The following is a 72,089-nucleotide window of genomic DNA, read 5'->3' on the forward strand; positions in this document are numbered from 1 at the left end:
TCTCTCCTGAAGCTGCAAGCATCTTGTCAGCTTGTGACCCAAGTGGAAGCTCAAGGTACAAATGAACCAATCCCATGAGAATTTTTCCATGAGGAAAATTTTCCCGATGGCCAGGGAATTCCATTTTAAAATTAAAAATTTTAAATTTTAAAGTCTGTTTTAAAAATTTCTTTCAAATTTCTGACCAGGCAACAGCTGAAACTTCTCTTGAACCATCTTAGATTTGAATGAGCAATTTAAAAGCAAAAGTTTCCCCCAAAGTGTTATGATTCTGCATGCATAGTGTTTAAGTTGGTAAGGTCAAACAATTAATGTTTTTCACAGGAGCAATGCAAGAAAGCTGAGACATCTGTCTTCAATTCGGTAAATTTATTACAAAAGATTATATCATTGAATGTATGAACAGTCGTATGGCTTTCCAGCTGCATTGTGGGTAGCTTCTTTTGGTTGGCAGTGACTATGAGAACATTTCCTTGAGTACTAAAAATGCTGTTAACTCTGTATTCACAGAATTATATATACATGTAATAACTTCTATCCAAGTATTCCTTAAAAATAAATGGTTAAGTCTCTTCTCTTTGAGACAAATATCTCTGCTTCAGTAAGGGATAAATGAGGCATGTTAGGGTTAACTGCAAAGGGTTAGCAGTGTCTCAAGAAGACAGAGGCAGGATTCTTCTGACCGAATATCGGAGATACAGTCACCTCTTGGTGGTGAGTCATCACCTCCCAATATAAGTATCTGCATTAAATCAAATTCATCAGTCAAAAAATACCTATTTCCTTCCATTGCTAAGATAACAAACTCAGGCACCTCCATTGTAGATATCAATGTTTAGTCAGATAAACGCCTCAGAAAAGACAGAATTTAAGTTTTCTGGATCCTTGAAAAATGCAATACTCACTGTGTCACTCTGCATTTGACAGTCAAACATTTCCTGATGGTTACTTACATGCTTTTAACAATTCAGCCAGGTCACTTCCAATCCCCCTGGCACTCCTCCCTTCTGTGCTTCTTATGCATACCATGTAGAAAGCTCTAAGGTTTTCATCTGTTTTCAACATTTCAGCCGGCACTGCTTGAAATACTGTGTTTGCATTTTTTTTTTCTTTCGTATTCCTTTAATGTGCTGTCTTCATGTATGACCTAGATGAGGACCTGGGAGGCAGCACACTTACTTTCCTCTGCAGCTGCTCTTTGAGCAGCTCCACAATGAGATGCCAGTCATGTGCCAGCACACTGTAAACCCCACGCTTCTCCCCTCTGGCTGATGCTTCTGTCCTGCTACTGAGGTGACTCAAAGAACAAAAATGCCTGGCAAAAGCCTCAACCTCCAATATATCCCTGTGCATTAGTATAGAGAAAAAAAGCTCTAGAATGTTGCTTATGCATTTCAAATTATTTATTTTTCCATCCTTTGGTTTCTGATATACTGAATTTCATGATAAGATTGAAGTTTGCCTTTCAGAAACAGTGTGTGTATGTTATTTGCTGCATCTGAAAAGCAGGTGTTCTCAAGCCAATCTGAATATTTTGAGCAAATCCCTGCTTTGAAATGCAAATGATTTGCAAGGTCTGCATAGTTTGAGATAAAGCAGTTAACAATGAATTAATCCTTGCTTTATACAGTTCATTATCAAGACACTATGACCAGGGCAACAATGTATTTGGAACATAATAGGGTCTCGCCAAACAGGTAGAGACTCTTTATTCAAACTGAGCACTTACAGTGAGTCTTTTTTTTTTTTTTTTTTGAGGACTGCATAAAGCAGCACAATAAGCCAGATATAATTTTTTGTGTTTGTCCCAAAACTTGGTGTGTAGGTACAGTCTAGTCTTATTCCAGACCAGTCTCCCAGAAGGTATTAAAATATTGTCATGTGGAGAGTTTCTAGTAAATTTAGTTCTAAATATGAAAAGGATGTATTTAAGGGGAGGTCATAGTTTTAAATTAAAAGGTGGTGCCAAAGCCATGCTATTTTCATGATATATTATCCTGCTCTGAAATTCTGAGTTATTTACAATAAGTACACAAGAAATAGTCTCTAAATCTGCTAAGGTTTTTCTTCTTTCATTTGACCAGGCAATGTGTTTAGTTCAGGTTTAGTCTTCTGTGTTTAATGGGACCGTGCTGAGGTAGTAACTGCACTTGCGTTCTTATGGCAGTTGGTGTGAATGATGGGAGAAACAGGCCTGAAGTGCAAAACTAGTAATTCAGCATTTTAACAACACTGTGCAATCCTCCATCCAAACAAAAATTGTGCCTTATGATTTTTTGCCATGCTGCTCTGTCTCTGCTGGGACTCAGTAATGAAAGGGACAGTGCTGTGTACCTTTAACACCCCTGTGCACAGAGGACACTGCACTGCTGTGGGGCAAAGCCTTATTCATAGAATTATTCAGGTTGGAAAAGACCTTTGAGATCATCAAGTCCAACCATTACCCCAGGACTGCCAAGTCCACTACTAAACCATGTCCCTAAGCATCACATCTATGTGTTTTTCAAGCATTTCCAGGGATGGTGATTCCACCACCTCCCTGGGCAGCCTGTTCCAATGCTTCACCACCTTTTCAGTAAAGATTTTTTTCCTAATACGCAATCTAAACCTCCCCTGTGCCATTTGAGGTCGTTTCCTCTTTTCCTGCCACTAGTTACCTGGGAGAAGAGACCGACCCCCACCTGCCCACAGCCTCCTTTCAGGCAGCTGTAGAGAGCGGTAAGATACCCCCTGAGCCTCCTCCTCTCCAGGATAAACCACCCCAGTTCTCTCAGCTGCTTGAGCAGATCTGGGAATAACTTGCTGAGCTTGAGACTGTGGGCTGAGCTGCGACGTGGAAAAAAAGGAGGTCTATATTCCTAGAGAACAGATTGCAGGTGACCCCTCCATAGTCCCACTCCCACTGGGGCTCTAGGCTTGATTTTCCTCCTCACCCTAAGCCTGTCCCAAACCTACCTGAAGTCTGGTCTGAGCCTTAGCCAGGGACCCCCACCCTGGCACAGCTGAAAAATATCTCAGGCAGGGGAGAAAGCTGACTGCAGGCTACACCTTCCCTTGGCTGAAATTTAAAATAGAAATGCACCCGTTCTCCCATCCAGATATATCCAGGTATTTAACAGAGAACTAAGTCTAGATAAATAGGTGAGGGCAAAACTTTCTGAGCAGTTTGCAGGAAATGAAACATTTTTTAACTTTTCTCTTTTTTAACAATAGATTCCTGTGATACCTCCCCATAACTCTGGCGTAACCCTGTGTGGCACCATCATAAGTGAGGTGTTTGTTCATTAGATTCTGTATTATATCCTAGAGCTGTTTAGTCATAGCAATTCAGTGTTCAGATGCTACACAATTATTTGCTTGAACATAGCAGTTTTCTTCCCATTAAGGCAGGGGCGTTTTTCCTCAGTATGTTTTGATGACTTATATTCATGATCTCCACACTGCTGAAATGGAGGACTTCAGTTGTGCCTGTCTCTAATCACTGTAGTACATAATAACAGATGGCAGTATTCCTAAACTGCCTTATTCAACAAATGGTATGAGATCAGGCATCTCAATGATTTCATTATCCCAATTAATAACAATTATTATTATGAAGAATTAAGAACAAATCTTCAACATCACACAAAATAAACGTTTTGACCTACATTTTTGGGATTGCTAGCAATTCTGGTTGCCTCCATTTTTGAGTCTACAGAGAACAGATTGTAAAGACTCCTGAGTTTCAGACCAAACTTAGCAAACTTAGTATTTGAAGATTAGGTTGCTTTAAGGGGTATTATGTTACTCTAGCAAAATTACTAGTTGCTTTTTAACAAATAGACTCTCATCATATAGCTTGGCTATTGTTCAGTTTAGGTATTGGTGGTTTTTTACCTTATAGTTGCTAAAGATTAAATATAAAATGAAAAATTTGCATAATGTTTCAGAAGAGCAAACAGTCCTTTTGTCCATGCTTTTATGATGATGTATCTGAACTAGTTATGGTTAAAGTGGAAGGACTCGTTTCCCCATTGTCTCAAGACATAACCAAGCTGTGGTGGGAGAGGGAACACTTCCTCTCTGTGTGCTGAACTTTTCATTTTACTGCAGTAATATACTGTATTGCTGACCAGAAGAGACTGTGGGGGTCCAAGGGTTATTGGACTGCAATCAATATTGGATTTGAGGTCTCCTTCCCAGCTACGAAACCAGGTTTCAATAAAAGTTGAGCTGAGACCAGGTCTTTCCTATGGCCTCTTTGGCTGGCAGAGCAATTATTCTAGTTTAAATTGCAAAGCAGTCTCCAATTCTAATATTGATATATTTTGTGAAAGACAGAGTTTGCACATTTTCTTTGTTCAGAATAACCTTTAAAATATGAAACAAAGGAATCACTTTAAAAATATTCCCATTCACGAGCCACTTCTCAAATCATTATCTTGCTGCCTGACAGCACTAATGAGACCCAACATTCAATTTTTTTCAAGGTCTTGAAGACAGTGTTCTCATGTATCCCAGAAGGAAATAATCTCTTGTTTAAAAATTAATAAAGAAAAATTAACTTAACTTCTACAGGTTCTGTGTCAAAGTCCTTATCCAGCTTTCAAGAATTTCAAACCCAATCTTTTAAAATTTTATTTTAACATATTTTCAGCACTGATAGCAGAAGGAAAACAATTACATCAATGTAGGGAAAAAAGAGTGCTCAACAACACTTCAAAAACATTTTAAATTGAGGTTTCTATCAATATTTCTTAAAGATGTTTCATATCCATGTAGCAGGCTGAGACAGTTAAAAGCAGATGAAAGTGTGTTATAACTGGCTGTAAACAGCACTGTGTGATTAAAAAATCTTGAAGTCCATTGGCCATGCTGAATGTGAAGCTGGCTGTAAGGTGGTGGAAAATCTTCAAGCATAATTCATTTCCTGAAGGTTTACAATTAAAGCAGTCTACCAAACGAAGGAAGTCATGGTGCTGCCACGAATGTTGCATTACACGCTAGGAATCATTCATGTTGGTCTTCTTATATACACATATAAATAAAAGCAACAGGTCTACCTAAGTTATCAAATCTCAAATGAGTCATACATGAGTAGTTTCAGATGCTGTCAGTTTTGAGCGGTTTCTTTCTTCCCTCATTTAATGAAGCCCTGAGTGTTAGCTCTTTGCTCCACAGGTAGCAGACCTATGGCACTCCTCACTGAAGAGTGATGCGGATGCAAGTAGCTTACAGTATTTCAAGAGGCAACTCAACAGGCACTTGGAAGAGAGATCCATTAAGGGTAACTAAGCAGGCAAACTACAATGAGGTCAAGACACTTCCTACATTAAACAGTAGTCAGAAGCTAGGAAAATATTAACAGGCAGATATATGTAGCCTCAGTCTTTATTTGATTCTTATTCTTGTTCTTGCTCTTGTTCTTACTCTTCCTCAGGCATGTTTGTAGTCATTATTATTTTGTTATAATTATTCTAATCTACAAGCTGTAACCGATCATTTTTGTTATGTTGTCTGCAAGCCTAGAAATACAATACGTGGGTACCCATAAATAAAGACCATATTTATCTGACTTTTGGATTACTCCCTGCATTCTCTGAAAATCAGACACCTAGTACCTCCACTGCAGTTGATGTTAAAGAAAGTATTAGGATAAGAATACCTGGTCCTGTAAAATCCAGACAATGGGTGACATCACAGTCTTAATTATCCAAACATGAGATAGTTGGTTGTGTCCTCTCTCTGTCATGACAAATTCTTATGTAGTCCAACTCTGGTCTGAGTCAAAGAGGTTCATATGGACTCACAGTGCCAAGACAAGAGTCTACTCTGCTTTCCAAGTAGCCATGCCTTTTGATGCTTTGAACACATGGTAACAACCTGGCACCTCACAGGGTTCACATGCAAGATGATCCCTGGGGATAGCTGGGTACTTCTTCCATCATTACCTTCCTAGGCACAATGCCTTTGGCCACAAAACAACTAAGCCTTTAACTCTTTCTTTGTGTTCTGAAGGGTGCTCTTGACCAACATTTCTCTGCCCCTGCATTTAACAGCCTCTTCAAGTGCAGACAAGGTTCATGTGCTACACCCTGGGCTTGTTTACCCAGTGTACTTAGGGATGACACTCATGAAGCTCCCTGTGGCTCCCCCAACAACACATCCACAGGAGCTCAGCAGGTATGATTGATCAACCTTGTGAGATTTATTGTGTTTATGGAAACATTAGAACATCTTTTCTGATTTCCTATACATTACAAGCTACTATGGATTACTTCTACACTTAAAAAAGGAAGAGGTAGTTGACTAATATACTTCTCTTGGCAGTTTATTTCAATGGTAATCAACCTGACTACTGAAAGCCTCTGCCTAATTTTTCTGATTTTAATTTGCTTGACTTAAAATGTTCTATCATTGATTTTTGTTTTACCCTCCTTTCCCAGATGAAACTGCCTCTTAGGATTTATCATCTTCTTCCCATGAAGATCCGTGTGCAATGAAATCAACCCAGCACTGATCCTGGCAGAACTCTGATCTTATCAAAGATGATGATGGTTTGCCATAGACAGCTACCTTTTCAAATGTCAGCCAATTATGAATTCATTTACTGCATGCCTTCTTGACATAATTCAGTGCTATATTTCTTTTACCCCACGAAGTAAAAAATCCTGGCATAACTTTAAACACATTATGTCTACATAGGTTCTTTGTCAACCAAACTTGTAATCTCATCAAAAAGTTAATTCCTTTTTTTGTGACAAGACCTATTCTCCATTAGATCATGTTGGCTGGCATTAAATATGTTCTGATCCTTCAATTCTTTATTAATTGAATTCCATACAACCCTTTCCATTATTCTGCTCTCACTGGTGTCACAGAACAGACTAGAAGTCACCTGAGCTATCCTGCTAACTGTCTTTGATAAAATACTGATGGGGTTTTGTTACTTTTTATGAGAAACATTCTGGTATTTCTTCACTGAGACTCCTGCCAATTTTTCCTTCCATTTCAAGCTACTTAAACTCACTTTTTCTCTCCTAAGTGCTTGGTTGAAATCTGTTCAGCAATGCAAAGCAAAATGTAGTAAAAACACATTCTATCTGACATTGCATAAAAGCCACAAGAAATTGCAAACACTGCTTGACTTGCAAGGCAAAACACAAGGTGGCAAGGTTGACCCGTAATGCCAGCAAACACTAGGAAAACTCTTGGCAACACAGGCCTATTTTTTTTTAACTTCATAATGAAATCCCCAAAGAGGTCAATTTGTGCTGTCTGGTTTCATCAGAAATGCTTCACACAGCTCTATCATTAATTCTCTACATGTTCTTTCCATACTGCAAAGGATTTTCCAGGTTATGGACAGTGACCTCCATCAAATCTCCAATCCTAAAAGTAGGAAATCCATTTAGGTTTGGTCTACATGAAGAAATTGGCCATCACAGTGACTTTATTCTAGAACAATTATTCTGTTTGCAATGCAGAGCAGAACAAAAATTATTTTTAGTCCAGAAGATTGTACTGTCCAAGAGCAGTAAGGGTGGGCTTCCCTGTGAGAGCAGAGGCGCCGGGAGCCTGGGAGGACAGCGAGCTCTGCTGGATAGGGTGTCACTGACTCAGGCCTCATCTCACAGCCCTCAAACAAGGTGAGCAGAATGGGACCATTGCAGTAACCCTGGTCAGCTGAGAGCCCTGTGGTGTCCAGGCAAATCTGTAGTGGCAGGAGTGGTCCAAGATGAAGCTAGGAAGCCAAGACAGCAAGGCCAGGTCAAAACCAGCAAGGTACACAGCTAGGCACAACGTGCCTCCACCACTGCTCAGGGAAGGATCAAGGTGAGGGCTGAGCAGCTCCTGAGCCAAGGTGGAGCAGCTTCAGAGAGAGCTCCTCATAGCCCTTTCTCACATGTAGCTTTTTCCAGTGTTACACAGCTCCATGGTATCAGAGCTGACCCTGCCAGAGGGGATGGGAGCACAGGGCCTCCTGGTGGGCTCAGCACCCTGGCAATTACTCCAACAGCCGTTGTGGGATATCTTGTTCTATGACAGATAGTTTCAATATCAAGACAAAGTCTTGTTTAGTAGCTAGCTGACATTCTTGTCATACTTTACTTCTGCCACTCTTTCAATGAAGATGTCTCAGTGGAGAAGATTCTTTAGCTCAGTGCCTGTAGTTGTCTAATGCACAAAGAATTTAATGTGCTGTGTCTGACTGGCTTGTGTAATGTGTGGCTCTGTCACTGGAATTCTGCCGGAACAAGGAACTCTGTACCAGAGTCCTGAGCATCTCACCTAATAGCTTGCTGTAACATATGTTACAAAAGGAAGTTTTGATTGGTATTGTGAAATTTCACTAAATTTTCTAAATCTATTTTCTTAAGCATTCTTAGAAGCTCTGTCTTTATGTGAAACAGGAAAAGAAATACTTAGCATGCTTACATCAACAGTTTAAAAAGTCCTTCTTTCCTTCTCACTGGAAGATTATAATTTCAGGAATTCTCTACTGGAAAAAAAGAAGTAATTTTGTAGCTCAGAAGGATTTCTTAGAGACATATCAGGGGTGTGTTCAAGCCATTGTGAGTGATCCAGTTGTCAGGATTTAACAAGTTACCACTTGTCATTTGAGCTACGATAATGGCTAATCTGCATGCTTCTCCTCCTTGCAAAAACAGTGAAACCAAGGAGGAAGTTTATGCTAATAGATTTTATTTCACAAGTGCAGCAGGCACAAGGCAAGCAGCTCACATAGAACCATGTACTGTGGATGTTTGATAAGCAATAATTTGCCAATGTGTGGTAACTGAATTACTTGTAAGTACATATGCTATTGTGTACATTTGATTTTATCAGTATATTGGAGTATTATACTAATTTCAGAATCAGTAAGGAGACTTTGAGACAACCTAATTATTCCAAAGCTTCTGAACATAAGGGTTCAAAAGTGCTTTGACATATTGCTCCTTCCAGATTCGGATTTTACTGTGGTTAAAGTTCTCATAAGCAGATGATTCACTAACTTAAGGTTCAGAGATATGTAGTGAAGTTCAGTGATCCCAAACTCAGGTAACTGCTTGAAGAAGTAGTGTTCTTTTGTGTCAAATATAAATATTTTTAAGCAGCAGATTAGTTTACACTTCGTCAATTTTGGATTATCTGATTTGCTGGCAGTGACTTTCTAAGTGCTTTTAGAAAGAAAATACACTAACACCTACTGAAGTCCTTCAAAAAGGCTCTAAATGCATACGAATTTTCCATTTGCCTTTCCTAAGGTCCCATGGTTTTTTGCTTAAACAGACTAGATATAGGTTTGTTTGTTCACTTAGATACGTACCAAAACCTTGAAAATTGAGTGTATCAGGGTGAGATGTTCTAAGCACCAAAGAATCAACATTGCAGCAGGCTGCTTTCACGGTTAATACAGGATACTTTAACAGCAGGCTATTCAGTGAAGACCAAAAATAGTTTCTGGAAAACAAATATTTTACAGTTGTTTGTAATGGGATGCTGAAGAGTCAATATCTCTGCCTCCTCATTCCATTGAGAATTCAGGTTCAGTCTGTCATGCTTAAAAACGGTAATACAATTTGTCATTCCTAAACAGTACCCACTTGCATCTGCCTTTTTTCCTTTTCTTTTTTTTTTTTTTTTCCTACTTGGAAACTCTAGAGCTTGTATAATACAATAATAATGTTCCTAATGATATTGTTCCTGGCTGTAATAGATAAGTGGTGAGCTAACCACTTTAAAACAGCTGTGTTGTATCACTGACACTGCCAAATCTGATTCTAAGAGCTTAAATACACGTCTCTTTTTTGCTGCATATATATATACATGCATATGTACATGTATGCATACATATATATACATACTCACAAACATATAAGTCAACGTATAGTAACTAAGATACCATACTCTGTATATCTTTATCTACATATACATTACGAGGGCTCACAAAATGGAAGGTATGTGTGGTGAACAGATATATTCCTTCTACACACACATAACTTGTAATACTGAAATAATGTTGATAAGATTATACCTCATTACCAATACAAACTCACAAATAAGTATTCACTTAAAGCATTCAACACCTCATCAGTTCTCTGTTTATCCTCTTTTCTTTATTTTCCCTTCAACTGCCAATAGCTCACATACCTATATTAGGCTTGATCACAAAAGCCTCAAATATTTTGACTTTACAACTGTGAAAGACTGAAGGATAATATTTATTATTTTAATATTATTTCTCTTTTACTAATATAAGCCATGGGCGATTCTCATTTTTCAAAGATATGTGCCTCTTTTCCAGGGATGAGGAGAGTAGGAGCTAAATGATCTGTAGGAGCTAAATGGTCTGATTTTGCTTGACATGATTCTTCCACCAGAAAGAGTCTGTTAACAGCACTATCTTCAAACGTACAGCTAGATATAAAAGAGGACATCTCTGCAGAGCCACAGTTACACTGGTAAAAACTGTAACAAAGGTGTGGTTGCAACTGCATAACTCACGTCAAATAGTTTTCTTGTTTGGGCTTTGGGTTTTGTATACTTCTTTTTTTAACTGCATAAGAATATATGGCTTCATAAATATGTCTATGTCAAAGGAGTAAAGCAAAAAGAAGTGTCAGTAAAATATTAAGACTTCATACAGCTGCCTATTACATTGTTCACATAATACCAATCATAGTATCAAAGTATCTGGCTATTTTCTTGGGAGAGGAAAACTATATTCACATGAATATGAATTTTACACTTGTTTGAGACTTCCTGGAGTCTAACACAGCCTTGAAAATGTCCTGATTTCAGAAGACCTTGTGTTCTTTGGGAAAGAAATTAATACAGCTTCTCTCTCTCTTCCACTAACCAGCATATAGCACTAATTCAGCTAATAAACATCAAGCACTGATGCCTAAGCTTTGATGAATCTAATTTCTGTTATTTCTTCATAGAAGAAAAATGCTATTTTTAATTCCCTGACATAGATCATGTATTCTTTTTTCCCCCTTCTTCTGTATCACATAAATACGCTGATTTAGAACAGTGTGCATTACTTCAAGCAGTAATTTGTGGAAGCAACTCCATCCTATATTATTATCAAGACCCATGGTTTCTAGTCATTATGCATATGCAGTGATTAAGTGTGCCTGTTGGGAGGAAAGCATAAGTTAGTACCCATGGAAAAAAAAGGTTGATGGGTCTTAATGGCATAACCTGGGTGTGCAATATGGTTCAGGTTAAGCAGGTAGACCTGCATATTCCCTTGTTGTTTAGATCTTGCTCTGATGAACAGAAACCATGAGTTAGCTGAGTTTTCTTATAAGTACTATGCTAGGTGGCAGACACACACATATACAAGCTAATGGAAAGCAGACTAGATCTAGTGGTCTAGCAATACTTCAAGGAAGATGAAGCCGTTACATCAGCCAACAGTTTTCATGTACAAAACGTTAAATACACACAGACATTGTAGGCTACTCAGGACTCCGGTGAAACATCCACTTGGGAGTCTGTACTATACCATGTGAGGGAATAAAGACCTTAAACAGGGATGGATATATATATATATATATATATATATAAAATATATTTTTTTTCAATAAACAAAACATTTCCTAAGCAATTGACTTCTGGAGTGAATACTTTACCATAAATATCCTGCCTCTGAAATCTTCATTTTCCTCCTTGCATCAGCTCCCTCCCCCCCCCAGCTCCCAAAACAGTCAGCAGCACAGGCTACAGCACATACCCAGCTGAACTTCTGCACTTCCTTTTAATAAGGACAGATATGCAGAGAACCAGAAACTGAGTAATCAGTTTACCCAGCTAAAGACAGGCACTCTTCTTGTCTGGGAAAAGCATGTTATTTGCTGAGGTAGATACGGTATGTCATCATTACTAACATTATTTCAGACAGAAATTTTTTACTTCCCTGGTATTTCCATTTCTCCTATATTTTGCATAGGAAGTCCCACATTTATTGTGTAAACATTATACCCTACTTTGGAATATTTCTTACACATTGTGCTTATCAATATTTTAAAATTATGTAGTCTAACTTTAGTGTAAAGATCATCAATGATGGGTCACCTTGACTTGGAAGCAGCATTTTAAACAATTTTCTGAGCCCAATAATGGGAGCAGCAGGATAAATATAAAAATATTTCACCACTTCCAGTAAGGATTTCATAATAGCCTCCTGTATGAATAAGTGATTAAGTCAATTTGAATTCATTAGCTGTATTTACGCTGTCTATTTCCTTAATATTGAAAGAAAAACACGTGGTATGAAAGTCTATCTTTACACCAAGAGTCAAGCCCCAGGCATTCCTTAGAGACTTTTTCTGGTATCTTGAGAAGACAGCACAGAAGGGTGTATCCGTGGCAGCAATTTGAAATTTGCACCCTCTGGCAGATCTCTTTCCATCCACCCACACTGGAATCATCATTTCCCAAAGTAGACATGCCATACTACAAAGTATGATAAAGACACAGCAGCAAGACCAACAGCAGGGGTGGGGGAAGATGAGAGAGAGAAAAAAAAAAAAAACCACACAACATCCTTATCCTCTGCCATTCACCAACAGAAATGTTGTCTGGGAAATTAATTGCTCAAACGCCACAAATGTTCATCGCTTGGTATTAAGGTGTGGCCTGAGCTATTTCTTATAAAAAGAACAGCAGCACAGTCTGCTCTCAGATAAGCTCATGAATATTCCATACTGGGAGGAAGTTTGGGCTTGGTTTTCTCTTGGTTTATATTGAGAAAGGCCAAGCTTCAGAAGCAGGAAATTACACATAAGGGTACTATTTTTCTGTTTCAACATCCTGCCCAAGAGTGAAAAGTCAAACTTTGGCTGAGTTTCTGGAGCTTAGTTCACCACCCCTTGAAAGGATGACGTTATTGTCTTTGTACACCGTAACATGGACAAAGTTTGAGATGCCCAGGTGGAGAATGCTGGAGAACTGAGAAGGTTTTTTTATGACATTCCAGTGGCAGCTTACCGCTGTAAAAATAAAAAAGAGCTCAAATTTTCGGAACTGAAAGTTGTCTACCATTCTATCTTAATATTCATTTACTCTCCTTTACACTTTAAGTGTGGTTGAAGATTGTCTCAGGTAACCTATTTTCTCTCCATGATCCAAAAGTGGCAGTTTCCCCCACAAGCTGAAAAAACTTATGTGGCTGGAAACATATCCTCCACAGCTGGTTATTGAACAGGTATATAAGAGTGATACTGAGGTTTTATCTGCAAAATGGTAGCGACAGTATCTCCTCACATGGAAAGGCCTGAGTTCATGGTGTTTTTACCATAGTGCTTGCCACCCAGCTGTGGAAGCAGCAATGTTTGCCAGTTTGGATGCTGGTTTGTCCTGGCATGAAGAGCAGAACCCGTGCTATAGCTAATTTTAAACCCGCAAGGTCCATTGAGATTCTAGTATTGATTCTTATGTGTTAGAAGACTTTTGCATCCGTGGAAATCTGAAAAATAAAACTTTGAAATTAATTCCATGCTGAATTCTCATTATCTACATCTATTTCCATCCACTTGTTTCATTTATAACAATTTATTTCCATCACATTCATGAAAAACATAATTGCCCTCTTAGGCATGCTTATGTGCTTATTCATGACTCAAGGATGATTTTATTTAGAATTTTTATAATATTTTGCATTGTTCTATCTAATCTACTGACAGTCAGGGGTTTACACCACATCCTTAAAAAGAGGCACAGAAATAATCCCAGTTGAAAATGTCTGATAACTGATCGCTGTGGTTGTCTGTGCTTATAACTTCAGGGAAAGAAATAATGATTTTTCATGGGCACAGAGGCCACACTTCTTTTGTTTCAAGAGGCTTTCAGTGACTGAAACTTGCGACTATTGCTGTAAATATGGCACACTAATTCAAGCAGTATGTATGCTCCTCTGTTGACCCTTACTCTGAGATAGCCTATTAATATTTTTTCCGGAGTTCCCATCAGGCCCTTGCAATGTGGTGGGTGGACAGCAGGTGGGCAGCGGTAGGGCGTGTTGGAACGCAGCCTCCGACCCCAAAGCCCACACCAGCCCCACCCAGCCCAGCACAGCCCAGCACAGCCCAGCACAGCCTGCAGAGGCAAAGCAAAGCAGAAGCCGCCCAGGCAGCACATGCAGCAGCGCAGAGATGCTGTGGTTCCCTTCCCACACTGCTGCTACAGCTGTCCTCACTGCTTCTAGGAAGCTGAGCTCATTTCTTTAGGTGCATCGAAGATGCTTTAGTACTAAATGAGTGAGATCATAGGAGCCGAGAAGCTATAGATTAATATTTCAATATAGGCTGAAAAGTTTACTTCCTTAAGCTTCCCTCTTCCTTCTATCCCAGAGAAAGGTGGTTATATGGATCAAATCTGAGCTTAGTTTTATGTGGTTATGGAGGCTCCTTACTTAAGCTGAATAGCAGAGTCAAAATGTACCTCTGAAAAGCTGAGGAACTGACTGTCCTTTAGGCTTGGGTGCTGAACAGGGCAGTATAGCAGAATGTTCATAGTTTAGGCTAACAATGCTGTTCTGGGTCACTAAAATGGGGCTTCTAAAACTAATGAGAGAAGAGACAGTGTCATGTTGCTTGTTACTCCAGCCAGCTTACCAAGCTTTTATACTTAAAAGTAATATTTTCACAATACCTTGAGTTAGTGTGTTACCATGCCAAAGCAGAGGAGTTCAGAGTGGCTGACAGCATTTCTGATTCCAGCTCTTGCTTTGGCTCAGCATAGCTGTGAAGATGAAATCTCACTTTCCCGGAGAGCTGTAGCCCATTACAGCACATTGGGAATGCCTGCCAGTCGCTACCCTTGGCTAGGGGCATGTGTTACAAATGTTCTCGTATATGACTTACAGTAGGGCTGTACAGAGAGGGGGTGTACAATATGGGTGTACAGAGGATCACTGAACGTGGTCTCTCTGCTGGATTCTTCTTTTGTGGGTATTCCCTTTTTTTCCAATGTTTTCACTAATGAGGGAGTGAGAAGGACAAGGAGGACCTGATCTGACATCTAGAGCCTTGCTTTATACTCCTACCCAATAAACAGGGTATATGCTTTAGGTGACAGAACACTAAGAGCCAAACAAAAGATGCCAGAGAGAGGAAGGAGGGAGGGCAAAACTTTAATATAAGCAAATACTATCAATTATTCCTTGTATTTATGTCATCATTGTATCATTACTGCAAATTAGTAATGGTCAGGATATCTTTCCTGAGGCCTTTAACGATTGTTTTATGCAGGTATGGAAACTAGCTGATGCAAATGATATAACTTTCTCCTTGACTACTTCTGTTCACAAGAATCATGACTACAAATATATTCAACTCAATGGCTTCCACCAGAGATGCTGTAGGATGGATAGGCTCTGGACTAGGAGAGAGAGCACTAGCTGGTCAGCCAAGCTCCCAGCTGGCTGGCTGTGTGATCTTGGGAAAGGCACTCCACATCTGTTTTCCCCCCCATTTCCTTTACTTATCTAAGCACTAGTCTCACTGTATGTAACAGGGTGCCTCCTGTCTGGCTTCCAGTTTTCACAACACAACAAACTTCAGCTTCCCCTCCCCAACCCCTTGTTTTCATTTTTACCTTTGTTTTCCTGTTCAGGAAAATGTGTCCCCCTGATCCCCAAGGGTGCCTGTTTCTGGCTGTACACTTATGTGACGCTTATCGGTGGACAGGATAAAGAATTACATGTAAACCTGGTGCAAAGTCAGGCACCCCAGAATGCAATCCTACCTGAAAGCTCGAGACGACATCTGGCAACACCACCAGCGGTGGGCCTGCTGGAGCAGGGTACCAGGCGGCTTGTGCAAAGGCTCAGGCATAAAGGGATTCCCTGTAAAGCCATTGCAGACCTCTCTCATCCATCATTTCACTGTGTGCAAGTCCAGAGGGATGTACTCTTAACCTCAGTACTCTGAAGACACTGAGTTTCATCCTCTTATCCCTATCAACTTGAGCCTGAGAACTTGAATGGGATGAAAGCGTTTCAGAGGAACAAGACAGACTAAAGTTTCCATTAATGCCTTGTATCCTTGCAATAACAAGGAATCCATTAGAGAGCCTGTAGCAAATACATATGCCAGTCCTCTCTCCTCAACATTTCCCACTGGCTGAGCAATTTCTTTCAGAAGCTGGATTAATGTGTCCCTGTTTTACAACAGTATTTAAACTAATGGTGAATTCACCATCTTCATGTGAAGCAACAGCATGTTCTGATCTTTAATTACTCTCTCTGTTAAGAAATTGCTTCTTATTTCAACATTGAATTTGTTTAACTTCAGCTTCCAATCACTGGAAAGCTTCTGACTTACAAAAGGAACAGCTTCCAGACACTGGCTGAAAGTTGAAGTTAGATAAATATACATATGTCAGTAAGGCTGAAATGCCCTTGCCTAATTATTTTCAGTTTCCAAGCATAAGTACATATACACTGTGATCAAGTTACTTTTCATCCTTCTCTTCATCTAGCTGAACAGGTTGAGGTTATTTACCCTCTTATTTTCCAGTCTTTAATTTATTTGCCCATCTGTTGCCGAATTCATTATAGTATTTCCAGTGGACATTGTATTTCAGTACTGATGTGATGCAGTAGCTATAACTCTAAGCGTAATGAGCTATTTACATAAAATCATGATGCATTATTGTAACTGCTGATACCTAGACAACATCAACTTTTAGGTCAATGATTAGCTTTTAAATGTTTGCAAATACCTAAATGTTTTAAAATATACTCCCTATGCCTTATCTTCTGCTTCACTGCTCTGTCAACAAGAGACAGGACTGAGTTTGGAGGAAGACTTAGTTCTTGAGCCTTGAAAGTCTTCTACCAAGGGGTGGCTGTTATTTTACTTTCTGTTAAAGACATTTTTTTAAGGCTATATAGTTTGTATTGAGACTGATTTTAAGAAGAATCTGATTACTGAAGTGAATGCGTGCCACATAGTTTGAAAAATAAAATGGCTTTTTCATGGCTGTTGGAATCACATACCCAAATGCAACTCTTGACAAACTGCTGAATACTGTTCCTTTATGTGGTACACTCTTATAAAACAAGTTCAATTTCTGGTTCTTTTTTTTTTTTTTTTTTTTTTGTGATGGATGATTAATTCAATTACAGGTAGGCATCACCAAAAGATTGCTAGAAGTGATGTTACCTACACAGTGAGTTTGTGTACCAGCTTTTGGATTCTAAAATATTTGGCTCTTTTTCTGATTTATAGTAGAAATGCTGTAAATGAAGAATTTTACCAGGTATAGTATTAATATTCACACCCTAGTGTGAATTAGAGGTGAAAGCAAATGCAGAAATTAAAGGAAACGTGTAAATAGGAAATATAGTCCCAAATGTATTATAAAGCCTAAAAAAATGGGCGTAAAAGATTAATTTGGCAAAGCTCAGTGAATATTTTCAATGAACATCGTGCATTTACTGCCCTTCTACATCTTATTCTCATAGGTGCATGCAACAATTCTGCTAAAACAATATAAGAGAAACAATACCAGTCACTCTATAGGGAAAAAGAAAAAAATCCAGGTGGCCTTTGTTACCTTAATTCCACACCATGGAATATTTAATTATGTGATCCCACCCTTGGAAGATTTCAAAACCTTTAGTTGCACCAGATTAAAAGTAGAACTGGACTTAAGTTCAGAGCTCCACCCACAGAACTGGGCTACTTTTCCTATCTCCTGGGTAATTTACTATTTATTAGTACCATCATTTTTTCATGAACTAAAGACCCTGTTCTGCTCAGCACAGACCATACGGAGTGGAAATTAGGCAGAAGACTCACTTCACATTTTTGTTTGTTTTTTTTTTTTTTTTCCTCTGAATTCTCTCTGCATTCTTTTTACAGTGTAATTTCTCCTCTTTTAAGTAAATGACAGTCTTGGGTTGGATTCTCTACACCTATCTTTAGCTGTCTAAAAATTAGTCCCCTAGTCTAAGCTCGATATCTAAACTTCTTACAATATTATTGTTAGATAATTAAAACTAGTTTTCAAAGCCACCAGAAAAATCTTTTGGAATTGAAGAGTATCTTCAAGGGGGTCTTCTCTTGGTCTCTGTTACTGAGATGATCCTCTAACAGGTAGTCAGATCCCTCACAAAAAATCTAGTGACTTGAGAACTGGAAACATCAAAATCTATTCAGAAATAACGAAGGAAAAATGCAGTAGCAGGGAAGTAAACTTGTAATGTAAACGCTTAACAGTTCTGCACAGCACAAAATACCACATTTCTGATGCAATGTGAGCATGTCTATGAGCAGGCAACTCTCCAGCATGTGCTCTGCAGACTATTTGCAGTAGTATTTGCTGTGTGAAATGAAGATGAATCATGGCAATGAGTGAATTTACGTATGTTGCTGCTTAACGGATAGGGCACCTTGAATGTCTTGCTACATACAAAGTCCATCAAGTAGTTAAATCATTTTCTTCCCCTTATTTAGTGCCTCTTACACACAAGAGAGCTCTTGCTCCTTCACCTTATTCCCATACAGAACTTATTATGCACACATAGGCCCCTCATTCACTCCATATGCTCCATAGTGCTTTCCAAGAGAATTATAATAATGTGGTTCCAACTATCATGCCAGTATAATTAACCCCTGGTCTTTTTACTGTATTTTGATACACTTGAAATGTTACCTACACTTTAAAATCTCTGTGCATTAAACAGGCCCTTCCTACAAGCATTTTTCCTTTCACTTTCTCTAGTTCATTTCAAAATAATCACCAACTTATCAATGTACTCAATTTGCAGAGTTAATGGAATCTCCAAGGACTCTTGAGGATCATCCCTTTCATTATTTTTCATCAAATAAATAAATCAAGGCGATACATCAGAACATCCTAGCACCTGCCCAGCGTGCCCATGCTGGGGAAGAGGGAGGGAATAAGCTTCTCCTAACACAGCTCCACAGTTCAAGAGGCTCCTCACTGGGTTTCTGGACACCGCTGCTCATAAATCTCCTGAAGCTGAATTTCCTGCTGCTGCTTGCAGTCTGCTCTTTTCTCTGATAATGCACTTGCAGAGTGCCATGCTCCCTGCCCCCTTCACAGGCAGATCTGGGGGTCCTTCCCACCTTTCACTGCCGAGGACTTTAGAATGCAAAAGATGAATGCTGATTTCTCTTGGTCTGCTCAGCTTTTGCTTATATTTTCACCTCATTCAGTCCTGTGATTTGGTAAACTGTGCATCTGCTAGAAGGGCAGTCAACGGTGCATGCTGTTGGCATCTCTCCAAGTGGCAGCTTGATGCCCACCACCAAGCAGTGGTAAGAAAAACAATAGCTCTTTTAATTGCACTGAATAAAGGATCTCTGCTAAGTGTGGACTTGCTGTATTAAGACCTCATTCTTTGTTACCGCTTTTTCAGTTAGGCTTCTGTGCTGATAAAAATTGTGTAGTGTAACACAACAGTTCCCATATAGTGATTAGCAAAAACAGAAAAATAAAACATTTTTTTAAAATTAAAAATAAATAAACATACCTCACTAGAGAAAAATAAAGGTGAAAAATAAGGAAAATCCAGTTTAATAACTGCATTCATTAATTAAAGTAATAAATATTTAATTTCTTTAAGTGAACAAAAATTATGTCAGATTTCTTTATTGCAGTTGAGACAGCACTTAAAAGCACCAGTGCAAATGAGGATTTTAATAAATTGATGTACAAATAACACACTTCCTGCTCTCAGTTTCTCCTTTTAATTTGAAACATTGCACAGTGAGTGTATGTGACAATGAGAGGGACAGGAGAAAGAGGAAATATATGCAACTTATTGAATGAGTTACAACTTGATGGCTCTTAGCCATTAAATAATTTTCACTGGAATAAATGGCATTGATTATTGACTTGGGATAATTCAGAGTAATTATGAAATATAGGTAGAAAAGAGAGCAAGCGTTTTGGTGCTGCTTTTCTAAGATTGGCTCTTGGATATTATCTCATTGCTTTTAGACACCATCAAGGAAAATTAAAGCATTCTTGTCCTTAGAGCTCTGGAAGAAGAATGAGGTTGCCCTTTTGGTCTGACGACGCTCTTAAAGAAGGAGATAAAAGGTTCTCCAATATCATCTGTTATTTTGTTTTGTAAGGCTGGTTTGCTGGCTTCTTGATAATAGCACATTGAAAACAACCTTTTCAATATAGAATCCTTTCTGGGAAAAGTTTAATTTTTCTGGTTTTTTTTTTTTTTTCTTTTTTTTTTTTTTTTTTTAACGTTAAAACCATAAAACAAAATGCTTTGCTTTTGAAAGCTTTCATTTTTATAATTTGCCTGCTTTTCTCCTTTCATGGTGTGCCATTTATCTTCTGCCCTTTATTTTTGGGGCCAAATGGAAAAGATGAAAAAAAACAGATAAAGAATAAATTAGCAAAAAGATTTAGAAAGGGAAATTTTGAAAGACGAGTATGTAAAGAGAAGCAGGTTTACAATTACTAGGTGGAATTGCTGCCTGTACTGGGTGTTGGTGCCCAGTTGGAGGAGGAGCGCCATGGCAGCTATTTCCTTGTGGCCCACGGAGGAGCATGGTGGAACAGCTATCCACACTACAGACCACAGAGGGCCTCATGCCACTGCAGATGGATGTGCCCCAAAGGAAGCTACAACCCATGGAGAGTACACACAGGAGCAGGTTTTTCCTGAAGGACTGCAGCCCACTGGGAATGCCTGCACAGAAGCAGGGGGAAGGTGGGAGAGGGAAAGAGCATCATAGAGGAAGCTCTGTGTACTGACTGTAACACCTCCATCCAACCTGTGCCCTCAGGGAAGGGAGAGGAGTCTGGACTTGAACCTGAGAAAGTGGGGAGGAAAGATGCTGGTTTAAATCTTGCCTTTGTTTCTTGCTACCTGAACCTATTCTAATTGGCAGTAAATTACTTTTCCCCAAGCTGAATCTCATTGGCTCGTGATGGCCATTGTTAAGTGGTCCCCCTGTCTCTACCTCGACTGAAGGGCTTTCTCATCCTGTTTTCTCCTTCTGTCCTGTTGAGGAGAAGGAGTGACAGAGTGGCTGGATGGGTGTCTGGCCCTTGGCCAAGGCTAACCCACCAAACTCCATATTTTAAAGCAGTTTTCTTACCGAGTTTATATGTAAGACTATCATGTGTGATGTGGATGCCTGGTGCATCAGCATGGATGCTGGTTTTTATGCCTCCCTTTTCATCCAGACTTTTCATCTGCTCCAACACTGCCTAGGCCCTGCTTGTTTGTTATTTAGAGATAAATCCACAAAAGGGTATAGATATCTCAGGGCTCAGAACTGCCACTAGATTCTCAGTCCTAAGTAAGATGCTGGTTTTCCTACAATGCAAGGAAAGACTTAGATACTGGTAAACAGGAGTCACTGCAATGACATGATGAATGGGGACACATCTAATCCTAGATAACAAATCATACCAAAAAGGATATGTCTTAAAATCTCAAATGCAGTGGGACTGACCTGCCCAGACTTTAAATAAATAAATGTTAACAACATCTTCTCTGAGAAGGACATCTATACTCTCTTTCTGTATACAAAGGAGCGCAAGTGGCATCTGTCAAAGACAATTCATACCACCTATCCCAATCATGTTTTACTTTCTCCAATAGCTATTGAGAAAGCCCAGATGAACAAGCTTAGATTTGATGCCTGACTGCAAAAATCGGGTTGGAAGAATCCCAGCCCCACAGCTGTAAATATGCCATATGGTTAAATATGTGATAGCCTGCTTAGGGAAGAAATACAGTCTTTGAAGCTATGTCCAAAATCAGAAATACTGGCACTGGGGTGGGGACCTCTAAGTGTGAAGTACCCAGAAACTACTGACACAGATGGGCCAAGAAAGTATGGCAAGGGTACCCTGGATTCCTCCCTACATGCTGATGGTCAGGGCGCAGTGGCAGTCAGATGTGAGGTTACCTTTCCACCTATGCCTAGCCAAGAGACTTCTCTTTCAAAGCTGTCTTTTGCCTCACAGGCATGTTGTCTATGTTTCATTACCCACAACGCAGCTTATTCTAGTCTACATCTGATGGAGGCCCAAACTTCAGCTGCCACAAACTGCAGCCTCATCCCCATGCTCGGGAGTCCCTTTATGATACGGCTCCCTGCTTTTCTCGCCAATCTTTAGGTGCAATGAAAAATGTTGGCTTTTAATTTCTAAATCCTTATAAAGCTTGATTGCTGACTTTTTGTCCCTTCAGTGCTACAGCTGAAAGCAAGTAAGGGACCATTGCCAAAATACTGTAAAGCAATTGGATCCAGCGTTTAGCAAACGAGCTAATGGCCTCAAGTCTAGGCTTGTTTTTGGAACCTGCCAGTGCTTCCTCTGAACAAGAAATCATACTAAGTTCCTACTATATGGTAGTGTAAACAGGCCCTTAGAAACTTCAGGCCAAGTCCTCAGCTGGCAACATCAGCAAAGGACGGCTGAGCTCTCCTTTCAATGCAGACGAGATCCTCTACTAATATCTCTCAAATTTAATTTTTTTCCCTCCCTTGAAATTTCTGTCATGACTCCAATAGCAACACGTTCACTGAAACTTACAGTTCTCCAGCATCTGATACCAGCTGTCAGGCTGTGTTTCATCAGACTGAACTCTTTGTCCAAGTGCTACCAGCTGGCGTTGCTTCAGCCATCTGGGATCGCAGTACTCTAACCTACGGACTAACGCAGCTCCAACAGAGTCAGGGCTCCCAATCCTTTCCACCAACAGAATTTATTACAAAAGTGAAGCAAAGCAAAAGCCGCTGCCCCTAATCAAAGCTTAAATCTTTCTGGTGCTCACAACCTCCAAGCATCCACTCCTATCAGAGGGTATTCACTGCTTTGCAGCTCTCACATGCTGGCTGCTAACTGTTGGAATCATTTTGATTCCCAGACTCTGTATGTTGGGAAACACACTGTGTAATGTATTCTGAGGATAGTGCAGTAAGGTTTCTTCTTTCTCCTGCCTCCCCCCCTTTTTTTTGTGTGTGGCTTCTTATGTAATTCAGTGTTATCCATCACTTCCCAGTCTGCACCCTGCAAACTTTCACAAACTTTCTACTCCTTCCTCCCACTTCTGCCTCACTTGCATTATTTATACGTCACACTCCTTCTCAAGCTTTATTTTACACAACCACCAATTGCACTATAATTATATTAGAAGGCTCCAAAAGTAGAAACTTTGAAAAGCTGTATTTAAAATTACCATGGGGTGGGGGGGAACCCCTCCTTTGATTCAATACATTTTAGACATCTGGCAATACGATGGATCTTCCGTTCCCCACCAAATTTTGATTCTTTATTTGATCTCAGTAGTTAAATTCCTCTCGGTAATCTTATTATTGTTATTGGCTGCCAGTAATATAATCGGCACTGCAGAAGACCCTGGGAATTGCCATACTGGATCAAACCAGTGATCCATCTCTCCTAGTACCCTATCTCCAAGAGTGGTCAGTACCAGCTGCTTCAGACAAAGAAACACTACAGCTGGCAGTTTGGAGATAATCTGCCTGGAAGCTAAGTTTCCCTTGTTTAGCGTTACAAGCTGGCTCATGCCCTGAAGCCTGGAGATTTATATCACTCCCAGAACACTTGCTTATGAAGTCAGGTACTGTCCTTGCCTCTTAAACTTATGGATTGGGATAAAAACTGAAAAGGCAAGAAAGGAATACAAATGCTTAGGTCAGTGAGGGAACAGCTCAGTAATCATTATCCCCCATGCTGTAAACTTTCCCAAGGCTGCACAGTGCGCTGGTAGGGGGGCTTGGAATAAAACTTGGGAATTCCTGTCTCCTCACCCTGAGCTCGTCTTAAGTAGAGGATGTTACGTCTCAAAGCATTAAAGATGTGGTAAATGTTAATTTTGTAGGACTGACCACTTACCCAATCTTTTTTTTTTCTTTTCTTCCCAGAGTACTTTGCAGAGGTCAGTACATTCCTGAATAAGTAGCTATGCTTTCATCCAAGAATATTAAACTTCTAAAAAATTATAGAAGATGTTAATTTTGGTAGCAATAAATCCAAACTGTAGGATTTCTTTGTTAAAATCTATGTTAACTTTGGCCACAATCAGTATGGGAGACCAGCTTTCCCAGTAGAAATTGCTTTGGATATTTAGGGAAACTTCTGATTTCCGCACAACTGCCATAAGGCTATAAATAATAGACCTCCTATACATCTTCTACAACCTCAGAAAAGATTTTTGATACATATTTTTTACTTAAAAACTCACATAAGCCTTTTTTGGCTATAATTTTTGGCTGAAAAACATCCATTAAAACAGAGTTAGCAAAATTACCTTTCTCCAGCTAACACAATGAAAATACATGCATTTAAACTTCAGCAGTTCAATTTGAAAACTAGTGATCTTATTGTCAAAACAATTACCAGTGTCATTGGTGTCTTATCATGGGAAGAATGGGGCCTTATTCACTGTACACTTAAAGCACATCCCTATTCAATACCTCTCCTTATACTAGATTCCGTTTATTTTTCAGAATTAAATGCTACCGCATTTATGCTCCTGTTACATACATTTAAAGGGATATACATTGCCTTTTGGTAAACAATATATATTAAATAGCCATTCATTTCCAATATATAAAAGACCTCATCATCGTTATGGTATATAAATACAGGATGCATTCATTGCCTTTCTCAGCCTCTTCTATTCTGCACCAGCATGTCCTGTAAATTAAGGACATGTTCAATTAAAAACATTTTCTAGCTTTTGTGAGGTGGAAGATGTAGAAATCAATTCAGTATCAAGCTGGCTGATTCAGCAAGAAATCAGCCAGCCTGCAGGAGCCCCTTTTTAAATGTTTTCCTCTCTAATAAAGTAACAAGCTAGAGGAAGGTACAAAACAGACAGGGAGGTAGGGAGAGCTTATATGCAGATTAGCTGCTCCTCTCCTGCAGGCTGCAACTCTTGATTTGATGCAATTTTTATCTTGCATCCATGGTTGCCTAGTTAATTTTTCATTAACATACCCTATGTGCTCAGTACTATTCATATGTTGCAGTAAGGCCTTTAAATTTTGTCTGTTCCACAATGGAAAGTGCATTCAATTTTATTCAATCCTTTTCAGCTTATGGTTCCATTTGCATGAGGCTTCATTCTCTACAGTTCATTTGCCACTTTGGAAAATAGGCACTGCTAATTTTTAAGAACCGATACATCAAAAAAAAAAATGTGGATATGAGAATAGAGAAAAATTATTTCTGGAGGTCATTCTGACAGTCCAAGAATTCAGTGTATTTTTTACTGTTTTCCTTTTTTCATCCTCCATGCATATTATGTCCAGAAAAGAAGGATTACTACAAACAATAAAAATTATGTGATATTAAAATACTTAGAGTGAAAGAGAATAAACATGGGACTATAACACTGAAATCGTGACAACTGGAGGGTTTTATTTAGTACAGTCTTGTTTACACCAATATGTTTTGCTGGTTAAAATGAAATCATTTATTCCTTTTTTTTTGCAACATTTGTTTCCTTATTCAGTAAGGTGAGCTCCTGGCATCCATCTTGTTAGCCTGCTTTTCATTAGAGTCTTCTCTTCTTATTTTATTTGGTATAAAAATAACACAACGGTTAAACATAGAAGATAAAATTTAGTCAGTTTTGTGTTTTCCTTTTGATTTAGTGAAGCAGGGGTGTCTGTATTACATCTAGCACTGCCATTAAAATTTAACAGAGCCTCAAATGAAAGAGATCCATTTTCTGGCTTTTGATTCATTTCTCATTTGCCTAAAAAGTTACAAGCCTTCGTAGAAGCTGTAAATCTGACTAGAAGTGGTACTACATTTTTTTCTCTTTTAGTCCCTGCAATAGCTGTGCCTCCTTTCACCTAAGTGTGTGCTTCAGCCATTGTGTTTTCCTGAATTTGGAGCCATTTCGTACAGTGGTGATTTATTTCACTGACTGAGCACATGAATCCCTGCTTCAGAGGAGCACGGATGGTGCTTTGGCTCAGAGAAGAGCTTGCATAGCAAGTGGAAAAGGGGTATCACTCTGAATGATTAATTGTAGTCCTCAGAAGGGTCTCAGAACATGATCATTCTTTATAGAAAATTGGATTAAAATTTGACACTTCTACATTTTTTTTCTTTGTAGTGAAATTTTCATTTTTCATCTGTTGGCCAAATAATTCCATATGCAGTCATCGTTAAATTAATCTTGAATTAATTTTTAAATCCACTGTCCTCTAATATATAATTCACCATAAGAAAACCCAGAGCAGTCAATCTTTCATTAGACATGGGGTGAGAAAGGGTCAGCAGACACTCCTGCAGTACTAAAAATAAAGGCACCACATCTGGTATGGAATGATGTCTGGAATTGTAATGCATATGCATCCACTTACTTGTTCTGCTGAAAACACAAACTACAGAGTGGCTGCATGTTGAAACATGAACCAGTGTAATAGGAGCTTAAACCCTGGAACAGACTGTTTGTATATGTAGTCAGTTTATTAGCAAATGTGCAGGCCTGCAGAGTACAAGAACCATCGTTTCAAGCTGATCTGTCACACATTTAACAAGCTGTTTGTAATACAGTCCATTTCAAGTATAAGAGAAAAATCTTTCCCACAGGTATAAGAAATATATGATACTTTTAGCATATGGTGAGCTCTGGTTTTACAGGTATCCTACATTAGAAACTGCTGTAACACTGGGTTAATTTTTTGTTTGTTTCTAAAAATCTTCCTTTCTTTTGTTGAACACGTTACAATAAAGCATGTTATAGTGGACGTTAAAAATGTGATTCTGCACAAGATGTGTTTCTAATGTCAGGCACAACTGTGCTTACTGAGAATAAATCTAGCCCTGGTGCAAACAGCTCACGCGAAGCCTACTTTATATACCGCAGCAGGGCTGAATGGGTAGAAATCAATAGCAGAGGGGCCTCTACTACTGCAGCACAGCTGTGCCTCTGTGCCTTTCCACCAAAGAGCAGCAAGATGCTGGGGTACCTCCCCAGAATGGTACCCACCGGCAGTAGCCGGTGGGGCAATGGTGGGGAATAAGCACCCCGCAGCACCTGTACTGTGCCTCAGCTTCTGGCAGGATTTGCAAACGCTGTGTGGGATTTGGGGATTTTGCTTGGAGGGAGCTGCCAAGGCACCCATGCTGCCTGATCTTGCCTCCCCGCCAGAGGGTCTGTCCCAGCTCTGCCAGGGCCCCGAGGCTGGGGGCCACAGCTGCTCACCCTGCGGGCCGCTGCCATGCTCTGCTCAAGCTGCCCCACAGAGAGTCCCAATGGTGAGGAAGAGGAGGGGAGGCTGCTTCCCCCCTGCTGCCCAGCCTTGCTATGGTGCCCAACAGGGCCAGCCCTGAAGCCTCCCCCACGGCAGGGTCCCTGCACCAGGAGGGCAGGAGCAGTGGCAGGCAGCCTTTTCCCACTGCGGGGGATGCCATGTGCTGCCCTGTGGAAGGCAGGGTGGGAAGGACACTTCCCCCAGGACGCTTCCCCCAGCCAAGCCTCCAGCTGACGCTGCTGCCTCGCCGCGTGGTTTTTTGGGAGGAGGGGATAGCTGGGCTCTGCACTGTCTTCACTCCAGTATTTCCCCTGGCAGTTGCTGGGCTCCCTTCAATGCAGCAACTTTATTGAAGCCTTTCTAGCCGTCATGGACAAATGCCTAGCAAAGAGGACTGTAGCTTGCAGACCATACCCAAGCTGGGTTATAATTCGAACCAGATTCAGTAATTGCGTTGCATTTCACCTCCAAGTCAGAAATTAAATCTAGCGCATGTCAGGTGCTATTGATTACAGGCTGGCTTCCCCAGCCAGTGCCAGCCCCTTGATGGGGTGCAAGGGGACCAACAGCTGCTGTGCATCACCAGGAGGACTTTGCTGCCCCAGGAGCAAAGGGAAACTCCTCATCCAAACTGGCAGGGCCCAAAGCTGCTTCCAGCACCAGCTGTACCCTGTTCCCTGCCTCTCTCCCCAGCGAAATCAGTGAAATTATTTCAGCTTTAACCACAGATTCCACAGTAACTACTGGCGCTTGTCAACAGTCTTAGAGGAGTAGCCAAAGGCTGCTCGGCATGACTGCGTCAGTGGGAATATTTCCATATATTTGAATGGGTATTGTCTCAGACCAGGAATGAACAAGACTGTTCTGCTCCAAGTCCGTCCATGCGAGGACAGTGGGGCAGTACAGAAAGCTCCCACTCCTGACACCGCAGAGCTGCTCCTCATCTCTGGAATCACTCTATTTGTTGGCAGATGTCCCTTTCCAAGTCCAGTTGTGCAAGGGAAAGAGACTTCTTCTCCCCGGCGCCTCCCAGTTACCCTTCCTTTCAGACTGCCAGAGTTATTGCCCCCATGGTTTTGCTGGCAGAGCAGTTGGTTTTAGTGTTCCTTAATCGGTTTCAGACAAAATTGAAGGGTTTAGCTCCCACGACTTCCACAGGTGATCTGAACACGCCCAGTTGATCTCACCTCACACAAAGGGTAATCTCTACCACTTGCACGGCTGGATCCAGAAGAGGATGTCTGCTCCTGCCACAGACTCCAGATGATGCAAGTTTTGTTCCTTCACTATAGTAATTCCAACCAGGTGAAAATAGGCAGGTACCCCAGTGAAAATTGCCAAGCAGTGGAAACATTTAGAAAAATGTGTTTGCATGATATCACGCTGAGCAATATCAACACAGATCATGTGAATTGACCCAGTAATCTGTTGCCATCCACGTGCCATGGAACTTGAAGTCTTCATACAGCTTTGATTACAAAAATGTGCATTTTCTCTCATCATGGTGATTGAGTGCAGAGGGAATGGTTCTGTCTTTAGGTTTGTTTATTATTCTTTTTCAGGCAAAATGGAGTTTTGAACAGTAAAATTGCTTTCTGCCTTTTCATAGCTGTTTGATTATTTGAGAGGAAAAAAAAGACACACCAGACAGTGCGGCACTGCTAAAGGGAGAGGTATAAACACAGTAAAAAGCAAGTTTAATGAGCATGTTTTAATATTTAAGCCAAAATGTGTTTTCACTTAAACTACCTGAAAATCCACAATGAATCCATTCAAGTTAGTGGCATTATTTACCATATGTTAAAGGTGGAGGACCTACTCCTGACATGTCATTCTAACTTTGTACTTTAAAAATAAGTAAATAATGGCATTGTCCTGTGCCTCTCTCATTTCTTCAATAGATCTTGCATTGCTTGAAGATGCCCACTTATGAAAATTACACTTTCTCTTAATACTGAAATCATACAATGAGTGCAATAGACTTGATTTGGGTACACAGTCTCAACAAAATGAATTGAAGCAATCTGGAAAGGAGAGCAACTGAGGCAGAGGAGATTATAAATAAAGCCGGATTTTAGGAGGGTTGCCAAGGCATAGGGAGGAGTCTGTATTCTTCAATTTGTTTATTTATATTAGTATTCACAATCTGACACTTGGAAATTTTTCTGTGCAAGTTGGCAGCTATGAAAATAATGGAATATCATTCATAGTGGGGCTTTACTGATGGCAAAGTAAAACCATCCATATGTTTCTGAGACCCTAATACAGAAAAGGGAAAAAGTACTGGTGGTAGCAACTAAAAAGGGCAGCTCATGAGACATCCTGATCTTGCACTGAGAGCTCAGTAAACTTCAAGGGCCCATGAGAGCGGATAGGCAGAAGGCTGGAGCCATAACAAAAATTATAGTTTTTCATGGTGTCATCAGAAGGTCTCTCCTTCTTGTTATTCACATAAGTAAACAATGGTCCTTTTTTTATTTTTTTTTATTTTTTAATTGCAGAGCTCTTTGGGGATGATGAAGAGGAACACTCTGACAGGGCAATTCATCTTATCTGCCTGTATGTTTAACTTGCCCATGTCATCTTTCATTTCAACTCTAAGTGTCAAGCAACCATTAAGTAGAAGTCATAAAAAGGTCCTAGAAGGCATAACACTGCCTATTGCTAGTCTTGCTTTTATTATTTGTGCTGAAAATGTTTAAAAATGCATTACACACCAAAAATACCTGCAAGTTCTGGTTCTCAAAACAGCTGTGATTTCCATGGCAATTACCATTTTAGGCGAGGGTGCAATTCGCTATGTGACTTTCTCCCAAAACTACCATGACAAAACTGAATCCCTTTACATCACAGTCAAGTCCGTCAGGTATCTCAGAGTGAGGGAAAATAAAGCAGCAGCCAAATAACACGTTACTTCTGGCTTTTGCTAGTCTGACCAGAAAGCTAGAACAGACAGTGGGGAATAAGCTAAAGGCTTTAGGTCTGGTTGAAACAATGATCATCTTGTTTTGCTTTGCCATGGCCCCATAACTGCATGGCAAATAAACAACAATGTAAGTACAGCCAATTCATTTGCTGTCCAGTTTTGATTTATGAAGGCAATAACCAAGTGAACAAGGGGATTCAAACCTTTTGGTTGCTTTTTAATTTCAGTTCCTTTCAGCTCTACTTTAAATTTAATTTGAAATAGTTTTGAGGGGGGAAAGTGGGGGGGGGAGCCCTCTTACATCTTCATAAGGAGCGTAATACCTAGCTTTTACTTTTTGCCTTGTGTGAGGAAGTATTTTTGCTTCTCCTTGTTGCTTGATTAATACATTCACTTAAATATTATGTTAATACTTGCATTTGGATCTTTACCTTTTAGATATTTAAAATACAGAAACTGAGGGGCTGATTTTCAGACTAAGAACTCATAGCTCAAATTACACCTTATAGGAGTTATCTGTTCTCAGTGATTGTGTAAATCAGCCTTATGACTGATCTGTGAAGCTAACTGCAGCTCTAAAAATCAAAACTGCTGTGCCATTTTTCAAAAGAGCTTTGGTAAACCCTGAATTCCTCGAGGAGATGCTCATGCTATTTTACTGTTAACGAAAGGGCTTACCAAAAAAGAAAGAAAAAGTATTAATATTGTCCAGTCAAACTAGTATCTGTGAACATAGCAGAAATGTATTGAAAGAGTACAGACTGGATTTGTCATTGCTCTCAACCTTGTGTGCTCATTTATATTACTGTAGAATTTTAAATGCTATTGAAAGATAAAGAGGAACATTCATCATCCACCCGGTGCTAGTGTAAGCAAGCACACAAGATGTAAAGCAGCAGAAAACCTGGCTCCATACATGTACATGCAGTGCTCCAAATAATGTGGTATGATGCCAATCTCAGCAAGAAGCAGGCTCCCAAAGAGCTCAGAGGAACTGAGAAGGGAGGCATAGCTACCCCTCAGAAAAGGTCTAGTGTCTGTAGCTAGTACAGGGCTCTATTAACTCCCTGAATAGCTGCAAATTCCAGTTTTATGTTAGACCAGGCTATTGGTCTGACATTGGTCTGACAGTATCTGCTGCCTCACAGAGATGCCTCCAGTCAGCTGAGCAGCTTTACCTTCAGCTGTGGGTGCATCAACCAGTGGGGATCAGTTCTCTCCTGGTCCAGTAGTTAAATGGGACTAGGTGACCCTGCCAATACTGGACTGTCCCCCCTGTACACGGGGGTCTCAGGGCTCCTGCTCAGGGTTCAGGAGCCCTGACTTCTTTAGAAGCAAAATGCAACCAGCCAGCCATGTGCTTTAGCTCTGAGAAGCCACATGCAAGCCTGTTCCCAAGAATTAGAAAAACCAGGCAGTGATTGCGGTGGGCTGGTAGTGTGCTCACCTTGTCAAAAAAACATGCCCCCAAACACATGTCTCTTTGTGCCCTGCCATGATAGTAGGTCCTGTTATATTAGCTACAGCAGGCAATTTGCAAAAAAACCCCATTGTAAATAATTGCTGGATAATAACTTTAATTTTTTTCTCTCAAATCACAATCACAACTATGGAATAGGTAAAATACATGTGACAAAGATCTGGGTTAGAGTTACAAAGGAATATATGCCAAACTGCAGGGACTGTGCATCAGTAAGTAAACCTAAAATCAATATGGTCATATAAAGGTAGAACGTGGCAAATCACTGCACACCAAATCCATTTCCATGGAGGCAACTGATACAAACCTCATCCTATAAGAAAGGAAATAAACCAGATCTTGTGGAGAGCTCTTTGTGGACTCCTAGTTCTTAAGTGAAACTCAATGTACAGTTCAAACTCTGTATATATTTATTGGAGGTACAAATACAAAATCAAAAGATTAAAATATGTACATACCCACCAGGTTTTTTCTGATAGTGTTATCTATCAATGTTTTAATTTCAAGCATTCAAAAATTATTATTTGGATCTCCAAAATTTCTGAGACTGCTTTAGAATGTTTATCTTCTCTTTCAGATTTTACCAACTTAGAGCATTTGATCATCTAGAGCATGCTTCTTCCAGCTTTTGTCTTTGACTTTGATAAACTCAACTTATTTTTCTATAAATATGCAGTGTAGGGTTCTTATGTAGATCCCAAGTGGAAGCCCCACCTCCAAACATCACAAGACTTAGAATAAAGTAATGAAATTTGACAAAGTTATTTTATGTACAAGATATAGATATGCAAATGTACTTAAGGTGTACTTGTTTATGGCTGTGCACAATATAATACAATCAGTTTCGTGCATGACCATAGGAGCCAGATTTTCATGAGTCCCCTGCTGATGCCCCGTCAAGTCAGGCTGCACAGATGATTTCTGAAAAGTCTCTCATTTAGGGCAGCCTGTGACACAGCACAGGCTTCCTCCTAATCTGTTTCAGGGGCTCAGTTCCTTGCCAAACACAGACCATTAACTGACAATCACCTAGCCTATTGTTACTATTGAAGTCAATGTATATCAACAATTATTACTTGTATCACCCAATTGCATAACAGTTATTTTCTGTTCTCAGCTGAATGAAATCCAGGAAAACCCAAAATGCCTTAGTGTGACTGATTAAAGGGAAATTGCTGTATCAATCACTGAATTCAAGTTACATGAATATAAGACTCAGACTAAGATCCAGATCAAAAAGGATCTAAGGAGCTGTGGCACTACACTGATAACAAGCAACCCCAACAACGGCATCTGCAGCCCTGGGTGAACGCCTTGGCTTCTAGGCAATGCCTGAGAAAAATCACGCACCCCAAAGCAAGATTCATAAAGCCAAATCTTAAGCACTAGATTTTGTCTTGTCCCCTCAGCTTTCCAGCAGAAAATAGACCTTTCCTTTCAGGGTTCATTCCACCTTTATTACAGTTGACCATTTATTTCAAAAGAAGTGTGGGGCTCACATTTTTTCTTTCACAGAGGCATCCACCATTTTATGCAGTAGTGAGCACACTTGCAAAGTGTAGGAAACCTCCATTCAGTTCTGCCCTCTGCCTGAGGAGTGTCAAGCCTCTACCTTCCAAGGTAGGGCCAAACCCATCAAAATCTGAAATCTGGTGAAGAAAAAAGCTCTGCTCCTCACACTAAAGCTGTCTTCATTGAGTGGTGGATTTAAAGACCAATACTGTCAGAAAATGTGCACGCAAGGGAAAGCATGAGTATCCCTAACCACAAAACTCATGGAAGCAGAGAAATTGTGAGTCCCAGCGCATGCTTATGAAGAAAATTATGTATTTCAACTAGTGATTAAGAAGCTTGACAAGATGGAGGCCCTGAGGGGAGCTAGGAGAAAGGACACCTATCTGCTGGATCCAGAGGTGGCTTGGTGTTGGCAGAGGTGTCAAACCAGTTAGTCCTGTCAAAGATGAGCAGCTTTCAAGAATACTCAGAAAAAGGAAATGTCAGTGGAACTTTACTGCTAACAGCATAATAGCCACTTCCACACTGATCCATTTGGCTGCTCCCAAAGACTACCTTGGTCACACCTACAGTGTACTGTATGACTTCAGTGTACTGAATAGGGGTCATGTGGCAATAACAGGCAGCCTGCAAGCCCTTGCGGTGGCACATCAAGCCCTTCCTGTACCTCTTACCTTTCCTGTGACCTGCTACCACAGTGCCTTTCAGCATCCATCTTGGCTTTTCTGCAGTGTTTCTGCCAGGTTGTGAAATTTGTGGTCTGGAAAAGTTAGACAGCAATAGGTGGCTCCACTGGTACCAACTGGTATCATCACCAGCCATCTTTGAGAATAAAAATGAGTTGCAACAACCCCAAGCAACACTACAGGCTTGGGGAGAAGTGGCTGGAAAGCTGCCTGGTGGGAAAGGGTCTGCGGATGCTGGGTGATGGCCGGCTGAACATGAGCCAGCAGTGTGGTGGCCAAGAAGGCAAACAGCACCCTGGCTTGTGTCAGACACGGTGTGGCCAGCAGGACCAGGACAGTGACCATCCCCCTGTGCTCGACACTGGTGAGGCCACACCTCTAATGCACCTAGTGCCTGCTAGGAGTGTTTGTGTGAACTTCAGGGTTCACTGTCACTGTAAGATCAGCTCAACATTATAGGAGAAATGTAATCCAGAACACTCATCTTGCATCAACAGCATCTTGCTGCTAATGAGAGGACAAGCAGCAGCCTGTCCAATCCATTTGGCTGAGGACCCTGAGGACATGGTTCCCAGATGGAGCAGGCCATACCCGAAGCTGTCTGAGCAAAGTAGTCATCTCTCAACCACCACCAGGGCCATTTTGACTTCCCAGTTTTCTGCTTCATTCTCTTTTTGCACTCTTTGAACCCCTATGATGCTTCTTTTCCCTATCCAGGAATAGTTTCATAATGGGAAAAATAAAACCCCTACATCATTAGAAAACAGAAGGCTGGCCTCTCCCACTACACATTCTGCCTTACTTCCACATTAGATTCATTTGGCACATCTATATATGGTAATTATTTGAGTATTTTAATGTAAATAATGGGAGATATTTCTTGTACTTCAGCAGCCAAACATAGGGAGCTAGTACTAATCTGGAAGAGCTCATTACTGCAACATCCTATTAATAAAAGCTAAGATCTGAAAGCTGAATAGCTTTTTTTAATTTTCAGTTACAGCTGCCATAGAACTGAAAGTATCAAATTACACTATCAAATCTTCTATCAAATCTTTGTTTTTCAAAGTGGGAATCTGTGTTCAGAATAACCAAATCCTGTTCTAAAATCACATTTTAAACTTCAGAGATTATTTTCAACGCTATTTGCAGTGAGCCTATGGTTCAAGGTTAAATATGACTCTGAAATCATATATTTAGCCAGGATGCCTAAAACAGGCTGACACCTCAGGTTCAGGTGCTGTGTGAAGCAATCTTTCTGAAGTCTTTGCTTCAGTGCCTTGTATTCTCAGTAGGAAGAGGTGAAGGCCCTGGAAGGCCCCTGAAAAAATAAAAAAGTAAAAAATTATATTTATTTTTTGACTTTGCTTAAAACTTTGGCAGATTAGAAATCTTCAAAGACATGTCACAAGCCTCTTTAACCACAGAAGAGCAAGAGGCATTAATTTAAAAGGATTACTTTAATAGATCCTTAGGTTTAGGTGCCAGTTAGGCGCCCCCAACTTTACAGTGTAAAGAAAGGGAATCTTTCCTTGGTTATATAGTATAAGATTATTCATGTTATGGTTGGGCCTGGGCTATAGCTGCTTCTGTTGAGACTACATGATGGAAGAACTAGCTGTTCCTTTGTTTAGTGATAGCTGAAATAATGGAAAACTACTTTTCAAGGCCTATATGCAGGCAAGAACAGGCTATGCTATCCAAGTGATCTAACACCAAATGGACAAATGGTGGGACTGTGTTGAGCCCAGCTATGTACCTATGTAGCAGAATGAGTAGAGGAAGTCAAAGAAGACCAGAGAGCATCTAGACAATGCCTGTGATATGATGTTGAAAAGCAGCTATATTGGGATTTGGGGGCAATCTGCTGGTTAGAAGAGTTTTAGAAATTTGATTACAGAAAATGCATTCTGCTGTTTGATTCTTGCTACATCTGAGGACAAAGAGTCATTCTCAACATTATTTATAAATAAAAAGGAGGTCTTTTAAACAAAAGAAATGAGGAGTTATTCAGCTCCATCACCAGCTTCTGATTTTGATTGATACAACTAGATCAAAACGGAATATTATAATGAAATGTAAAATGATGTATTTTCATTAAAAAGAGGAAATGGAAATGTTTTGAGATGACCCCATTTTTCAGAAGTCTTAGTTTTCTATAAAAAAACAGACTTTTTTTCTCCTTATAGAAATTTCTTTCATATAGCCATATCTAGAATGTGGTTGTTTTGCATTTAACTTTCTCATTTCTCTGACAAAATGCAAGTATTGCGAAACTACATGAAATCATGACCTGGTGAATTCCTTCCTGACATTCCTTTTCCCTTCTCTCTTTGTTCCAAATCTTCTGAGTATCTTTCTTTTACAGTTATATACATGAGTATAGTAAAAGTATAAAGACGACCAGAAAGAGAACATTTTTTTTTTCCATGTTCACAGTAATCTGTTCTTATTACCAGTCTGATTGCCAGGCTTGTAGTGCTAGTTCATTCGTACTTACAGAGAGGCTGAGGGAGATAAGGCCAAGAAAGATACATTAACATGATCCTGATATATAAATATTATAATAGCAATAATAATGTATTACACTTCTACTGTGTTTTTCATTCAAGAATCAATTATGAAAAAGACAGAGAACCTGGGTAGCGTACTTTGCTTATGAAGGCCCAACTCCTATGTCACAGATTCAGGAGGTGCTTGCTAAATAACATAAACTAATGCAGGATTTCACCATATTCTGCACTGGTTCTGCTCCAGCCCTGGATCTGTGTCAGGGTCACTAACCTTCTGTGCTGTGTAAATAATTGATTTTTCACTATGGCTATTGAATGAAAAAAAAATAAATAATCAGATCAAACCAATTGTTGTTTTCTTAACTCCCCCTTCCCCCTAAAACTGCAGTCAAGAAAAATGTCGCAGACTACCTAAAACAGAAAGGATTAAGTTTGCTTCAGAAAAGCAAAAGAGATAGTCTAAAATCATGAAACTAAACAGAAAACAGCAAGAAACAGAAAACTGCTTCCCTGTGTTAACTTCAGGATACAAAAGATTCAAGCTAAATTTTTCCGTTCGCTCCTAAAGAAATTTGAATATCCATCTCCCACCCCTGAGACTGTGCTCTGCTGCCTGAGCCAGTGAGGGCTGTGCAGTAGCAGGGCATTCTCAGCCTCCTTTGCTGATGCCGTTACACTTAGTGTAAGCTCTCAAATGCATGGACTGGCACCCCAGCAGCCTGCATGGAGGTGACAGACTTTCATTTCTTATGGTTAGTACAGTCTCATGGTACCTTTAATTTGTCTCAGAAACCCTTTTAGTATTTTATAAGATGCAGAAAAATTCCAGGGGAAGAAATTATTGCTGTAGCATGCAGTGGTTTAGAAGATGCTCCAAGCCACAGCCAGGGAAGAAGATGACCTGAGCTCCCACCTCCTCCATGTGCAGACACTTCCACTTCTCCTGTGAGTCAGCAGGCTGAGCTTTGGCCAGCTGGGGCCATGCTGACAGCTTGACTTACATTCATAGGGGACAATATTTTTTGCTGAATTTGCTATTTTCTAAAAATGTTACACAGTTCTATTAATATGCCAAAACCATACTTGTTTTATTGACCACACAGACTAGTTCTTGCTTCACACTTCACTGCGAGAGGTCTGGCTGCTACAGACTGAAAGCCATGTGGTTAAGGAGCCTTAGCAGGAGAATACTGGAGTGGCAAGACTTTGAAAGAGTCCAGCAGACAACGTAGCTGCTAAACCTGCAAGAGTCCAACTCAGTAACACTGGCTTTTTGGGGGAAAAATATGGCAATTCTCCCCCTTTTCTATATCTTTACTCAGTTTTGAAATGAACACACTAACTTTCATTCATTGAAAATGTTTAAATTAACTGCTGGCATAATACAACCATAGTATTTACCCAAGTGATTAATTTGGTTCACTAAGAATGGACATTGGCTGACCTATAGGCTTCATCTGAAAATCGTATTTAATGATATATCTCTTCAAAGCTGCATTGCCAACACTGAGAAAAACTTAAATTTGATGGATATGCCACTGAATCCTGAATGAATTGCATTGAATTTCATCAGCTTGGACCCATTTGCATGCAGCCTGGATCTGATTCCTTAATACCTATAATGCATGGATGTTCAGAACATGTGGATGCAATCCACCATACTATAAAAAACACTTATGAACAAAGGGGAGAAACAACCTGGTCACAGTTGCAGGGAAAGTCAGCACAAGAAAAAAAAGCCCTCAAGAATTAGTGACTCCTGATGCTGTACTCTGATAACTGAACCATGTCTTGGTTCAATTTCTCAGCATGAAATCAGCGATTTTCTAAATTACTCTGTAGCTGAATGTGAAAAATAAAATTGTTAATGATACTCCTTTTTTAATATTAAAATTTTTCTTCCTATTAAATATACTGCGGTGTTATTAGTTAAAACCTAAAATTAAAATAAAATGGAGAAGAAAAATATGGTTAAAACCACATTTTCTTGGTATGAAGACAAATTATCACACACAGTTTTTGTAAACAGAGCAAGATGTGTGCAGGGCTTTCTATATGTGTTGTACATTAGCTTGGAGCCCTTAACTCTGAGCCATTATGCTGACAAAGCTCCCCTCATCTATAACAGGAGGTTTACCTTTCCACGTGTGTTTAGTGTGTGCACATCTGCATCCAGTGTGAATGATTCAATGTGCTTTGGGATTCATGTCATAAGTAGTAAATTAGATTGAAATAAGAAGCTACCCGAAAAAGAATTCAATGTAAGTGTGTATATTCACAATATGGAACAGCAGCTTTTCTTTTCAGTGCTAGGCTTATCTTCTATCTGCAACTAGTTACATTAAGGCATGAACATACATTCACATGAGATGTCTGATGCCATAAATCTCAAATTCTCTCCTTGCTTCCACTCTTGCCTCCATTGTGCTGGCTATGCTAATGAAAAGCAGGTTTTTGGTTTCATATGTACGTGCATGTGTGCAAAAGGAGGACGGGTTTTGTCATATAGGCACTTGCACTGCTCAGCACAGAGATAGAAGCCCACTGAGGTAAAAAAAAGTATAATATATACAATAAATCTGGATAAAATCACCAGCATGTAGATGCTTTTCTGGCCTCATAACTATTTTTATAAACACATAGAAATCAATATATCTTTGAAAACAAAGCAGTACATTTTGTTATATTTCATGGTGTTTACAGAAAAAAGCAAGCCTTTTAACCACCTGGCAAGTATTTCAGATAAAAAAAAGATTTGAAAAAGCAAGGACAAGCATTATAAAGAGAGGGGGAGGGGAAGCTGGGGACATCTCATTTGCACATGTAAAAATGCAAATTTGATCCATGTCTTTCTTATCTAGTGGTAACAGACTTGGCTTATGGAGCACAATAGCACCTACAGTTCTATGGACAAAAATAATGAAGTTTAAAATAATTGATTGGATTATGGAAACACTCTTATAAAGCCACGTGTTCATTAGCAGATGCCAACCACCTACCTAGGAACTGATGGCATGAAAAGCCTGAAAGTAGTACGTAGCGCCCTGATTCTTGAACACATTTAGGGGCAATAAGACTCCTTGTTGTGTAACCACTAGCTAATGCAAAAAAGTGTGGGGGACTTAGACAGTAGCTACCAATTTCCTGCTTCTCCTACTTCTACTATGTAGGTCCACAGCCTCCTTTAAAGCAAAGGTCATTCCTTTGGTTGTGCCAGATTAGTTTACTTCTGTGATAGCTGGGACCTAAATAAAGTTGACATAGCTACAGAGCTGGACCTGATAGATTTGTTTTCCCACAACGTCCACAAAACACAAGCACGATATTAAAAAATCAGATCAAATTCCTCTGACCAATCTGAAGCAGTTTTGCCTCCAAATTAGGAGGGAGTTTGCTTTGCACAAGGATTTTAAGAATTAGACTATTGCAACTGCAGGCTGCTGAATTAGAGGCGATGGTACGTGGTCTCTCTACTGTGGATTCATCTGTCAAAACCTTTTCATTGCACAAAAAACAGTGGAGCTTTTATAAAACTGGAAAAATGTGTTTGCCTTTCCTGTCTCACAAGCAAGTGTAATGAGGAAAGCGAGGGTTGGAAGTGAGCATAAAATCAGAATTGGGGGTGGAGATGATGGTGAAGCTATACACAGCTGTAGTTTGCTATGAAAGAAAGAAAAAACAAACAAACAAAAAAAAAAACCCAAAAAAACCCTCTCTGCTTTTGTGCTTTTGCAGGAATAAATCTTTGGCTAGGTAGCAGAGCTGGGGGAAAAAAAAAAAAAAAAAAAAAAGCATTCACAGTCTATGAACCACTTGCAAGTAATTTGCTATCCCTCTAGCCTTCCATATGAGCTGAAATCAGATACTAACCAATTACCACAAAGGCAAACATGAGTGCAGCCGCTGCAGCAGCGAGCTGCCAGGCACAGCCTCAGGCTTTGCCAGATGGACACAGTGTGACTTGGTACCTCAAAGAGGGGCTGGGAGCCTGGCCGGGCTGGGAGAGGCAATTTGTAAAGAGCACAGCATATGCCACCTGATATTCAGATCAGAGATGTATGTATCTGTTGCAGTTTACCTGTCATTTTTGTCCATCTTTCTACCACGTGGCCCAGTAACTCCATGCTGTGGGGACTCGGCATCAGATCGCCTGCCATGAAACTCCTGTGCATCACATGCTTCCGCATAATTATCCTCCCGTGTACTCTTTTTTATACCCATTCAAGGAAACCACTCATTAGAAAAACACAGCCTGCTCCTCTGTCTGTGGCCAGTTTACTCCACCAAGAAAGCTGTGACCATGACTTCAGTCCTTCCCCCCAGCCACCCCAGTGCTCCCCCAGCTGTAGCCTCTGCAGACACGCTTCTGCCCTCATGCCAAAGTGGGTATTCTTGCACTCGCTATGCGCTGAATCATGATGAAAGTTACTTTTGACCTTACAACTGCAGAAAACACGACACAGGTCAGCTCGCGGCTCTGTGGATAAAATGAAAATTTCCCTGGATATCAGCAGGATTTCTCTTTGGGGATCACATCAGAAGTAGGTATGGGGCCCACTGTGCAGTTAGCAGTGGGGCAACAGGAGATCATTTTGTTCTGTGATTAGAGTTTTTCCTTTTAAAACTTTAATAAACCCCATAGCTTTTAATGAACTTTCTTTGATTTTGTTTTGTTGTTTTTTTTTTTTCTTCTTTGGACATTTTGGACTAAAATGTACATATTCCTAGTCTCATCTTTCAAAAGGAGTCTTCCCTGTTCCCCCAGTCAAACACTCTTCAACAAACCAAGTCTCCCACATACCTGAAGATGTCTGAGGTATTTCAGTGCCGTCTTCACTTCTGAGTTTGTAGAATCAGACTGAAAGCTTAGTGTAATGGAAAAGACTGCTGAAAACTTTGCTAAACAGATGATTACATTCCTGAGTTTGTTTTACTTAGTTAGCATTTTTGCCTGCTGTGAGGTGTTTTCCTTGGATGGTTACCTACAAATACAGCACTGACCTCAGTGTGCATGAAGCAGGCCAGCGCAGACAAACAGAGCCAATTGGACATGCTCTATAAATCATCACCCACATCCTTCCAGCAGCAAAAATAAAAAGGAAAGGAGAAGGGGGTAAAACAACTGGTGAGTGTTCCACATGAGGAAATGGAGGCTATTTGGTGTCACCAGCTGGAAATACTCAGAGTGCTAAAAAGAAAGGTACCGGCATGAGCTAGCCCTGTGCTAGATAAAGCACTAACATTATAAATAAATGCTATCATCTTACAGACATCTTGTATGGGCAAAATAATAGGCCTAAAAATGCTCTCTGCTTTAAAAGGCACGCATGTCAAAAGACAAGTACAGAAATGCAATACTATGACTTATGAAATAAGACTTAAGTCCAACATACAAGGCTGTCTCTTAATGTAATTCACTCTAGTTCTTCAACCCCACATGTGTCTGAGGTGATTTCTACTTCTGTGCTGGGACAAACTCCAGGCAAGCACCTAAGTTATCTCCTCCTTTCCCCATTAGCCACAGAGGAAAACTCATCATGGGGTGAAGCAGGTAGAGTCCTGCTGCCCTTCTACTACATCTTCAGTCTGGATGAGCCACAGAGCAGGTTCTTAACACACCCTGGTGCACTGCTCAGCTTACATTTAGGCCAAGACACTGCATTATCTGGTTTAGGTGGGATAAATTATTTTCACAGAAAAAAAAGCTTGAGGAAAACCAAGATTTTTTCCAGTGTGACAGTTCTCTCAACCCTTTGCATCAGTGCATTTGAGGAGGCACTGAATTTTCACTTTCTTGTGTACCCAGTGATTTTTCTAACTGCCAAGTTAAAGCATCAAACTTCTTCAGACTCTAGTTCAGACAAAATTTCTGCATTCTGTATAAATGGGTATTAATTAAGGACTGAGACACTAATCTGAATTCTTAGTCTTCTTGGTTCATCTTCTATTTTGAGTTAAAATGTTGCTTGAAAGAATTCAGCATGACCCTTTGTAGGAAAAGATCTATCCTAAGGAACCTATCTCAGCAAGAGGATCATAGCTGAAAATCCCAAGTGAAAACATGCATCTAATTACTAATTAATGCCCAAGCCTTACTCTGCTCCTTAGCATGTCCTGCTGTATAGCTCTAGGAGTTCTTTGATCATTCTCTTTGCTAACACTCCTTTTGCTTTGAAGAGAGAGCCTTGCTGTTTTCTACTGGGTGATAGAACACATATAATTAAGGGGTGCAACACTTCAGTCCTTTTGGCTGCATCTGCCTCAGCAAATACAATGGGCCAGTGACTGTTCTCCAGCCCAAGGTCCAGCTGCCATGTCATCGTTCACATCTCTACAGTTAAATTGTCTGTTCCCCACCACCACCCTCATCCAAAGCAGGGGAACTGTGTTCCAATTGCCCATTGAAAGCAGTCCCTGGCTTGTGCTAACCCCTGAACTGTGTCCGGGCACTGGCTAGGACTGCTAGCTGTCCATGGCCAAAACTACACCAGGGACGATGCCAAAAGGTAAACTGTACAGACAACTGGGTGCCAGGGCATGGACCCATATCCTGGTTCATTTTAGTTCACTAATGTAGGCATGGTCTTTGTGGATCTTGCTTTCACAAACAGTCTCGATATGTTAGATTCAGCTTCCCTGACTTTAAAGTCTCTTAAATTGGAAGTATAATTACGCTAGGCTCCCCATGCAGTGAATAGGAAGATATTTCCAGAGGAGAATTCAGATCTCCTTATATACACAACACCCACTCATACACACCAAGATAAATAAGCAAACAAAACCCAGCTAAACAAAAAATGTGTGATGGGATGGGATGGGAAAATGATGGGATGAAGCAGTAAAAATATCAAGAGACATAAAGAACCTACCACACAAATACAACATTCCTGCTTCGACAAGATGAAAAAACCTCATGATCCACTTGTTTTCTGTAGGGTCGACATGCCTTCAGTGGGTAAGCGTTTCTGACTCTGTTCTGGGCAGATCACCACATCATAGTTGCCAGGTGGCTCTAACCTAGAGGAAAGATTACAGACTTGTTTTCTTCATAAATCACTAGGCATAACATTCCAAAGCATTCAGCTCATCAGCTGGTACAAGCTGAATATATAAAGCTGTCCAAAGAATTTTGGTGCAGGTCATTGGCAAACTCCTCCTAGATACACATATGAGTTGACTGGGGGGGCACTTGTAAACACTGAAAATAATTCTTGTCCATCAGCAAAATGGCCAATGTCCAGAAAGTCTCTCTTAGAGCCATTTGTGCCTGTGCCTGGTTTGCCAATGACTGTCTTTGGTTTCACAAATCCATGACTACTGTCAAACTGGAGTGATTTACAGAGCGAGAACCCAACTGTATGCCCACTGGCAGGGTTGCAGGGAAATGCTCTCACCAGAAGCCTCTAAGTTGGTATTCTGCTGGGTTCAGCATAACAAGAAATAAGCTAGAGGGAAAACTGCTTCGGCTAACAATGTTACAGTAACTTATTTCATAATAGAAATTATGCCTTAAATCAAAATATTTGGAAAATTTTAATTTCCAGCTTCAGAAGGAATGAGATTGCTTTGCCTTTTTAGATTTTTCTTCCAAGAGAAGTAACAAGCAGGGAACAAAACCTAAAAAAAGTCTGTGAGCAAAATACATATTTGCTGCTTTCATTCTTTTTTTTTCTTACCCAAATTGTAAGTATCATTTTCTACATAGGACTTGTCTAGGCATTTTCTGAGTAACACACTAAAATCAGTTCCATTCAGTATTTTGCTATTACAAGGTCAAAATCAAAACCTTGCCTTGAAACCTGACATTTGCTATTTCAAAATCTAGCTTTTCTGGATGAATCTCTTGGATTCACTTCTGTTTTTCTCTTTCTTGAGTCATCATATCATGCTTGCATACTGGTACTGTGTATTCTGTTAACAATGGTAACAATTTTCCCATATAACTCCCAAAATTAAGAAAGCAGTAGTTGGTTTCACTAACCTAGCCAACAATGAAAAGTTTAAACTGTTAAATTTATTGTCACTTTTACAACAAAATCTTGGCCAACTGGAAATATTATTATGTTTATATATGTCTAACTTCATATACAGATTTTACATAAAAATATATATGTATATAAAACTCATATGTAAGTACAGGTAAAATTGATGTATGGTTTCAAAACTGCTTAGGCATTAAACAAAAATGACAAATTATTTCAAATAAAGATAAAACTAAGAATTCAGGCATAACTATTTTATGTAAGGGATAATAAACATATGGAATAAGTTAACAGGAAAGGCGACTGCAGCAAAGCACAGAAATGAGTTGAAAAGACACCTCTGCAGATTTTTTCTCTCTTTTCTCCTTTCTCTCTTTATTTTCATAGAGGAGGAAAGGATTAAGAAGTGTAGTGAAAAAGCAGGGAAGTAGGCTTAAGATATACTAAAAAAAAAAATCATGCATGTGAGGCCAGATGGCTTTTTCCTGTTCCTTAAAACATCTTATGTTCTTGACATAGGGCTCATTTTTAAACTGAACTACAGGCCAGCAAAAACAATTTTTACTACGGAAACCATCCATGTCCTTCTTGTAGACCTGATGCCCTGTTCATCTGAATCCCTGTCTCCAGGTGAGGCAGCCCTGGCTGGTAGCCTGACACTTGCTCATCTTTCCCTTCCCCAGCACCTCCACTGGGCTCCTCACACAGCTCACAACCTGCACCCAAAACACAGAGCTATGCCGCATGGCAGAGTGCCTTGAAACACTCACTGCGTGGGTGCTGTGCTGATTCCCTGAACTCCCACACTCCACTGCTCATTTATATCTCCTCTCTGTGTTGGGATTTATCAGCTTGTTCACAGATCCTCCCTGAGATGTCCCTGCTTGTGCCACCTCCCTCCCCAAGAGGGTGATGTGGGGGACTTTCCAATTTTGGTGCATCACTCAGTAAACTTATTTATTGGATACAGCACCATGTGGAACTGAAGGTTTCTGAAATGCATGAACAGAGCATCACCTTTCTTACAGGACTCTTCACGGTTCTGATATTGGTTAAAAATCTTGTGGCAAATCTGAAAACCATGCAGTTGGGGCAGGTTTGCATCACTCAGAGGGACAGGTTCTGTTGGCTAAGCTAGGTACCAGCTATTGTTTAACACAGTCTTTTATGTTTGCTGGCTTGGGTATTCCTGCAGGGATATATAAATGAAACTTGTCACTAACTGGTCTGCTGCTATTTTACTTGCTATGCTATGCATGTTACAGCTATTGACCATGAGATCAGCAATTTCCATGGCAAGAGATGTTCCCCATACACATTGGATTCCCAGCTATGAACAAGCATGTTTGGCTAAATCACATGAAAGAGTTGCAGTGTGAGTCACATTTTTTAAATAGCTGAAAGATTTTATCTTTACCACAGGAGAATTTTCACTTCTGGTAAGTTATGAATAATGATATTAAAATACACATTGGTGTAGTCCTCATCCCAGATAAGATCTTGGCCATCACTTAGCTACTTCATTCAAGTCAATCTTCATTCCTCAAGAAAACTTAAATAGACAACGTTGAAAATCTTTTAAAAATCTCAAAATGATTACAGACATCTCCAAACAGATTTGAACAATAATGCCAAAACCAAAAATTGAAGGGCCCGAATTTTCAGCTGGGCTAAGCTAAGGTATTTAACATATACACCAATTGAAAAGTATATTTTAGGGACTACACATGCTCCAGAAAGGGTGGGGCATGCTGAACATACCTCTGTGTAAAATAGTTTCCATGCCAAATACCCTTTGAGATTCTCATTCAGAGAGTCCTACTCAGAGCAAGAGTCAAAAAGTAACAGAAGAAATGTCTTGTTTACCTGTGCTAGGTAAGGCAAAGATTTACAACTATAAAGTTTATAAGCATAAACAATAATAATGGCAATACTGATTCTCTTTCATTAAGAAGTTATAAGTAATTTTAGATTGAAAGATGTTCTGAATGAAATGTTTCCTTATTTCAGAAAGGTAGTGGTAGCACCTCAGTCCTTGCAACAGCAAATAAAAAAAGGTTAACCCCATAGCCACATGTGTAACTCTCAGAATCTCTTAGCCAGTGGCTATGAGAAAAGTGAAAATGAAAACTGTAGTAATGCCAAGCAATTTTAAACCCCGTCTGAAGAATTAAATTAGCATTTATTTTGCTGAATACAAAGCAAAGAAAAAAACCAAAACCCCCTTGATCTCCAATTTTCTAACATTTACTAGTCTATCCCTCCTTTCCCTGATGCCTGTCACCCTTTTTGTCTTAAAAAGTTTAATAAAAAAAATTCATAAGCAGATTAACAAACAGCAGTTCCCAACCTGTCTGACGCATCCTTTTCAGATCTAAAGAGCTTCTGTGTACCAAAGTTTGTCTGGTTTTCCAACTATACATCGGACTAAAAGTGATCAGTTACTTCTCCCTAGGAACCCTGACTCAGGTGAACTTGCTTAATCCGGGGTCCAATATGATCCCTGCTGAAGTGAATAGAAAATTTGCCATTGCTTTCATTATGGCAGCACCTGGCCATTAAATTGCAAGGACAGCTGTTCCTAGTGAACACCGATTGCTCAGCAGCTTCATTTCTGAGTTGGAAATTATGAAGTTGATAGAAAAATTTAAATGAAGAAATATTTGTCCATCCAAACCATATTACCCTAATTTTAAGATTAACGGTGACTAAGAGTGAACATGCAGCCCTAGAAAGTAAACAGATGACTACAGAGAAGTAAAATGAACCAAAATATTGTTTACATTTTGATGCAATTGCTCAGTGGAATTTTGGTGGATGAAATCATCCCATAAAAGGTGGAAGGGGAAGGTTTCCCTCCCTTGTAGCAGAACAGAAGACAGGAACCAGGCTTTGTATTTTCGTATGACACTAGTGTGTTCTCCTACAGGCACTAAAGAAAAAAAAAAAAGACAGAAAAAAAACCCCAACCAAACCACACAAATAAACACCCAAAATCAAGGAAAAGCTACCTGTAGCCCTCCAGAGAATTCAGTAGGTCAGCAGAGTGCTTCTTGAAGCTTTACTTCCTTCCTAGGCCTTGTAACTATAAACAGTGGGGTGGGATGAGTAGGTGTTATATACCCCTAGGTGCCATAATTCCAAAGGCCTCAAGATGCTTTCTCCATCCCATGAGGTGAATGCTGCAGGATGGAGGTGACTGAATTACTCTGCTCAGACAGTCTCATACCAGCTGCTCCCAATACCCATGCAAAGAAATGCTGTTTGATATCTCAGTCAGAAAACTGTGATGTTACATCGGTGCTTAATCTACCAGAAGCATCATTTTGCTTATTTCACACACCACCATCCCGTTTGCACATGAGGTGTTGCCTGTTGGGGTTTTGATCGGTTTCATTATGTTATTTTTTCGTAACTGTAGGATATTGGTGATCCCTATTTTGTATTTCTGCAGTTGACTACTTGACTTGGGTATTTTGCACTAGTCTTCAATGACTTTTATCCATGTTTTCCCAGGCCCACTTTCCAGTTTATAGGGATCGGTTTGAATCCTGATACCATGCTGCTCTGTGTATGGAGCTATTTCTATTACAGTCACCCTGAAAAAGTAGTTACCAGCCTCTTAAATTTCCATCACCCCCATTACTAATGACGGTACTAAACAATTTACCACATATGGGACAGATATTGACACCCTCTTCATACATCCTTCCAGTTTAACGACAAGTAATTGATAACTACCATTAAAGGACAGCTCTTCAAGCAACTGTGCACTCAGTTCAGATTAGCTTTAGTCAAAAGTCAGTGGGGTCTAGGGCACAATTTGTAACATCCTTAAGTCAGTATCTAAAAGAGTCCAAATGAATCTCACCACCGAGGTGCCAATTTCTTTCCACTGACTATTCAGACACAGATATCCACTCTGTAGATGTCTAAAACCAGATAAGGTAAATTTCAGCTGTTTGCTACTTTTCTGTAGCAAATTAATTTTCTGTAACCTCATCTGTGTTGTATAAAATGGTCTCAAGCAGTCCCCTATGATTTCATCAGGCCTGAAGCAACCAACTTACCTAGGAGCTTTTCCATTTGTTTTTCTTTATTCTGACTTGAATTCTTACCCTTTGAGTGCAAATGAGGATCATGTTATCCAACTGAAGCAAAGCAGCATTAAATATTTTTGCCTCTTTGCAACTGTCATTCTTGTCCCCTTGAATAGTGGGCCCATTGTTTTCTTCATTTTCCACTTGCTGTTAATGTGCTTATGAAAAGTTTTATTGTTACACATTTTATTTTAACTCCATTCTGTGTCTGACCTTTTATTTTCTGATCTTTGCTAATATTTCGAGAACTAAAAATTGCTGCAGTGGTTGGTCCTTGCAAAAAGGCTTTAGAGGCTGAACTAGTACATATCAGAAGCTAGACTTAAGGTCTGTAGGATATAAAGGTGACAGCCATCTGCTATAAACTGGCTGGAAAAAAAAATTAGATAATAAAACATAATGTACTGTAGTTACAAACTCATGACATCACAGTCCCAAGAGCTGAGAACCTCCAGCTCCTGTTGAGCACCGTGGAGGACTGCATCATGAGAACTACTTCCACTGCTTGCAGTGAGATTGCCATTTGGCATTGGAGAATTTCTTGCAAGAAGTCAAGAGCAAAAATATTTTATCTGCTGGCATAAGCATTTTCTTAAACTCCTGGAATAAGCTGAAGTCTAAGCAACAGTATAGCATGAGTAGCTAACACCACTGACACCTCTCTGTAAGGGTTTTAAAGTCTCCAGGAAAGAGTATTGCTTTGGCAGGTAGGGACAAATACCAGCCTGCATTGGATTGCTGAGATGTAGAAAGGCAACTGTCTAGGTAATGACTCTCAGACTAGCAATGGACAAATAATAATGACCTAAGACATCTTTTGCTTATAATAAGACCTATAAAAGCTTTTGTATTTGTAAAAATCTTAGCTATAACCAACAAAGAGTGAAACATCCGTTATTTCAGCTCAACATTATCTACAACAACTGTCCAGGTTCTTTCCTGGATAATGTAATAGTGTTCCTCCTAATTAGTAACTGCAATTACTCTAAATCTGTCATAAAACTGTAGAGTTTAACTGGACTATAAGGGAACATGTTATAACATTTAAAATATATTTTATGAGATTTTCCATGATAAATTGTAACTGTGGGATTCTCATAATTTCTGCTATGTTTGCAATCACACTAAGATCAATATCACATTTAATTATACACCTGAAAATGCAAATAAAATGGAAGCTGCCAAAGGGAATCGGATTCAGATCAAATCAGAGGGACACTAAGGCCTGGAAGTCAAAACAATAAAGAGAAAGTAATAGACAAGCAAAAGAAACAATTAACAGCACTCATCATTGTAATTTTGTTAATTGTAGGTCGTAAGTGTCCTTCTTTTGGACAGTATTCAGTGACCTCTTCAAGTCACAGATACCATCTTCCTCCAGTCAGATTTACCCTAAATATAAAATTCAGTCACCTCTCTTTTTACAAGTTTAGATCAGTAAATAAGTCCATTTGTTTCTATTCACAAACTTCCTTTAAGCAAAGTTTTCTAAAATCAGGTTAGTCTCTTGATCTGGGAACTCTCTGAATGCATCATTAGGTGCTAGAGAACAATACTCCAGCTCTGAGACTATTTACTAATGCAGACCAGTTACAATGACAATAATGGTTGTTTTACTTTATACAAGAAACCACCTAAAACAAACTGCATGATCCATTGACTTCAAGCTGGATACATGTCAGAAAAGCACCACAAAAAAATCTTATGCTTCCTGTTACAAAAGATAAGGTCAGACTTAATCTGGCATGGGCATAGAAGAGGTCTTGTCTTTTTTAAAAAGAAATCCTGCCGTTCTGGATTCTGGGGCAGAGTCATATAAAAAGATCTTGAGCTGCTCACACTAGATAGTCTGTTCTCTGTCGTTAAATAAAGGGTTCAGCTTGTGAGACAAATAAGCAGTTTTATTAATGTTTACCTCTCTCGCATGCAAATAAAGTAAAAATAAATCAAAACTCAAGTTCAATATCCAATTCGCTTCTCTTGCCTTTCTCGGTAGGTTTCCTTATGCTCCTTTTGTTCTGCATGCGGTTACCATGTTCCTGAGCCGGTGTCTCTTACTGGGAGTGGCTACTTTTATTGGTATTTATAACATAACTTGGCTTTCTAATACTGAAAAATGGACAACTGCCTAAGGAAGCTACTGCAACTGATCATCTGCTGCTTGATGCCTACCACATGTATCCTATTGATAAATATTGAGGAGGTGAATGTGCAATGATTCACAGAGGTCTGACAACAGACATGGGAACAAATCCCAGTCCCAAAGTGTTTCAAGGAAATGCTTCAAGAGTTGTGACTGAAGGAAGACTCAGTGATTGCTGGCAAGGTGCATGCTGAAGTGAGCAGTCATAGTATTCTAGGTGTTATATTTCTGCATTGAAGATATACAGGGAAGAACTGCACAGGTGGGGACCATAGCTGTAGTCCTAGTTATGGGGTGAGTTCTGAAATGTTCTTCCTGGGAGTCAGCCTGACTTTAAAAAGGTCAGCTCCTTCACATGCGAGTGCTACCACTTGCAGGAAAGGACCACAGTATTTTATCTCGTGCATATCTCCGGGAGGCACTGGGAGGCTCTGCAATGTTCATTTCAGCATGTGGTGACTGTGGGGATGCTCACTCACAGTCTCCATCTCTTCTAGCGAATGCAGGCATGCAAAGCCATTCCCTGACTCAGCTAGCACAGCCTGGCCACATCCACACTCTGAAACCCTACAGCCCTCCAAATCAGGGTGGCCATATGCAAACTTTCTTATGTCTATGGGGTCTGCTGCCACAGGCTGAAAGACTGCCAGAGTCTCTTCTATCAATTTAGCAATACAGGCTGTTGCTTTCCAGAGCCAGTACCAATGCACTGGTGCCAGGACAGACATTGCTACACTATCCAACACCAAGTTCCCTATGAAGCCAAGAGGGAAATGTGATTAACATCCTTTAATATAAGAGCCTCCCTCCCACATACTATGTAGTGTCAGAAGCAAACAGGTAAGAACTGAGGCTTTTTTTTTACTGATATCTAGGAATAGTCATTACAGTAGACCCAAATTCTCATTAAATACCAAAATTTACTTTTGGTGAGCACAAAATATATAAATCAGATCGGGGTCAATTCTGATGAAATGGCAGCAGAGTTGCAAAGTGATGCCTAAGACATGTGTGCTGTCTCCAGTTTATAGAGCAATCACCAAGGTTATGTTATGAAAATGCAACATAAAGGGAAGTGATCAGAGGACAAGAAAACAGTGAGGAAAAGGCAAAAGAAACAAAGAAAATGTAGTATCCAGTAAAAATCAAAACAGAACAAAAAATCTTTCTAAGGAAAGAGGAGAAAGCACAAGGGGAAATAGAATAAACAAAAAGGAGAGAAAATGGTATGGATTAACAGAAAATGATCAGTAAGGGGAAAACAAATGAGACTACACCTTGGGGAAAGGAAAAATAATATTGTAAAGGAGTCTGCATTTAGATGCATGGAACTGATTTTACATGCACAACTAACAGCTAAATATACAGTATTTCTCTGAAAAACTTTAATGACTTAGTGTGGAATGAGAACAGAGTGGAAGATGATAATTTCCACTAATAACGAATGCTGATGTCATTTGAGAAAAATCTTTACTTATTCCTTTACAAAAAATTCAGCCACTGGGCTGTTGTGGTTAAAATAAAAATATTTTCCACTAGATTTTTTTTAATGGTGAATTATAAACTCCACAAGAAGAGTAACTGAAGCCAGTGTCTCTTATGCAAGACTGGATCATTTGTGCTGCTTTATAACTGCTGTCGTGTTTTTAATTTGCTTGTCTTTATTTGTTAATTTCCCCATGTATATGATCTTTCAAAAATCTACTGATATCAGCCACGGTCTAACCAAGAACAGAGCCACTGTTATCAGTAGGGAAAATAGGTTGTATAAAAAAAGAGCCTTTTACAAACAGAGAAAATATCATTGCAAACTATATGACCCAAAAGAGCTTACAGCTATCTTACAAAGGAGTAAGTTGATGGCCTAAATCAACCATATCCAAGCCCATATTGTGGCAGAATTAAGAGATGAACTTTATGAAGTGAGGACTGACAGGGGATCACAGGATTTAGCAAATAATCCAACTTCTGGACCACAGGAGATACAGATTTGAAGAATTCACAGAGGAAAAATTTCAAGAAGGGTGATGGAAGGTTTCAGCTCCTGCTTGCTTTTTGTGAACACTTGAACAGTGTCAAGGGCACTGTTCCCAACACAGTGAAACTTGCCATATGTTAGCACCCCCTAAATGTGTAAAGATATTCACCTCTGGCATGAAACATCTTGGGACAATGGGAAATGTTATAATATCATCTTGAGTAAAGAGCATTTTTGTGTTACCATCTGCACTTAAAATGCAGTAATGCATAAGATTTGCAAAGAAGATGAAATAGTAGTGGCACATATGGACCAGAAACAGCACGGGGCCCCACAGTGCCAGCTGTGCCCCTGTGCTGTCACAGTCTAGAACCAGTACAAATGGTCAAAATCCCAGCAAAATCAGCTTTGTGCTGCATACAGAGAGGGTACTCCTAGAGTGCAATGGGAAGGATGTATGCATATTTAAGAAATAAGATTAATTCCAAGCTGTAGTTCACAGTATCTGGAAAAAAGTCTGATACAAGAGTTACTGTCCTTACTGTTTAATGCCAGTGGTCACCAGCTCCCTAGGAGAGGCTACATACTGCACGGCACATCCACTCTTGAAAAACTTCCTAATGAGTAAGAAAACACTGGTTGTGGAGCAAATGTACAGATGTTCACCTCCTGAATCTGGCTCAATGTCAGTCGGTGTCCTCTGAAATGGGGTTAGCAAGGGTTAGCTTCCAAGAAAGAGCTGTATCTCACACACCAGCCTGAGCAAGGCCCTCTCAGAGCCTGGCTTGGACTTCTTAGTCAGTACTGGAAGACTTCTGCAGCTTGCCTAAATGAAGGCTGACTTGGGACTTCAGCAGCCCTTGTCCTTGTAAAGTAAAACCTTTCAGAAGTATGTTGTGTTAAAGGACGACAGACTGGCTGTTTCAAGGAAAGGCACCGAAGCAGTAGGAGCGTTCCAAGAGCAAAGCTCCACCAGTCCACCTGAGCCCAGCTCACTACCTCCCCCACATAGATCAGCAGTTTGACCCGGTGCACTCTCAGCCCAAACGTTTTCTGTTTAACTCACCCTTCCTTTTCCTGCTTCCCTGTGGTGACGTGCTTGCAACATCTGGATCTGTTCTTAGTTAAGGACAGGAAAAGAGCGGAGTGAAGCTGCTGTTATTAGCCTTACACATCAGTGCCACAGAAGATCACAAAGAGTTTGCCTATGTTTTTACGTTGTCAGTCTGCATTTTCACTGTTTTCTGTCTCTTCCATTTCCTGCAGATCCCCCAGCTGCAAATAGATTCACAATAAACTGAGCTTTTGCATCAGCCACAGAACTTTGAAACTTATAAAACTTCTCAGATTCTCCATTTCCATATAAGCTACAATATTTCTTGCTAAACTTTATATTTAAAATAACTGTACTATGTATGTACATTTCCCTGCATTACGTAATAGGAAGAGAGATCTGGTATCTAACACAGGGCTGAGTGTTTTTTTTTTTCAGTGAGTTACAATAACTCCATATGCCAAAACATTAAAATAGCTGCAGTTTTTTTGTAAGTGGGAATAAGGCATATGCAACTTTCTCCATAAGAATTTTTAACCTGCTATCTCCCAAGTTCCTTACAAGCAATGTGAGGATGTAAAACTTACTCTTGTTCAAATGGAAACTAATCTTAAGATGATCTCATGAATATTTACCAAAAATAGATATTTAAAATAGATGTTTAACTGGCAACATATATCATACCACCTTAATATCATATTTTAAATAACAAGATACCTGAGTAAATATCAATATGGGTAAATCTTAAAAATGGGTGGGTTGATTTAGGTAACTGACAATACAACGATGCATTTTGAAGCTTTATTTCCCTAAGTCCATGTAGCCAGCAAGGTAAGGGTTTGCAACCCTATTTTTTAGAATGAAAGCAAATTAGCATACTCATAGCTAGTATATTTAGTTATTAGATTTTTGCCCTTAACCTTGTGTTACAATATGCCACGTGGAAAATGCTGCAACACTTCAGCCAGCAATTCTTAGTTTAGTTTACCTGAGGAAGCATGCCTGCTTACAGTTACAATTACTACAGACGTTTCGACAATAAAACACAATGACAAGCCTGCTTATAATTTAGTATTTTAGTAAGCATCTTCCTCACCCACACCATCCCAGACTTCAAATCTCTTCTCTGACTATTTGTGGTCCTGCCTACCAAATTCAAAACTCTTGGTTTTCCGTTTAAGATTTTGTCCAGTTCCTTCCCCGGACACATTTTGCTTCTCACTTCACCCACATATACTCAGTATGTGAGGCAAGCCAGGAAGTGTAACGGTGACCAAACAGGTTATTCAGAAGCTGTGGGGCTGAGACTTGGAAGAAGAGCCAAAACAGAGATTTGCAGACCATAAGCCTGAAAAAAGAGAGGAGGTGGAGGATGAAAAGGAGGATCAACCTGAGAAAAGTGCAGGTAAACATTTCCCAGAGGACAGGAAGACAAATTTTCTGAAAGGCTTTTAGCAGTGGTTTTACTGCTCTATATGTATCTCTCTGTTAGTGTCCACGTAGTTTCCTCCTCCTTGCAAGCATGCCTTCTCTAAGCTGCCCTCCCATATACCATTCCCCAAGTGGCCACTTTCACTTTGTTGTCAGCAAAATATTCAGTTAGTTCAAAACAACAAATGACCAAAATAATAAAAAGAAAGAAATTATGAAATATCACAATGTATCAGTAAAACATTCCCAGTCCAAAGCTGAGTCACCATGGCGAGATGCAGCCAGACCAGCTTCCACCTCAGTTCCTGGGCTTAATTTCCTATTGGCCAAGTGCCTCTGCAGCAATCAAGTCAGTTAACAAGAAAACATGGGGAGAAGAAAGGCAGACGGACAGACACCCAGCTGAACTCGGACAAGTTCTACCTCCACTCTTCTTGGCTTTTCCTTGCCATTTGGTTAACTTTTTGTTGTGTTACCTCTGCATACCCTTTGGCTCCTCTCCGCTGGCACAAAATGCTCTGCTGCCCTAGTCAAAAATGCTGAGCCAGCCTCAGGGGTCTTGTGAAGAATGTTGCTCCATTGCTCCACACAATTTAGCTCAGTGTTATTGCTTGTAAAATAATCCTCTTTTAAATATAACCACCTTACAACCACTTTACAGCCTCCTGTGGCAATGAATTCCACATGCTCCTTAAGGACCCCATACCTCATTTTATTTACCACTCATCATATCCTTTGTAAAGTTGTTCTGGAACAGCCAAAGAGGGAGACACACACACACACATTTATTTTAGCATTTTACTGTATCTTCCACATTCTTAACCCCTTCAGTCAGCCACCTTTTACCAAAGACAAGGAAACTTGCTAATCCCATGACTATTGTAAAATTGATCAACGGTCCTACAACAATTTAATTAACACAAAGGTTTTCCACAGCCTCCTCCATAATGTTCATATGATATGTTATATATCTTACGTATATGCAGTTATGATAACTGCATTCACTGCTTAAATCAAAATTCTGCATTTCCCTTTACTGGCATGGCAGATTTAAATTACTGACTTATTTTAAATAATCCAATTTTTTCTTTTGAGAAATACACATTTGAATTACTAGAGTATGAAACTAATAGATGGCTCACCAATCTCTAATAAATGTGCCATAGTCCATTCCCCATTGTATTTCAGTTGTTTAATGTGAATATGAAAGCACTGTAATTCATTTTCTGAGGGATTTGTTCCACTAAGAATTTCAGAACAGGTTTTTTCTACCAGAAAATCCACCTTGACCTACCTTGCCAAGACCCCTGTTGAGTCAATTTGAATAAATTACTTTAACAGCTTGAGTTTTCATGAAAAAGAGAATTGAAATAAATTCTAATTTGACAGTATGTATTGACACTTATTTCTTTATTTAGATTTACTCTCATCATGTCCGAGCTCCTCTTCATCTCCCTCATTTTAACACAACTCATTTTGAATGGAAAAAAAAGAGCATAGGAGACTCCCAAAGTATGAAATCTGCCAAAATAGAAAGTTCCTGTATTTTGTCTCTTGCCTTTAAGCAAGTGGAACTGTAACCCTCTGGGGAATGTGTGCCAGAAGTCTCTGACTTGGCTTGTGGGTGGCTACCAGACATGAAGCCATTCTCACCAACATGGTGGCCCAAGCATTAGAAGCAGAAGGTGACAGTTTCAGGCAGAGTCCTGTGGCCACAAGGACGTATGTGCACTGGATGGCACCAAGAAGAGGTCATGATCCTCCCAGCCATGTCATTAAAGGCTTTAGAGAAGTGTTTTGCCAGGGGTCAATTTAGGAACAGATCTCACCTGAGAAACAGGACCATGAAAAAGGGGGTCAAAATTACCATGTATGAAAAGCAGGCTGTGATTTCTCTCTTTAAATATACCCATGTGCTGCACCTAAAATCTCAGACTCCTGACCATTTACTTCATAATCCCTTATTCTTTCCATATATGAGTTTTCACGTTTCTTCTACTTAAATTCTCAGTGCTATTTGGTGTTGAGCTTCCTTTTAGAATTTATTACCTTAGACTCAATTAAAAAAAAAAAGTTCCTTCAGAGGAAGAAAATTATACATCTCTGTCCCATACTGTGCAACTTCAATTATCATAACAAAAACAAAAGGCAATAGACAGCTCACATTCATCCAGACTGCATTTTTTTCCTATTAAAAAGACATTAAAAATATTAATCCTCCATATTCTCAGTTTGGTTTCCAGTGAAAAGTACAGTTGATTGAAATGTTAATGAGGGAAAAAGGAGAAGAGCAAGGAAAAGATACTATGAATCTACAAAGATGGTTTTGCAAAGACACAGAAAAAGCTAATTATTAGAATGTCTGTCATCAGACATTATCATGTCTGTCATCTGGTGGCACCAGAAATGCTATGTGGTGACCTCCTGGTGTACACTAGAAATTGCTCACTTGCCTGTACAGGAATTTGTCTTAATTTCATAAAGATGAGTAAACTGCTGTAAGGAATTTCTCTAGTATTATTATTTATTGTTTGCTTCTACAATTCTTCAATAGTAATAAATATGGGTTTAAATATTTATTTATTTTAAAACATTGCTGTTTTTAGGCTGTGGGAGACTATGTTAGTGTAAAATGTAAACATAAATCATACAGTCACCCTGACCTTCTTACGATTTTAATTTTATACCTGGTTAGAATCTTTCTGGTAGTAAAGTGGATTCATCAAGGTTTTTCTTCATGGCTGTATTTGCAGGGCTGGTGCCCTGACAACGTTACAGCTAATTGTCCTAACAACATCCAACCCAGCAGCAAACCCTGTCGTTTCTTCTTAGCTCACCTCCTCCTTCTCCAGACACCTGGAGATACGTAAAACAGCATTCCTCTTTAGTGGCACTGCAGCCATACAAAGAGCCAGCCCTTTCTGAGATTTCAGTGGGAAATACAGGAACAGAGGCCTTAACTCTGTTAAGGGTAATGGTCGATAGGGTAGCAGTATAACTAAGCAGAAGGCAGTTAAATGTAGTAAGTATGCAATTACTGAATTGCAGCTTTATTCAACTTCTTCAGAAGGACAGTTGGAAGTGTTACTATTTGAAAACAAACTGAAAGACTAAACTAAGTGCCTACCATTTGCTTTTGCTAAGAGGGAATAAAGACTTTAAATAGAAGTATAAGCAAATCAAACTGATCTAACATGCCCCTCGAAAAATAAAAAAAGTTATCTTTAATTTGAGAGGTATGATAAATTTGGGGGGAAAAGTCCACCCCCACTAATAATTCTTAGATGTGAGACATTTTCTGTGTTGCAGCAAAGTACTAAAATTTTCCTGGAAAGCTTAATCTTGCAAAGTCATGTCTTGGTATGGTTCATGAGTTTTTGATTTAGCCAGCAAACATCCATAAGAAGAAGAGTTTCATCCAAGGACAAATCAAACAAGAAACTCTTGTTGCCTTCAAAATGTTGGATCAAAACCTTAAGTGGTTGCATATGATCATTTGATAGAATTGCATTCCAGTTCACATTAAGTAGTACGGTTCTTCTATCAAATTCGATAATGAGCAATGGCCACTTTGGCACTCTCCTGGGACCCTAGAAGATTGGTTAAGGTAGCAGGGAGTTGTGAACCTAATAACAGTAGAGGTTTCAAGCCTTAACTCGACACCAGACATGGACATACAGCTTCCCTGTAAAGGGTTTGTGCTGTTGACAGCCACCTCTGGGACAGAGTGTAACCATAACTCCCCACCGCCAGCCAGGGCCACCACACAACAGTGGAAGACAGTGACATGTTTTTTTCTCCACCACATGCAGCTTCAGAAAAGCTTTAAACAGATTAGAGGGAATAAAATATGAAACTCTGAAAAACATGTAAGTTAATCTAGAAAATAAGAAAATGTGCAAATGCGAGAAAAGGGCAAATGAAAGCTGATTTGCGCACGGCCAGTGTTAAGTGATATTGATGCTAAGCCCGGTTTGAGGGACTTGATGTGTTTGTTTGCTTGCATTATATCTTTCACGTCAGCTAATCATATCCGCATGTTCGCAGAGGTGGAATTTCTCATAATTAGTGGAAAATATAACAGCTTTATATAAAACAGGCTTGCTATAAAAAGCATTTTGACACTTCCACACAGTTTACAATCCTGATAACTTTATATGGAAACAATCCAAGACTGGCAAAGAAAAAAAAAATCCCACAAAAAAACTGTTTGAAATTTTTTTTCTTGGTATTTAGATGCTGTTCTGTGGCTTTTCATGAGATGTGATTTTATAGCCGTCTTCCAGCTGATTCTCCATACACTTTAAGTATTGGCAAATGCTGAACATATGTAGGTCAAAGTCACTCTTTTCAACCATATTTCATTTTTATATGCAATGGCTGTATATTTAAGTAACAGAAAAGAAGTAGCTTAAGCCCATAGAAACAAGGCTGCTCTTGGCCTCGCAGGGGAACCTGTGTCCATCAGCCTTACAAGAAGATGTTATACCCTATACAGACTGCGAGCAACTTATTTTGGGAGAGGCTTTTATTAAACATGCAGAGGTGCACAGAGGAATGGGGGTTAGACCTGTATCCTTGTACACATCCAGTCCTGATTCCTACAGGGCCTTAGCTTCCTATTGCAACTACTGCAAAACTTAAAAATATCATTTGGATGTTAATGAGCATCGACTCTGTGAGAGCGCTGGAATGGGTGTGCAACAACCCATGCAGACAGACCTGCCAATTACAGGTATGCAATGCCTTATAGGAAGCGTTCATCGCTTTCCAAGATCAGGGCTTTGATGTCTTTTTCTTTCCCTGCTTTCAGCTTGCACAAATAGCCTCTGAAAGCTGCCAGCCACTCCCTCCCTTTTCCCTTCAGGCTGTTCAGATCTATCTAGGAGCAGTGCTCGTGTATCTGGCTAAAAGTGGAAAATTGTTTCCTTCAGTGGAAGCCTATCCCTACCCAGGGAGGACGTGCCCTGTCATCACAGGGGCAGGACGGAAGCTACAATCCCATTGTACAGAGATCCTGAATGGGTGACTTACTACAGCCCCTGCCCAAGCAGCACTGATGGCTCATCAGCTCTGCCCCTGAGCAGCACTCAGAATAGCAAAGGTGGAGTATGTTTTACTCCACAACTCCAGACACTTTGCCTGTTATTACTAATGGTCTCCTAGGAAGACAAGAGTTTGACGTGCTCTTCTAGCAATATGGAGTTAGAGCTGATCAACAATTTATGTACACTGCTTTTCTCTTTCCCTTAGAAATGATTTTTTCAAAAGAAAATTAGCCACTAGATTTCTACAACTCTTTTTCTGCAGCAATTGCTTTCAAAATAATAATAAAAAAATGGGTTTAGCATGAAGAATGTTCAGGGCAAGCAATAAATTTGCAGAATAGCTATATAAAAATTTCAACTTAAAAAGTCACAAAGCAAAACACACTTAGCCCCCTTCTCCCCACAATAAGCAAGACTAGTAGGAAATCTTGTGTTTAAAAATATCCACCCTTTAAGATGTGGAATGATTTTCACCTGGTAGATAAATGTACTTGGACTTTTGTAATAAGGTCATTTCTCCTTTCCATCAGTGAAAATAGCACTAATTATATTTTCTTGCTTTTCACAGTAACTAAACTCTACGTATAGGTGTATGAAAATAGACAACTATAACAGACAAATGTAGAAGTCACACTCCAAACATCATTCACTTCACTAATTGCAGATGATTATTATAAAAATGTGTTGGTGCTTACTATGACCTACAAAGGGGAAAACAGTGAATCAATCAAGATTGCAATTATACTCTGAATGTCTTTAATAACCAGACTAAGATGGGCATTCAGCAGATAATTAACATAAAACATAAAAGTTTGTGGTGGTGGTTTTCAACAGATTTCACAGCACTTTTCCATCCTGTAGTTCATGACCCTTTTGTGAGCTTCCCCCAATCATTTCTCCAGTAATGCAATAGCCCAGAGAAGTCAGAAGCCAGTGAAAGAACAGATTTTATAGACACGTCCCCAAAGCAGAGAAGTTAGTAGTGGTTTGCTTGTTTGAGCATGTTCTCTTCAAGTAAGCCAGACAAAAAAAAAAAAAAAAAAGACAGCTAGACCTGTGAAGAGACACTCACCCTCTGCAAAAGAGAACAGGCAGTTGTGCAAAATAGCCAGCAATGACCTAGAAAATGCCCAGAAGCTTTGTCCTCCTAGTAACCCTTGTGAGGGCCCTAAAGCTAAATTTAAACCTGGCCTCATCGTTGAAACGCTGAACTGAGTGCTGTTTTGCCAGAGTCAGCAAAACTGTACTTGCATCAATGTGATGGTCTCTTCCACAGGAGCGCTGAATAACTGACCACTGTGTATCTATACTTTCCTAATGAATTTGCTCCTTTTCACAATAATGTCAAGTTAAAAGAGGTTTAAATTGTCATAAACATTTCTGCTTCCTTTTTTTTTTTTGTTTTCTTTTTTCTTTTCAGCTATTACTCTTAGGTTGCTGTCAAGGAACTGTATTCAACTGTGTTCTTGTTACGTTCTCCCACCTCAGTTCTCATTTTTATTTCCTTTAACTACTCTGATGTTCACAAGCTTCCTTTGCTTACAAAAAATTAGGAAAAAGAAAAAAAAAAACACCAAACCAAAACACTGTGAATGGGTCAAACTACCTTTCCAAAAGTTAAGCGAATTCTGGAAAGTTAGAGATTTTCAGTTATTGCTTTTTTTCTTCACTTCATACCCCACTGCAAGTTAAGAAAATGTTGAATACATGTTCAATAGTAAAAAGAGAACACAAAAAAATGGGAAAAAACCCCCAAATATATAAAGGCCCCTCTCAGAAAATGGCAGGCGTACATCATATGAACAGATTAAATACAAAAAGTCAAAAAACCTCCTCACTTTAAGAATATTTTCTGAAAAATTTTGTAAGTGTTATGAATTTTTTCTTTCATAGAAATACTTACATGGCAATGCTCATTGCTAAAATCATTGAAAGTGGACAATTGTGAATTATTACTGTTTCATGTCACTGGAAACAGAACTAAAAATGACCTAACAGTCTATAGGAAAACATGGTGACTGTATTATAAGTAAATAGGTAAACAGAACATGCAAAAAAATAGCTATGCACACATTTATTTTGCTTTTTGTTTACACATATAATGCACCTGAAAATGAGTTAAAGTTTTAAAAATATCTCTTTCAGGACAGTATGAGGAAAAGTTAATCCTGAAATTCATCCATGCATAATTTGAACAAATCAGGGGCTCCATCCCTCCTGCAGTATGCAGCAGCCAAGAGCTCTGGTAGGTTCCCCAGCCAATGAGATGGGGCCACATCTGTCCTCACTCAGGTGGGAAAAGCTCCCACAATGCCTGGATTCCTGTTGTGCCTGTCTCCTTTGCAGGTAACAGGGAAGGGGTAGACTTTCCTACCTTCTGTAATACCTACAAAGTTGGTAGGCACAACAGGTGAGATTTGTCTTATGTAACTTCACTATTTACAGTGAATTTTACTTTCTGCTGAATTTTAGTGATGATACCCTCCTGCTACCAAAACCTTGCTGCATAAACTTAATGCAATATTTGAGAGAGTCACTGGACACAAATCACCCTGTGTATTTTAGATATTTACTTCAGAACAAAAATTTTAGTGTTTTATGAAATAGATCCCAGAAGCATCTAATTCTTTCTACTGACTATTAAAAAACCCTCAGTAATATTCAGACGGAGACATTTATACTGCGAATCTCTGATATAATTGAAAGGTATTCTCAGAAGTCAAGCACTTTCTACTGAAAGAAACATTATTTTCTTGCCTCAACTAATCCATCCCTTTCCAATGGACTATTCTTGATGGTATACTCCTAGATGCTTTGTGATGCTTAATTATAAATGAGATGATAGAAGTTTAATCAATTCCATTAAGAGAGTATTTCACAGTCAGACTGGCATCTTGTTAAGATTTTCCTTGTAAGATCTGAGCTAAACCCTCACCGCTTGTTTCCCACGCTGCTGTGAGTGTTTTCTTTGTGTAGTTTGCACAGTTCCCTTCTTGAAGCTGCTGAGGGCTTTCAGGTCTTCACAGACCAAGAGACCTAGACAACTAAAAAGAAAGTAGTCAGTCTGCTTATCTGTTTCAGTGTCATTCAAAATTTCACTAAAATGACTATTTTAAACTTCCTCAGAATGTGAGAACAATGGGTCAGGACTTCAGGAAAACAAGTTTATTGAGTCAATTTGAAGCACCATAGCAAGAGTCAGTGTACTGCTGGAGCTGCCACATTTTTGAGGCATAGAACCAAAATACTGGTTTCTTGTGGCTACTGAAGACTCCAGAACCTTTTTTCCAAAAGTGAAAAGGCTAATGGCAGTTTTATATAATGCTCAAGGAAAGCAACAGCATTCTGGTACAGCGCACATCTGAAGCACCTGAAGTGACTATCAGGGTAAGCAAAATAAGGGATCGTGATTCTGTATTAAAAACAGGATGGCAGAGAATTGGTGTCTTAAACAGCAGCAGGAAGGAGATTGAAGTAGGGTCTATGTAGCAAAGTGATTTCTTTGCTGTCAGTAACATGTGCATCTATCATTCTGCAGTCAATGCACACTCAATGCTCACACAAGCTTCTGCCACCTTCTTTTGCGTGTAGGACAGTTTGAGCTGCACACAAGGGGAGGGGGCTTTCTTCAGTGGAGAGGCATGATTTCGCAGTAGATTTTTTTTAAAGTATGTATGTATCTAGAACTGCTCACAGGTATCAGGTGAGAAACTCCATGGGAAAAAAAAATAAATAATCAGATTTCAACTAATTATCTTGGGGTCACACTTTTACAAAGCAAGATCTTTGGCTGAGACACTAAAAAAAAAATGTTTTGTACCTAAATAGCAGAGTTAAGGTATTTATGAACCTCAGGTCTTTTTATTTACTTCAGTCATCACTAACTTTTTGAGGAAAAGATTTGCAGACTAGGAATTACTCTCTTACAATGAATCATTATTCTGGATTACAGCATACTCCAAAGGACCTCTCAGCGGTGAGTCAAATCCTTCTGTATTTAACCCTTTGGTGGTAATTTCCTGTTAGCTGTAACGATGTAAGACCAGTGGCAATAAAAGGGTTGTATATAGAAGTAGAAAAGAAGAAATGAACTGGCTTAAGCCTTTGCAAATCACAGTATTTTTCTGCAGAGTTGGACCAGTGTTTTGTAAATAGCTAATTTCAATTTAGTCTTCCAAATGTGTTTCATCATGCTTTCCATGACAATATTGATCAAGGTAGTAGCTGCAAAAGAAATTCAGACGTAGGTTTCTGGGTTTAAAACTACATCTGAAAAAAACTGGCAGTGGCACAACATGTCATCTCTCTTGGTTGCCTCAGTGGAATATGAGAACCAAAGGTGAAATTTATCCCTCATAGAAGACTAGATATTTAAGTACAATTTAATTCTGGTTTTGGTGCATAGGCCCTCTTTGCACAACAGTGAATTTGACCTTTAACCAAGACAGAGACTAAATTGCTCCTTAGAGAGCTTTTGCAGAGCATAGTGTGCGCGGTAGACAGGAAGGGAGGAAACGTGCACTCTGGTGATCAGTACTGTATCTCTTCTGGAAAGATGTCAGTCACCAAACCTGTCAAGATGGCATCTCCCTCAAACACAAAATCCATTAATGAAAATAGGTTCCAGCCAGCAAATAATGTCTTCTGTGGGTGAAGGAGTCAAGGGAATTACAACTGTGACTTATGTTTTCTCTTGTTTTTATCTCGTATCTTGCCATCCAAGGGCAAGCAAACAGTCTCCTTGGAGAGTGATCAGCTGCTAGAGAGCCTTGTGTTAGCAAGGTGGGACCCAGTGAATTACCTCTGCGGTGTTTTTCATTCCAACAACAGCAGGACTGAGATCCTGAATTCATTCCCATTCTTTAGTCTCCCCTTTGTTACTATGTGAGCAAAGGAACAATGAGGAGATTTTAATTCAAGATTAGGAATTTCATGCCTTAAACAATATGGTTCTTCAATTTGCTGTTCTAAACATGAGTAAATGGAGAACTAAAGGAAAAACAGACCTTTAAATTAGGTCTCAAGAGGAAGAAAAATTTAATCCCTGCACATTGTAAATAAAGCAGTCTATTCCAGCCATTATATTTGCTAAACAAGGAAAATGATAACACACATTTCATACACAACTGACCTCTGAGACATCACGACCCAAAGCAAATGCTTTGGGTCTTGTGCACAGACATTTGATAAGGTTTTCTCCTTAGCTGTGGTACTGTTGAGTATCATGAACTTGAATGAACTTGCCAATAGTGTCCCTGAGGTCTGTTTAGGTCTGTAGGCAATTACATCCTCCCCCCTTATAAAAAGAACTTTGTATTGACTGTGCAGCTAACAACAAGGATGTCTGCACCGTCCCAGTTCATTTTCTAATTACAGCTCAAGATGAGAGAATTTAAGAGAATTTCAACTGCACTTCAGAGAAGAGTGATATGAAAGCTGCTGATTTTACTCTGTAAATTTTCTCCAAGCTAAAGGATGAGAAAATTACAACAAATCCAAGCACTTTATTTGGTGTGGTTCAAATTAAGATACCCATGCATAGCTACATTATAAACCTTTTTGGGTTTCTTGTTGTTTGTGGCTTCCTTTTCATCTTTTTTTCCCTCAAATTTTCGTCATTGCTTGTAATTTCCTGGCTTCATCACGACTCTTTCTGACAAACCTTCTGTTGCTGCAAGGTGCACAAATATGCATATGCAAGGACTGAGCAAGGAAGACGCAAGTGGTTGTCAGAAATATGCTAATTACTCTACTTAATGTATGCAGTATCTGCTTTCACATTGAAAACATAGTGTCAATCATATCAATTCAGGTAATCAGTAGGTTTGCGAGAAAAAAACCCAAACACCTGGCAAGGTAGCCCATCAGTTTTGTATTTTTTAGTTGCTTTTCAAAGCAAGAAGATGGAAGAGGGGAATCCCTTCAAGGTCACCAGCTTAGCAAGAGCTTAAAAATTTGATTACAAGATCCGTAAGAAGAAAAGATTAAACACTTAAATGCAATAATTTTGTATTTTCCTTTTCCTTTTCCTTTTCTTGGCTGTTGGTCTCATTCAGCTAAAACAACTGTGTCAAACATATAACTCAGCGCTGACAGTTCAGAGGCTGGGTTTCCCTCCCACGACTAAGTGAGTGCACGGACGGCAGTAAGTTTGTGACCCTTACCCAGTGGGAAAAGAGAAACGCTGGCTTACCGCATTGTGAATCAATGGTGAATTGCTCACTGCAGCTTTGTTAATTATGCTGAACACATTTATGGACTTCACCAATAAGAAAAGAATATGATTTTCTTGATAAATCTGAATGGGATCAGTTACTGATGCTCCCTCTCCCTCTTTCTTTGTCTCTCTCTCTGTATGTATATGTATGTATGCATGTTTATATACATGCATGCCCTGAAGAGGGCTTCTTAAACACACAGTTAAAAGCTTGAAAGGCACAGATGAAAATCAATCAAAACTTTTTCACAGAAATTTTAATTTTGATAGGAATCTTGACAGCTGCTTTTAAAAACTGTTTTTTTTTTTTAAAAAAAGAATTATTTAAGCAAAAAGATATGTTCCTTTTAGGGAAGGCAGCACAGTTAAGTATTTCCTTCAAAATTCTGTTATTGCACATTCTAATTACAACCTATTTCAATTTACATATACTGAAAAATGTCTCAGACTCTGCAAAATACTCTCATCTATGCAAATTTAGTATATTTAGGTATAGTAGGGTTACATTTCTCTAGAACTGGAGGGGGGCAGGAGGAAGGGAGAGGGGAATTTGGGGAGGAAGAAATACTAAACTAAGATCTTTAAAATCAAATACTAAACAAGACCGTATCTTGTTATAGACTCACCATCCTTAAATTTCATGTACTTCCTACCTTCCAAGATAATCACACAGTAAGATAATTTCTTTTTGTCCTCACTGTAGAACAACTGACACAAACAATAGTGGGAAATGCTAAAAATAGATATTGACCACAAATGTAACCTGGTGCTTGTTTAAAAATTCTTTCTTGTCTTGCATGCACATGCCCTTTTCAGTTGCTTGATTATTTTTTCTTGTTGCTTTTTGCTTGATTACTTTTGCATTGTTGTTTTCAAACTGCGCTGCTATCAAAATGTTTTCATGGCCTTCCTTTACATATAGCATGTACAAATGTACACATCTGTATATACTGTAAATAAATCAGTGTTAGTATCTCATCATCCTTATCACACCCCTACAATAATACATATTCATTCAGAAGGAGAACAATGCACTGACCAAAACAAAACAAGAAGAATCTCTAGTATTTGATTTGAAGGGCTCAGTTGTTTGTTATAAAGAAAAGCATGATTAAAACAAATATTACCATTGACAGCCTCTTTATACCTGCAAATGCCAGCACTGGGCTTGGTCTCCAAGGGATATTTCAGGATCTTACTGGTTTTGCGTAAAACTGATGTGGAAGAGGGGTAGTGCAATGGCATTTAACAGAAAGAGCATCCTAAATATGCAGCTGTTTATAAATCAGGGTGGGACTCAACTGTCAGTATACATGAGAAAAATGTCATGCATGGGCAAAGCCACTATGCTCTTTGGCCATAGAATGAAAGTGAGTGGGACTTTATACTACGACAAGGAAAAATCTATCAGCACTGTAGAGTAAGAGTTGTTCACTCCAACACAATCATACAAGAGTTTGGAAGCAGACCAAATATGACTTATCTGGAAAGGGTGTAAAGGTCTAGATTTTGTTCTCATCATAGATGCAATTTATGCCATTACAGAGCCATGATTCTGAAATAGCTGATAGGACACCACCATCCATAACGGATTTGTTGCTTTCATACCCTACAGAGAAACACAGCTGAACCTATCTGTCCACAGAAATCAATACAAGCAAACACAGGTTTGAACCCAGCCCAGCCTCAAGGTGTTGGCCACCTCCAATGGGCCATGGCATTTGGCCCTGCATCTCCTGGCTCTGCTGGCTCTAGCTGCAGCCCATGGTACCCAAGCAGCAGTTGGGTGTCCCGTCCCCCCTGTACCCTGGGCAAGGAGCCACAGCTGCGCTAACCTCCCAACAGCAGAGCAAAGCCCGTTTCCAAACCAAACCAACACTGGGAAGGTGACTAACTGTTATGGCCAGTATGAGCAATGGAAAGCATCTGTTGGATTTTGTGATGTGCTGAAGTGGCTTTCCTCTAATTTACACAGCATGCGTCTTCAGCTGCCCTTCCCTGACAGATGAGTACTTTTAAAACTAAACAAACACACAGCGTGTCCAAGTATGTCATCAAATGACCTCCTGCTACCATTATTGATGAGTTACACCTGTTTGCTAACAAATATGCTCCTTATCACTGTCATGTGAGTAATCAGGTAAATGCTTGAGTAAACAAGCGTGTCCAGCTTGAGGCCCTGGCAGCTATCTCAGCTGGATGCAGATGAAGACCCTCTGCAGCTAATGCAGAGGTAAGGCTCCCCAGAGATTTGAAGTGGTAGAGAAGTTCATCACTGGTGGTTTTACCACGTTTCCGAAGAGCTACTGTAAGAACTAAAATAAAATTAGAAACTAGGTGTTACAGATCACAGTTATCTCTCATTCAGATGCTGGCATGGCCCAAGAGAAGAGCCATCCCTGTGCCACTCGTATTGCTGGGCACCCTAGCGATGCTCGCTGGCGAGCTGGTCAGGCTGTGAGCATCTCAAACAGCAAGCTGGCTTCAGAGCAAGCTGGGGTGCCCCCAGGCCTGTCTACAAGTACCCTGTGCCAGCATAGATGGTGTTATGGCAATGATAAATTAGGTTCCATGGGAAAAGGGCTCCTGTGTCTGATATTCACCCACCTGTGAGGGTAACTGAGATATTGGGGCTTTACAGCTGTCAGGACATTCCCTGGAAACACACGGTGACTGGAGACTCAGTATTTATTAAAGGCCTGTCTTAGGTAATGTCAGAACTAGGGGGCTAAGTAATGCTTGCATTTAGGTGGTGTATGTTTGTCATGGATGCACAGAATCAAAAAAGGACTTGAGAGCCCAGCTGAGCAAAGAGAGGAGTCAGGGTCTGGTAGCTCCAAGGAAACACACCCAGACAGGCAAGAAAAAGGGAGTACTGGGACTCCTTCCCCACACATCCCAAAGCATATCAAGAGCACACAAAGGAGCAACCTCTGTCATCATGTTCCCAGAGGAAGTATGGCTCTGCCCTGCCCCTGCTTTAGCCCCTGTCTAAACAGCACCATTTAGCATAGTATAAGCAGAGTCAAGGTTGCTTTTTTCCCCCCTCTTTCTTTCTCTCTCTCTGCAAATTATTGCTGAGTTCACTACTGAAAATGATAGTAAAGTGTTTGCTTTGCTTACCTGCTCAAAGAGCAGGTAAAATATTATCTGAAGTTCATGCCACAAATATATTTTGTTCTTATCTTCAGCAAACATTTAGTAACAGTGAAGCTCTCATTATCAACAAGAGCTGTGTACCTAAATCCCTTCCCTCCCACCCCTGATGTGTTTTACTCCAGAGCTGATAAAATGCTTTCAATTACAGAGCTCTACTCACAAGAAAAGACATAGTCACGTGAAAAACATGTGTGTTGATTGTGTGGCAGAGACACTGTACATTACATTGCATTAAAGGGCTTATAATAAAAATTGGTATGAATGATTGGAATACCAGAATGAGAGCAGCTTAGAAGCTAGTGTTCATTATTATAGCATCTTCTAGTGCTGCTTTAAATAAAGTTTTCTAAACAATTCCATATTATGGACCCCTAATTTCAGGAATTTATAACCTGGATGTAAAATATCCCTCTCTGCTAACATTTAGAAGAATACTAAATTTGGATAGAAATGTTTTTACTGATTACATACTCAGATATATGTACAAAATCTCTACTTGTAAATCCATAGTTTTCTGTCTGTCTGTCTATCCATCTATCTATCAAAAATATAGGTCATACCGGCTTCAGAAACTCTAAAATCAGAGACAAGAAACTTGAATTGCTAACTGATGTTTTTAATAGGAAAATTCAGTATTGGAGATTTGTTTTGTTTACATATTAAGTCATGGTGTCTTATTTTAAAAAAACAAAAAACATGTACTTACACCTGAAAACCTGGAACTCCTTGGTACTTGCCTTGTAGGTCACAAGTGAAAATGAGCCTGTCCACTCTGTTTCTACAGTAACGTTAAAAATGAGCTGCACAGCGTGTAACTGGGTGTTATCCTTCTTGCAAGAGAGGCTCAGGCATGTAATTATTCCCTATACTTAGAGACCTGGTGCTACAGGAAAGGTAGGAAAAATCAAACCAAACCACCATTTTTAAAAGGTGGGAATGTGTTTGAATCTCTGGACTTACGTATCTTTATCGGTTCTTCCAAAGTAGTCAGAACATCCAGCGTAAGGAACGTGGCAGTGTCATCTCTCCACTGACAGCACAGAAAGCCACCAGGCAGTGGCTAGCGTGAACCCTTCACCAGTCTCCAGCACGGGAGTAACACCACCAGTGGCAGGTGGTGGAGGAACGGGGCATTCGACATCGCTCAGGTTTCAGACCGAGAAGCCCTTAGTCATTGTGTGGATTGCAGTAAGATCTCATGAGAGCAGCGCACATCCGTGGAGATCTCAGGTGATGGTAGCTCATGTTTTCTTCTGTTCCTGCTTGAGCTCCTGTTTGTGCAACTGAATCTTTGTCACTGATTTCACAGGGACTAGCATTTCATCCTCTTACTACTGCCCTCTCAGCCCACTACTGAGAGCCTGCTCAGCACATTCAGTTTAAATAAAACAGAAAAAAAGGACATATTAAAAGGTCATTTGAAGGCATTTTGATCTGCTAGGTACAACAAAAGATGCAATGGATTATATAATAAAATAATGTAAAAGGCAAATGAATCTCTGCAATGTCCACTTACCTAATGTAATGAAATTTTTCTCTGTTTATGACTTGTTTTGACCCTGGAATTCAAAAACTGCAGGGAACAAGTGTCCGTAGTCTGAATGACTTGACCCTCAGGAAGAGAAGATCAGCAAATGTAGCCAGGTATGGGAGTAATTTCTAAAATCAGCAGAGGAATTCAGACAAGCTACATCAAAATTGTATTGTTTCAGACAAATTATACAATGTTTCTTTGTTTGGAATTTTGTGAGTATTTTGGGTGACATGTTTTTAACATATCAATTATTCAGAGCTATTATTTAGTGTAAAATGTATTTGGCTTCGTGCAACTTTTTAATATATAGTAAGAAAAACAGGAAAACATTTGCAGTAAAACCCAAAAAAGTAGGATAGGCTTAATAATTCTCTTTAGATTGTCAAATAGCAAGAAATCACGGGGGGGTGGGGGGGTGTGGGGGGGAAGAGTAGATTGATTTGTATCAATACAACTTCATTATAGAAATCCACCAGGAAAAAAATGTGGTTTAGGTACTAGAATTTGAAGTATCCTTCAGGTCCCATGTGGAAGGAAGTACCTGTGACCCACCAGGATGTGGAGGGTCAGGCACGCTAATTGCAGGTAAGGCTGAGCGAGCCAGCACAGGGTGCATAAGGTCAAAAGAGGGAGGCGTGCTTAGCTCTGCACGCTGATTCAAACAGCTGCCTGTAGAAGTATTGTTGTAAATAGTCCCTTGCTTCTCACACACTGTCTCCATATCCTGCACTGGTGCAGGGAGAAGCAGAATGAATGATTTCATGGGAGACCAAAAAATGGGAAACTAAGCACTTTCTGTTAAAGTCTATTAAAGAATGCAAACTGCTTCACAAAAAAAAAAAAAAAAAAAAAAAAAAAAAAAAAAAAAAAAAAAAGAAGAAAAAAACCCAAACAGAAACAACCAACCCCCCAGAAAACCAACACCAAACCTATGTATTTCACCCACAGATGTCCAACTGCAGCTTTAGTCACACAATCAAGGAGTATAAAAAATGATCTGCTGACCATCCTGGAGACTGTGAACAGTATGCAACTCAGTCAGGAATGCCATATAAGCAAAAAAAAAAAGTTAGCGAATACT

This window comes from Falco biarmicus, chromosome 6, assembly GCF_023638135.1.
Source record: "Falco biarmicus isolate bFalBia1 chromosome 6, bFalBia1.pri, whole genome shotgun sequence".
In the NCBI taxonomy this organism is placed as follows: Eukaryota; Metazoa; Chordata; class Aves; order Falconiformes; family Falconidae; genus Falco; species Falco biarmicus.